The 67,910-nt window shown below is 36.8% G+C and overlaps 2 pseudogenes; one reads left to right on the top strand and one right to left on the bottom strand.

The window, feature by feature from the left end:
• Positions 1–23,173: 23,173 nt before the first annotated feature.
• Positions 23,174–51,969, bottom strand: LOC132641134 (protein DETOXIFICATION 29-like; annotated as a pseudogene).
• LOC132643131 (small nucleolar RNA U3) lies at positions 32,542–32,782 on the top strand (annotated as a pseudogene).
• Positions 51,970–67,910: the final 15,941 nt, after the last annotated feature.

The following is a 67,910-nucleotide window of genomic DNA, read 5'->3' as shown; positions in this document are numbered from 1 at the left end:
AAGGATATTTGTATTGCAGTGTTGAAGTTTTTCAAAACTGGAAACTGTTGAAAAAGTTGAATGAAACTACATATGATATCAATTATCTCTAAGGTATCTAATCTCGTCAGAGAGTCTGTGCAAGTTAATACATGCCTATTTCTTGCTGTAACATGGTTTATAAATGTATTTCAAAGTTTTAAAGTACTAGACTGTCTGCTATATTGCCTAGCACAGTCAATACTAATCAGACTGCATTTGTTAAGGACAGATTCTCCAATTCATAATGTATCAATGTTTCATGATTTATTAAGACACTACAACAGGAAGACTACTCCTAGATGATTGATGAAGATAGATCTAAGGAAAACATATGATACGGTGAAATGGGATTTTATTCAGGAGATGTTAGAGGGATACGGGTTTCCGACCAAGTTCACTCAACTTATAATGGCATGCACTACCACTAGGTTCTCTGTGAAGGTGAATAATGAGGAATGTGGATACTTTGAATGGCAAGAAGGGGTTGAGGCATGGTGATCCCATATCACCCTTACTCTTTGTATTAGTTATAGAATACTTGTTTAGATTATTAACTCTAATAGGCCAACTCCTCGATTTCAGACACCATCCTAAGTGCAAGGAGCAGAAAATCACTCATCTCATCTTGTAGATGATTTGATGCTTTTCTGTAAAGTCAAGGAAGCTTCTATTAGGAGGATCGTGGAGGCTTTGAGACGCTTCTCAGATACCACTAAACTTGTGGCTACATAAGTCTAGTCTGTTTGTGGCAGAAGCAGATGACATTACACAGAGAAGATTAGAGCTACTTCAACTAGGCACCTGCCTTATGCAAGAAAACTACATGTTATTAACTCTACCCTCTTATCCTGACATAAGTTTTGGGGGGCTGTATTCTTACTTCCTAGAGTGTATTGAAAGATGTTGATAGAAAATGTAGCGTAGAGATTTCTTACGGGTAAGTACCGTGGAGAAAAGGAAAGATGCCATTGTAGCTTGAGACAAAGTATCCAAACCCAAGAAACAAGGCGGGCTGAACATTAGAAGCTGCAAACTGTGGAATTTTGCTTCCGTGGGAAAACTAAACGGGGTTCTACTGAACCAAATGGAACCCCTATGGGTGAAGTAGATTCACAGATTTATATGAAATTTGTTGATGAGTTTTTAGATCATACTCCTCCCACAGATAGTGGTTGGTACTGGAAGAAACTTAACAGAACGAAACTGGTGGTGACAGGACGGTAAACCAATAATAACTTCTTCGGGTAAGTACTTTGTCACAGAAATGACTTGATAAACTTTATGGACTTACAAGACAAAAACAATTGGGACTGTACTTATGGACAATTTGAACAAAATGGACACAAAATGACCTTGGACCGATATTGGACTAAAGGATTGCGATATATATATATATATATATATATACGATTAGAATATGGACTATAATAGTATGCCTAAAATTATTTTCCTAAAAACTATTTTTCTATACTAATATCGGTGGGTGCTAGTCCTAATAGTAATTTATGATGACAGATGGTGAGACATGAAAAAGTCAATAATAGGAATAACAGAGGTAGATATGACAAATAATGGAGGAATTTTTTATATTAGCCAGACTTTATAATGAATTTGGCAGAATTTGGAATACATATTAAAATAGGAATACAGACCAAAGGATATGAAGAAATGTGTAATGGTAATAATTTATTAATGTGCGTAGGATTTCTAGGAAAAATGACCAATAATAGTAACACAAAATTTAAAATTAAAGTAGAAGATGTAGTGGAAGTAATGGGAAACAGAGGAATAAAATTAATAAAACCCAAAAAAATAAATCCTGAAGAATATGCAGGGTTGGAATGGAATTTAGAAGATTTTAATACAAAAAGATTCTACGGCCAGAATCTCACCTAATGTATACTAATTCTAGGGGAAAGACATCTATATGATTCACTAATTATAATTACACACCACAAAGGGACATAGAAGAAGAAAGTACTCTAGAAGAAAATGAAATTACTGAACCAACTTTAATGAATATAGAACTAATACAAGAAAATTTTGAAGTAGATATTGCTATAGAAAAAGCAAAAGAACTCCATAAAGAAGACCAAAATCCGCAATATTCAGTATTTTACCCTTATTTCCTCCTTCTTGAACAATAATAGTTTTAGTAAATACGTAAGTTTTCACTATCGTATGATACACCTTACCCGACAAAAATTAGGAAAAACTAGAAAACTACTAAGATTTCTTACTAATCAAGTTAATTATCTAGAAACAGTACACCGAGCAGCTCTAGAAACAAACACATACGTTTTAGAAAACCAGTCAAGATTACAAGAATTAATAGATACAATATCAGAATTAGAATATAGACTATTAGGATACATAAAATCTAGAAAAACCTCTAAGCAACAAAGACAAAGACGATATAGCCCATATTTGCCCCCTTTATATGAAAACACAGCCCTTCGTTAGACAAATATCTATTAACTATTGGTATTTATATAGGGACATAGAAAGAAGACGAGAATAGAAAAGTTGAAAAAGCTTTGAGTTCATATTTAGAAGTAATAAATACATAAACATTATCATCAATAATAGAAAATAGACTATTACAAAGCCTGATTAACGAAGATACAATTTCTGCTATAACGTGGGAATTGGAGTTTCTGTTTATCTCCCTTTTTTTTTTTAATAATCTGGACTCTGTCCAGTAATGAATCTTGTTACACTGTTCATCTCTTTCTCTTAACCTTTGTTCTTAATAACCTTCTTCTTTAACCACACCCCGGTCATAGCCAACATCGTCCTTTATCATTTGGACATTAAAACGATCTGTTTCTCACCTAGGAATTTACAAGTTAATCCATCGTGTTTACTAAGAAGTTAAGAGAATAACCATATATTAAGAGTACCGGATTCATAATAACAAGTGATTACTTAAAACATAGTGTTTATAGAAACATGGACATAATTTACATAATATGGAGAATAGTACAGAAACATAGTTAATGAAAACTTATATGACTTGAAGATGGAGGGAGGTTTCCCTTTCAGGGAACCCCAAAAACTACTTCACACTAGAAAATTACTGAAAACTTAATACTATTTTACAATAGGAGTTTATATTACAGGGGTTTTGGACTGAAAAAGGGATTGAGGCATTTGATGAAAGAGAAGGGGAATATGGAGTTTTGCTTGAGAGATGTTGTTGATGCTCTTCTTCGTGATGTCTTTGCTTCTTAACAAATGCTCTTATTTATAGGTGTCTAGCGGACTTCAAATCTCGGTTTTATATTGTCTATGGGTTCTCCTGCTGTTCTAAAAACTCTGTTCAAGATACTTACAGATAAAAGGTATTAGGTAACCTACATTTCAAACCTACATCTTCATTAGAAAGAAACGCCTCTACTATTAACCTAAGAATGTTAACATTAGAAACAAGAATTAATGAACTAGAAACTAGATTATGTAAATTAGAAAAAGGAAAACAAAAAGATGAAGATAATGAAAATGAAAATGAAGAAATAAGTTTGTCTAAAATACAACCAATAATGAGACCATAAAAAACAATACCAAAAGATTCTCAAGCATAACTAATGAGTGTAGAGGACCATGAAGCACCAGTATGTAATGAAGACAAAAAACTAGGAACAATAAAGATACTTCCAAGAATTAGAATAGATGATTATGAAATAGAGACATTAGCATTAGTAGATTCAGGATGCACAAAGTGTATAATAAATAAAAGGATAGTTCCACCAAATTTAATAAAAATCCTAGAAAAACCAGTTGCAGCCATGCAAATGGATGGAACTCATAACATATATAGACATTATGTTCATAAAGCATACATTAGTTTTATAAATACATGTTCAGAATTTTACAAACCCAGCTATAAAATGGATAAGATATGGGTAAGAGACCTTAATATAAATATAGATTTTGTCATAGGATTAGACTTTATGTTACATAATAATGGCAGTTTTATGATTACAAGAAATGGAGTAATTTTCTTAAAAAATATTACTCATACACCAGTACAAGCTCTTAAGACTGAAACTAGAATCCGACATAAGAAGATCCCTACTATATATATATATTCAAAACTATTTTGGGTGGACTTACGTAGAGTCCTACTTAGGCTAAGAGCCTTCGGGTATTAGCCTAAGTGTTCTAGTCCGACACCCTTAAAAAGCCCTATTTTGGGCAAAATTTCACCATTTTTGTTTCTTGAAACATGGTATATTTCATGAATGACTAAAAACTTTTGTTGCGGAAATATAAGCCGAAACAATTTTCAGCATAAAAAATTTATATCTACAAAGGCATACTATTAAAACCCGTAGGTCAACCGTATTTTACGGATCTTTAATACCGGGGCCTAACACCTTCCCCGGGGATCACGAGAACCCTTACCCATACTTTAGTTAGATTAGGATTCTTATAAAACTTAACCACTTTAAATGAATCCTTTTCGAACTGGTTTTCCTAATTTCCTAAAAATTAGGTGGTGGCTCTAAAGTAAGTCCATTTAGAGCACCATCTACGTAGAAGTATATTTGTTTCCTTTTTCCCGGTACGATTGACAATTGTACTTCCTCGGGACACTTTCCTTTTTAAATGAGGCAAGTGCAAATACGAATTGGAAAAAATAGAACTGCTACATATACACCAAGTGTATACACATATATTTCATATATATGTGTGTATACGCTGGGTATATTTAATTCCTAGCAATCAATAATTAAAATTAGAGGAAATTTAAATCACGGGGAAAATTAGGCGCAAATACTTTATAAAATAATTTTAAGAAGTCGGCTAAGTTGTTAATGGTCATAAAAATGGCCTTAATTAACTGGCTGTCACGACTCAACCCCGTAGGCCGTGACTAGTGCCCGAGCTGGGCACCCGAACATACTCATCCAATCTGAATCACATACAGATAACGTATACGGGCACAAATATCACACGCTGCCTCACATTATATCAAACTGTCTCAGACACATTTCAAACGCAACCAAATATGTACGTATATATCAAAAAGCCGACAAGGCTATCAAATGGCGCAACGGCCCAAAACATATACAAATGCATGCCGACAAGGCTGCCATGGCAAATGGGATCATACAAACACACCTGTACAGAAGTAGGCGCAACCCACATATATGTCTACAGACCTCTAAACAGACCAACCGAATCATATGGCGGGACAGGGCCCCGCCGTACCCCTGAACAAATATATACATATGCAAAGAACGAATATATACCAAAATATAGGCTCCGGAATAAGAGGAGCACTCCAAACAGCAGAAGAGGGTGTCCTAAACTGGTGGATCACCAAACTGTGCGTCTGTACCTGCGGGCATGAAACGCAGCCCCCGAAGGAAGGGGGTCAGTACGAAATATGTACTGAGTATGCAAAGCAGAAGATACAGAAAACAAATCTGAGACATAAACGAAATAGAAGTACAAAAAATAAGTGCAAGCCCAAAATATCAAAATGTTTACTTTCAAAATGTAAGTCATGCATAGGGTACAGAAGAATATGGTCGCCCGCCCGTCGATGGCGCCATAACACAGCATAACACCAGAAGGTTTCAAATCTCCGTATCCCCGTCACATACCACAACACAGCATAACGCCATACCCAGCATAACACCAAATATAAGAGGAAACACAGCATAACACCGGAGTATATCAAAGTGCGCACGACAACAGAACCGGCCCGGGAACCGGCGAAAGATATAACAAAACACACGAGCGGAGTCATGAGTAACCATATGCATAAAATCATTATCATAGACTCAAATATAAGCAAATGACCATACTTGAAATTTGAAATGATAATCATATCAAATTCTTTCAAAAGTCGTCCGAATTACATAAAGGAAAGTCGCGGGACCCACGGACGGGTATTGACCCGAGCCGGGCCCGCCTATGGAAAACATACTTATCATACGCCATGCAAACTCCGACGAAGATATCGGAGCAATCCGAGCCTTTTTGTGAAAGTTACGGCGTTCATAATTACGGAATTCTTTAAAACAACTTTTTGTACAAAGTTTGGAAATCAATGCTTTCAAAGACATAATGGTTCATATTTCATCACATCATACATCAGAATGCCAAGAAATATATATAAGGATCATAACGTGCTCGGATTTCGAATTTAGAATTTCCTCGAGGCTCGTGATATAGCCTATTGAAAACTAAGGCATGCCAAAAGAATGAAGGGTGGAGCTTTACATACCTCGTACGCACTCCAAGCTAGCCAATCTAAAGTTAATCCCAATCTACGCCTCGGGCTTTCCAAGGTCTACAAATACGCCAATGAATATCAAACATTAGCCATAGGTACTTAAGCCATTTATTCCAAACTAATTCTAAATTCTACAGAAATTTGGGCAGCATTTCCCCTGTAAATAGGCCACCCCGAGAATTTAACTCGGCCAAAATCAACAACAACAACAACAACAACAACAATAACCAACCTAGCAACATCAATAACCAATTCGAAAGGCAATATAGCAATAGTAACTCTTTTTTACATCATTCAACAACTTTCCAAATATTCAAATCAACGGCTTACCTTCAAGCCAACATCAACGCTTATACATTCAAATACTAACCCAAACCCATACTAACAATATTCAAGAACATTCTAAACAGTTCACACAATATTTCCAACAATCCAACAATGGCTCCAATTTATCCGAAAACTGTCCCCAAACCCGAGAACCCCCCTTTAACACACTCCTCATTTTCAAGTCATGACTTGTATCTAAAATCCACACTATAACGATAAAATTCTCATAAATATACAAATTACATCAAACGCACAATAACCCTCAAATCAGCCCATACAATTACGTCATCAATCTTGAGTCATTAAATGCTCATTTCCAAACTAGAATCCATAACGACAACAACTAAAACACTAAGCGATATAAATTCATCCTTTGCCAAACATTGGAGGCTATACACGGCCACATTACACATATACATATATTGATGGTTCTCATTCATTTCTTTGCCCTACAACAATCAAACATGCTACATAGCATTAATTCATCAACCCAATTACACACCCATTTACACGGCTAGCACACCATACACACAACCAACTCCCAACATACCCTATCTCATGATTTTCATCCATATTAACATACTACAATATGCATAAAACATTTACAACACATAAGACAAGATCAAAACTTACCTTTCCTCTTCAACTCCACAATTAGTTAGGGTTTGCGATTTACAAAACGGAAGGCTTGATCGCTCCAACAACACTTCCACGCTACTTAGGGACCTCAAAATAGTGGGTTTGCACCAAGGAATTAATTTTGGGGTGGCTCAAAATGATCTTGAATTTTTCTCCCTCTTGGCCGAGAGCTATGGGGTTTTGTTGCTCTCCAAGTCTTGATATTTTCTAAGTGTGGAATGAAGAAAGATGACTTAGAAGTCATCTTTTAAGTCCCCACAATAATTTTCCAAGTGTCTTTGGCCCACACATGTGTTGGACCAATTAAAATTGGCCACAACAATGTGTGGGACCACTACAAGCCACACGACCAAGGGCCTCTTTTGTGCAAGATTTTAACTTCCAACTATATAAATTTTGGTCCCAAATTTTCCTAAGTGATCAATGCCAACAATTTCATATACAACTTATGTCTCAAAATAAAATCAAAGGTCAAAAGTCCCGACTTCGAATCCCGGAATAGTCCTGGCCCTAACTTGTCATAATTAACCTAGGTTGTCCTAATGTATCAAAATACGGGACATAACATTCTCCCCTCCTTAAGAACATTCGTCCTCGAATGTTAGATTAATTCTTCGGATCTCTTCTAAAAATTCGAGGGAGTTTCTTTTATAGCCATCACATACAAGTTATTCACAAATCAACATAATCAAACAAAGAATTTGAATTACCTGAAGGTACTGGAAATAGGTGAGGATACTTTTTCTTCATCTGCTCCTCAGCCTCCCAGGTCATTTCTTCTCGGTTATTATTTCTCCACAGAACCTTAACAGAAGACACATCTTTATTCCGCAATTTTCTTACCTGACGATCCAATATGGCTATAGGCTGCTCCTCATAAGATAGCTCCTCTGTGACCTGCATATCATCTGTAGGAAAGATCCTGGAAGGATCACCAATACATTTACGAAGCATAGAAACATGGAATACCGGGTGTACCGCTCCCAAATCAGCTGGCAGATCCAATTCATAGGCCACCTTGCCTATTGTACGAATAATTTGATACGGCCCAATATATCTCGGACTGAGCTTTCCTTTCTTGCCAAATCTCATAACCCCTTTCATAGGTGACACTTTCAGGAACATCCAATCGCCAATCTGAAACTATAACGGTCGTCGTCGTTTGTCAGCATAAGATTTCTGTCGACTCTGGGCCGCTAATAGTCGCTCTCGAATCAGTTTCACTTTATCGACTGCCTGCTGGACCACATCTAGACCGATTAATTGAATTTCACCCACGTCAAACCAACCGATCGGAGATCTGCATTTCCTGCCATACAAAGCCTCATATGGTGCCATCTAAATACTGGAGTGGTAACTGTTGTTATAAGCAAATTCAACAAGCGGCAAATGATCATCCCAGCTACCCCTGAAATCAATAACACAGGCACGCAGCATATCTTCCAATGTCTGAATAGTGCGCTCGGCCTGCCCGTCGGACTGAGGATGAAATGTTGTACTCAGACTCACCTGGGTCCCCAATCCCTCCTGAAATGATCTCCAGAATTTAGCTGTAAAGTGGGCACCTCTGTCGGAGATAACAGACACTGGAACTCCGTGAAGTCTCACAATCTCCTTAATATATAGCCTGGCATAATCTTCAGCTGAGTATGTAGTCCGAACTGGAAGAAAATGGGCTGATTTTGTCAGCCGATCAACGATAACCCATATGGAGTCGTACCTCCGTGGAGTGCGAGGCAAGCCTACAATAAAATCCATATTAATAATCTCCCACTTCCACGTCGGAATCTCCATCTCCTGCAATAATCCACCGGGCTTCTAGTGCTCAATCTTTACCTGCTGACAATTTGGGCACTGGGCAACGAACTCTGCTATATCCTTTTTCATACCGTCCCACCAATACAGGCATCTAAGATCATGATACATCTTCGTCGACCCTGGATGAACAGAATATCTGGCATAATGTGCCTCACCCATAACCTGTCGCCACAGTCCCGCAACGTCAGGTACACATAATCTGCCCCCGTATAATAATACTCCATCGGATGTAATCTCAAACGGGGTCTTCTTCTTTTCACGGGCTGCGTCTCTGTACTGTATCAGAACAGGATCCTCATACTGACGTCGCTTTATCTCACCCAGAATAGAGGATTCGGCCACTCCTCGAACAAAAATCCCAGCATCTCCAGAATCGGCCAAGCGGACTCCAAGACTAGCCAGCTGATGGATATCGCGAACCATTTCTTTCTTTTCTGAAGGCATGTCCGCTAAACTGCCCATGGACTTACGGCTGAGTGCATCTGCCACGACATTAGCTTTCCCAAGATGGTATAGAATATCAACATCGTAATCTTTCAGCAACTCTAACCACCGTCTCTGCCGCAAGTTCAACTCCTTTTGCTAGAAGATGTACTGGAGGCTCTTATGATCTGTAAAAATATCAACGTGAACCCCATATAGATAATGTCTCCACATCTTCAAGGCATGAATCACCGCGGCTAGCTCCAAATCGTGAGTGGGATAATTTCTCTCGTGCTTTTTGAGCTGCCGGGAAGCATAAGCTATAACCCTACCGTGCTGCATCAATACACATCCCAAACCCATACCAGAGGCATCACAAAAAATAACATACCCATCTGGACCTTCAGGAAGAGTCAGGACTGGAGTTGTAGTCAACTTCTCTTTCAACAACTGAAAGCTACGTTCGCAAGCATCAGACCACTGAAACTTAGCTCCCTTCTGAGTCAGCCTTGTCAAAGGCGCTGAAATTGAAGCAAATCCCTCTACAAATCTCCGGTAATAACCGGCCAACCCCAGGAAGCTACGCACCTCCATAGGCGTCGTAGGTCTGGGCCAACTCTTTACGACCTCGATCTTCTGTGTATCCACCCGGACGCCGTCCGCTCCAATAATATGCCCCAGGAATGCCACTGAAGTCAGCCAGAATTCACATTTAGAAAATTTAGCATATAAATTCTGGTGCCGGAGTGTGCCAAGTACCGTCCTCAAATGATCTGCATGCTATGCTTCTGATCGTGAATAAACCAAAATGTCATCAATAAATACAATCACGAACATATCAAGAAACGGCCGGAATACCCGATTCATCAAATCCATGAATACCGCTGGAGCATTAGTCAGCCCAAAAGACATCACTCTGAATTCATAATTCCCGTAACGGGTCCTGAATGTTGTCTTAGGAATATCAGCCTCTCGTACCCGCACCTGATGATAGCCTGACCGCAGGTCTATCTTCGAAAAACACCTGGCACCCTGTAACTGATCAAACAAATCATCAATCCTGGGGAGGGGGTATTTATTCTTGATGGTTACCTTATTCAGCTGTCTGTAATCAATACATATCCGCAGCGAGCCGTCTTTCTTTCTCACAAATAATACCGGAGCTCCCAGGGAGATGTACTGGGCCGAATAAAGCCCTTCTCTAATAAATCTCTCAGTTTCTCCTTTAATTCCTTTAATTCAGCAGGTGTCATTCTGTACGGAGGAATAGATATAGGCTGAGTATCTGGCAACAGATCAATAGCAAACTCTATCTCCCGCTCGGGGGGAAGACCTGGAAGCTCGTCTGGGAATATATCTGAGAATTCATTAACCACTGGGACGGACTGAAGAGTCGGTGCCTTTGCCTCTAAATCATATACACGAACCAGATGATAAATATAGCCTTTCCTGATCATTTTCCTTGCCTTGAGGTAGGAAATAAACTTACCCCTCGGCGATGCTGTATTACCTGCCCACTCTACAACTGGCTCACCTGGAAACTGGAAACGGACTACCTTCTTTTGACAGTCAACATTAGCATAACAAGAAGCTAGTCAATCCATACCCATAATAACGTCGAACTCAATCATATCAAGCTCTACCAAATCTGCCTTAGTGCAGCGGCCACAAATAACTACCGAACAACCTCGATAAATCCGTTTGGCTATAATAGAATCCCCTACCGGTGTAGCTACCTCAAAAGGCTCTATCGGCTCAGATTCTATCCCAATTTTATTAGCAACAAGTGGAGCGATATACGATAAAGTAGAACCAGGATCAATCAGTGCATATACAGATCGGGAGAAAACCAGTAAGGTACCTGTAACAACATTTGGTGAAGCCTCCTGATCCTGACGGGTAGCCAATGCATATATGCGGTTCGATGGACCGCTAGAACCTGAAACACTGCCACGGCCTCGACCGCGGCTCGCCGGTGCCGGTAAACCTCGCCCCACAGGGCGCATAGCTGAGGGAGTAGAAGATGACCCAGCGGCTGATCTCGTCGGCTGAACTGTATCACCAGAACCACTCGCCATCGGACAATCACGCATAACATGGCCCTGACGGCCGCAAGTAAAACAGGCTCCGGTAGCCCGATAGCACTCCCCTGGGTGCGATCTCCCGCAATAAGAACAACGTGGCCTAGATGGTCTGGACTGGCTGGGACCCCTGGCTGTCTGCGAACCTGATGCCCTGGAACTCTGACCGGCCCCATATGGTCCTGTACTGTCAAATCGTCTACCGGCGGACTGTGTACCCCGGCCTGACGGAGGAGGATATCTACCTGACTGCTGCGACTGAGGCTGCCCGCCTCGAAATCTCCCGAATATCCCGCAGATCTGGCCCTCTTGGGCGGTCTCCTGTCACGATCTCTACCCGACCGGTCCTCTCTGTGCCAGTCCTCCATACCCTGCGCGTGGGCCTGTAATCGGGCAATGTCCATATCAGTCTGTGAGGCCACCGCCATGCAGCTGTCAACCAAGTAGCTGTCCAATCCCATCACGTACCGGTGCATCCGGTCAGCCATATCAGCCACTATAGCAGGTGCATATCGAGCCAAGGAATCAAACTCTAAATTATACTCACGAACACTCCGACCTCTCTGCTGCAGCTGTAAAAATCTATCAACCCGCGCCCGCCGTAACTCCGGGGGAAAAAAGTGACGGAGAAAAGCGGCCACAAACTCATCCCAAGTAGCTGGGGGAGCACCCTCACCTCTGGACAGCTCCCAGGACTCATACCAATTAGCCGCAACATCTCGTAATCTGTGCGAGGCTAACTCAACGGACTCGGTCTCTGAAGCCCTGACCAGTCCCAATGAGCGCCTCATCCCCCAAATGAAGTCATGGGGGTCCTCCTCGGGCTTAGACCCGAAAAACTCTGGGGGACCACATGTCAGAAAATCACGAACCCTCAGGCTATCACGCCTGTCATCATCATCATCACCTCTCAGCCCGCGTCTACAAGCCTGTCCCGCTACCAAAGTAGTCAATAACTGCACTGCCTCCCTCAACGTCCTATCCTCCGCCCCTGGCTGAGGAGCTGGAGGCTCGGGCACTGGGGCCTCTGGAGTTAATGGTGAAGCCGCCCCCTGATCCATAGTGGCAGCGGCTGGTGCTCTAGACTCCTCTGACGATGAAGACGTAGCAGAGTTTGTTGGCCGAGGCGCAGTATCACGCATAATCTGAGCAAGGGTCCGAGTAACCTTCTGAGCCCGGCTAGTCTCTCCGGCCGCTGCTGACTTGCCCTTCTGGGCAGCTGTCGCCTTTTTCGGAGGCATCACTGAAAAAAAAAATATATATAACAGCCGGTCAGAAAAGAGTCATCCTAATAGTACAGCTCTATCGCACGTTCTGAGATTCAAAGAAAGGTAACACCCTAAATGTCCTGTAGCTTCCTGTTTATAGATGTGGTGCACAACACACCGATAAACAAGACTCTACGAGACACGGCCTGTAGACATTCCGAGGACAAACCGCTCTGATACCACTTCTGTCACGACCCAACCCCGTAGGCCGTGACTAGTGCCCGAACTGGGCACCCGAACACACTCATCCAATCTGAATCACATACAGATAACGTATACGGGCACAAATATCACACGCTGCCTCACATTATATCAAACTGTCTCAGACACGTTTCAAACGCAACCAAATATATATGTATATATCAAAAAGCCGACAAGGCTATCAAATGGCGCAACAGCCCAAAACATATACAAATGCATGCCGACAAGGCTGCCATGGCAAATGGGATCATACAAACACACCTGTACAGAAGTAGGCGCAACCCACATATATGTCTACAAACCTCTAAACAGACCAACCGAATCATTTGAATTATCCGAACTTTCAAAGATAAAATAAAAGTAAGAAGTATTTGAAAATAATTTTAAATGATTAAATAAGAACTCTTCCTCTTTCTCTCTTTTTATTTATTTATTTAAGTTTAAGTTTAACAAAATCTCATAAAATTTCCTAAAAATATTTATTATTCTCTAAATAAAAATATGATGCATGAAAATCCCTTTTTTGTTAATTTAAGGGGAAGAAATATTGATCTGGGCAATTTATAAAAATCATTTCAGGTTGTTAAAAAAAAAAAAATGCCCAGCTCATTCATTATTATCCGGGGGCTCTGAGTGATTCAAATAAGTTACAAGGGGGGGGGGGGGGGGGGGTCAAAAATTAGGTGTCAACAATGGTGAATATAAGATTTCTTATATCAGCGATCTCGCTTACACGAAACTCGTGTCCGCCTACGCGATCCCGCATCTGCGGAGAAACGTCCGCAGATACGGATTCATTAATGACTCGCATCCTCGCCGATGCGGAGGAAAGCTTGCTTGCGCGATACCGCGCCTGCGGAAGGAACTTCGCAGGTGCGGAGAATACACGACTTAGCAAATACTCGCATCTGCAGACCAAGCCTCGCCGAGGCAAGCCCGCAGACACGGTCACCCGTCGCAGAAGTGACACACCAGAAAACCAGAAAATCTAGTTTTCACCAAGTTCAATCCAAAAACCCGACCTCCATCCGAGACCTCTCGGATACAAACCAAATATGCAGACATAGGTAAAAACGTGTTACGAACTCAACTGTGGCCTCGGAATTCCCAACGGAGGTCATCTTGGCCCGGTCACCCCCAAACAGTCAAAACCAAGTTTCCAACCAAAAGTCCAAAACGCTCTCGAGTGCCTCAGGAACCAAATCAATCATCCCACCAAGTCATAATCGATCTTCAGGACCTAATGGAACCGGAGAAAATCACAAAAAGGTTCGTTTACTCAAAAGTCAACTATTGGTCAAAAGTTTTTCACATATTCAATTTAGAACTTCTAATTTCCTCAAAAATCAAATAAGACTCGCCCGATCAGCTCGGGAACCGTGCTACACATCCCCACAATTCCAACACGCTCTAATGAGGTTAGGGGAAAGGTCAACAGGGTAAAAGGATAAAATTCCTAGACGACCAAACGGATCATTACACTATCATCCAACCTACTCTGGAGGATGCAAAAGAACAAGAAGAGCCCCTGGTACAAGTTCTTAAGAACAAATATAAAAGAAGTGCCAAATGTTGTACTGATAATGATTCCTACATCTGAAAGAGTAGTATAAAGCTTAACTACCTTTAAAAAAGGATTACTTGGTCTATAGGTAAAGGAAATGCTATTAATCTCTGGGAAGATAGATGGATGGGTTCCAACAACACACTGAGGGCTCGTTTGGTTGGAAACAACTTATCTCGGGATAAGTTATTCCACCCTCAAGGTGGGATAAAAAAACACTATAATCCCGGGATAACTAATCCCGGGATTAGTTATCCCGAGCGGGATTAGTTATCCCGAGTTTTTATTCCAACCAAATGTGAAATAAGGCAGCACTAAATTTTATCCCAGGACTAGTTTTTCTTATCCATCATACCAAACGAGCCCCGAGAGAATTAATCCAAAGACCTCTCACCATCCAAGATACCACCCTACACTCAGTAGCATCATCAAAGACTGCTCTTGGGATACTGATAGCCTTTCTTTTGAGCTAACTCAGAGCGTTTTTCAAAATATCCGTAGCACTTATATCCTCTTCAATGAAACCACTCATGATTCCCCATTCTGGCATACTTCTCTTGATGGCACCTTTCATACAAAAGATGCTTACACCATTTACCAAAACTCTATAGGAAAGGATCTACACCCACCAGACTTCAAACACTCCTGAATTTGGAAACACCAGTGCCTAAACAAACTCAGGTATTTCCTCTAGCTATTGGTGCAACACAGCTATGCACAACAACCCTGCTTTATCATAGAAATATCATTCCTTTTGATCATTGTAACCATTGTAACTCCATGCAAAATGCTTACCACATCTTCATCTAATGCCCTAAAAGTCAGTTAGTGTGGCATCACTTACATATTATCACCCCAACTGAAGGTGACTTCACTGATTGGATAAAATCCACTTGTAAATCAACCTCTACCACAAACATACACAATCATGTTATACATCTATCCACTCTCATACCTTTGGCATTATGGCATATTTGGTTGAACATGAATAATAATCTTTTTAACAATCAAAACAAGTACACTGAGGTCAAAGAGATTGCCTCCCGCACTATGGAATTCATCCAGCTATAGGACCAGGACTAAACCAAATCCCACAACCACACTGTCCAAATGGGAGAAACCACCCATTAACTTTTTTAAATTAAACACTGATGGCTCATACAAAAGTAATGAGCACATTCGTGGAGCAGGAGGACTGATTCGAGACTCCTCAGGACACTGGAAGTAAGGCTTTGCAAAAAGAGTCATTACACATTCAGCACTCCATGCAGAGTTACAGGCGCTATTTATTGGCCTGGACTTAGCATTTACAAAGAATCACTTATTATGGAAATGGATTCTCAGGTACTAGTAGAACACTTTACACATAATAAGACTATCAATGCGGACACAAATTTATTACTGGATTGCAGCTTCCTGCTAGCAGCAATGGAGAACCCTCTGATACAGCACATGAGTCGTGAAGCTAACAAGACTGCAGATCAGCTTGCAAAATGTGGGAGTTTCCAACATGTCCAAGTGATAGAAGAGGGAGAAACAATACTTTGGGATGTTCCTCGCCATTTTATCATTTCTTTGATAAATTCTGACTCTTCAAACTATGATTTACGGATACCACCGTTAAGGTCTTTCCAGCTTTGTAATGGATAATGAGATAGCTCGTCATGGGCTACCTCAGTTTACTTTCCTGTCTTTCTTTATGCAGCCATAAAATTTCATCCTTTTTAGTAATATATATATATATATATATATATATATAGTGAGCTAGGCCTCATTGTTCACTCAAAACAATTTCAACATATATTAAAAAGCAATATATTTCTTTTGTGATGTATATTTTCTTATTTACTATCATATTAGAGACATTAGATTGGCTGACAGGGTTTAACTTTTTGTGTTGTCAAATACGTTGCTTTAGTTTTCTTTCAGTTGGTAATCGTAGAGAGGGGGAAAAAAAGCAAAAAGGAAAGGAGAATCTAAAAGCAATACCATTTCACTTTTTGTGTTGTCAACCACTTTACTTAACTTTTCTTTCAGTTGATTGCAAGTGTGAGAAGGGAAAATATGTGGGGGGGGGGGGGGGGGGGGGAGGAATTTAAAGGAAAATCATCACCGAAATTAAACTTATCAGTCATAAAATTTCATGTCCTCTTATAAATCTAAGTATTCACCGCAATTAAACGATGATCAGTACCGTCTCAACAAATCTCAATCCATCAAATTTCGGAGCAAATTTATCTGAAGACTGGGGCGCTGCCAGTTTCCTCGAAGAATTCTCATCCTTCTTCAAATTATCATCCTGATCTTTTTCCCAAAATAGAAAAAAAATAAGCTTTTTCATCTCTATACAACGAAAATGGATCGATATTAAAGTGAAGAAAAAAGATGTAACTTTCTTTGCATGCCACAGCAATTGGGTTCCCAGATGGAAAATTTTCTTAAAAATTAGTAACAATTATACTCATTTCTGACTCAAATCATATATATATTAGTTAAAATTGTACTAATTATATTCTAGATCAATTTTCTCCTTTCTTAGAGACCTACACTATAGCAAAAATCAAAAGTAGTGGCACAGCTGCGAATAATATCCAAGTATAAAAATGGAAAAAAGCTACCACAACATTGAAGTTGTAAGCTCTATTGTTAGCCCTCGAATTCTGGCACTGAAGCTCGTCACATACTCAAAAGTACAAGCAAATACCATCAAGGGTAACATTTTTGTGTTTTTTTTTTTTTTTTTTTCGAAAATCACCCAAGGAATTTTCAGAAGCAATTACTCCAAAAGCAACTCAAATTTCCGGCATGCTGTGTGGTTGCTCATTACAGGATGGAGGACCAAAAGTCTAATATGTCCTTAAATAATTACTTTTAATGCCAAGAAGCATGTATGTAAAATTTGAGCTGCCCCTCGGCTCTTCAATAAAGTCATATAATTAACCAAGCAATACTTACATTCTTGCCTAATTAACTATGGAGAATTTTTGCACTTCAATATTATTTGCCCTTGATTAGACAGGAAAAAAAAATCGCTACAATTTGGTTTATTTGTCCATTTGTTTTTTTTTTTAAATCCAACCCAAGATTTGAATTTTAAAATATTTCCATTATATATAAACGTGAAGAGAGGACTAACACAGCAATACAAATTTGTACCACAAGCTATATAAATTGTACAGTTTAACCAACTACTTTTTTTATCCCACGTGGATATATGTCATAGTACTGAATATTTATCTCTTCTCATGTATACACGTGTGCACTTCAAATTTAATTCTCCGACACATTTATTTCCTCCGTGCACTTATACTTATTGACTTTTGACTTCTCAATTTCTTTAAGAATTAATAAATGAAGTACTCCCTCCATCCCATATTACTTGGTCACATTATTAAACAACTTTTTTTATCCCGCATGGACATATGTCATAATATTGAATATTTATTTTCTCTTCATGTATATACGTATTTACTTCAACTTTAATTCTGCGACACATATTTATTTCCTCCATGCACTTTTACTTGTTCATTTACAAAACCAAGATAAAATTAATTAAATCTTTCTCATCTTATCCTCTCCGTCCCATATTACTTTCTCTTCTCATGTATACACGTATGCACTTCAAATTTAATTCTCCGACACATTTATTTCCACCGTGCACTTATACTTGTTGACTTTTGACTTTTTAAGTTATTTAAGAATTAATAAATGAAGTACTTCCTCCGTCTAATATTACTTGGCCACATTATTAAACTACGTTTTTATCCCACGTAGACACATGTCATAGTACTGAATATTTATTCTCTCCTTATGTATACATGTATGCACTTCAATTTTAATTCTCCGACACATATTTATTTCCTCCGTGCACTTTTACTTGTTTTGTCACCACCCAACCCCGTGGGCCGTGACTGGTGCCCGAGCTGGACACCCATACACACCTACTTACCAAATCGACATACCCTTATCTTATTCATGTCCAACATATATTAACTTATGCAGATATTAATCTGAAGCGGTCGCATATAACATACATATCATACAGAAGCCGCTAAGGCTGTCGTGGAACATATCATCCGAAGCATGTACATAATCATAGATACATACCAGCCGTTAAGGCTGTCATAGCAAATAGGACCGCTTGGACGCAAATCACAGACATAAACGAACAATCACGACCCATGACCCACATATATGTCTACAGGCCTCTAACAAACACAACAGAATCATATGACGGGACAGGGCCCCGCCGTACCCCTGAATATACACATACATATACATAACGGAAGAGAATGTACCAAAACATGGGCTCCAGAACAAGGGAGCACTCCAAGGCAGCAGAACGGATAGCCTAAGCTGTCGGGTCACTCACACGAACGTCTGTACCTGCGGGCATGAAACGCAGCCCCAGAAGAAAGGGGGTCAGTACGGAATATGTACTGAGTATGCAAGGCATGAAATACAACTGAAGAGATCATAACTGAAACAGAGATTACAGGAGTCAAGTATCATAATCAAAAACCATTGTACCTGTGTGGTACGGAACAGAATCAAACATTTTCATATCACATACCGTACCCGGCCCATTATGGGACTCGGTGAATGAAATCATGTCATTATGTCATCATGAATACATGTATACATAACCGTACCCGGCCCTCTAGTGAGGGACTCGGTGAATAGAGTCATGCATATCAACATCATATATCACATATATACTGTACCCGACCCTCTAGTGAGGGGCTCGGTGAATGAAGTCATACCATCATATCAGTATACCATCATATCATCATGCATATGCATATATACATACCGTACTGGCCCTCTAGTGAGGGACTCGGTGAATCAAATCATCATATGCCCTCCCGGCCACCATAACACATCATCATCATCATCATATCACACCATCATATACATATACCGTACCCGACCCATTAAGGGACTCGGTGAACAATGCAATGGAGTGCACACGATAACATACTCGGCTCGGGACTCGGTGAATAGACATATTAAGGCGTGCACGAGCAGAGTAGTGAGAAACTATATGCATATAAATCAGGACTCGACAAATAAGTATACTTACCGACATCGGAGGGCTCAGAAACAAGTTTCGGGTCAATTCGACTTAGTATGAGAAAGTTACGAGCGTTTGAAGTACAGAACGTTCTATACGCATTTCAGAAGTCCTTTTTGGAAATTTAAGGCCAAGATCACATCAAGTACCTTTCGGTTATTGTTATGGATTAAATCAAATAGAACTTCTAGAATAATATGTACGTACCAAAACATATCCAAAGCTCGATGGAACAATCGAATGTGTTAACATTTGGAAGGTCAAGACATAAGCCATATCACTTATCTTTCAAATGCCGCTTCGGAAACATATCAAACAAACTTCGGACATTATGGATACATATCAAAACCATGTGAAACAGAATATGGAAGTCAAGAATATTAGTCATCCTAGTGGCTCTAACAATAGGAAATTCTTTGAATTTGTACATATACATCATATGCTCGTTTCATAGAGATCATGCCAAAAGAAAGAAAGGTAAGCCTTACATACCTTGCCCGCTTTCTATGCTAATCCGAACTTAAGTCTTTCGCTCCGCAAGGTCTACAACAATATTCATATATACAGAACATTAGCCATGAACACTTAGAGTCCAATTCTAAATCAACACTTAATCTACAGAAATTTCGGCAGCATTTCCCCTGTAAATGCAACATCCCCGAGAATTCAACTCGGCTATATCATCAACAACAAATCCGAGAATTTAACTCGGCCAACTTAGCAACAACAATGCCAACAGTTATTCCAACAATATCGACAATCCATTCAAAACACATTCCAACGTTAACAACTTCTTCTACAAACTTTGACGACTTTCCATTTACGTTCAATTCATAATTGCTTACATATTCAAGAATACTTCAAACAATCCGTACAATACCCAAAATAATCTAACCATTATTTCAGTCTACCCGAAAGCTTCCAATTGTAACAAGAACAACAACAACACATTTCTATCTTTCAAATTCATGAACTACACTTAGCAATTCACACGTTAGCAATGTTATCCCCGCAAATACAAGAAACGATATTGGAATCACATTGGCCACCAAACCAGCCCGTAACCATTTCAACATCAACTTGAATTATCAAATTCTCATTCCCATCATAGAATACATAACAACAACAACCAAAATACTACATAAAAATTAACTCACCATTCCTACACCACACACACATACACGGCCAAACCCCAACATGCATAGTTTCATGATTTTCATCCATTTCCACATACTACAACATACACAAACCATTCATAACATATAAAAAGAAGATTAAACCTTACCTTTTCTTCTTGACTTCACAACTTAGCTAGGGTTGTAAATGATGAAAACGAGTGGTTCGTTGACCCCAACAACAACTCCACGTTAACAAGGACCTTTCAATTAGTGGGTTTGCTAGAAAGAAATATTTTTTTTGATCAATATTCTTGGACTTCAAATTTGCAAGCTATGGCCTAACACTCCTTCCTCTTTTTCTCCAAGTTTCTACAACTTTCCTAAGGGAGAAGATGAAGGATATGATGACTTAGTCATCTTTTAAGCTCATATATTAAGCCTCCATGTGGACCATGACCCACACATGGCTTGGATCAATTAAAATTTGCCAAGCCATGGATGGTGGCCCACATGTGCCACATGGCCATATGGCCCCTTTGGTTCATGATTTCTCAACTTCCAAATATTCACTTTTAACCCCAAACTTACCTTAATATTTTCATGAACCACCTTGTGAATTTTCCGTTTTACCCCTAGCCTTTCTTAATATTTTCACTTCAAAAACTTTCATGGACAACTTGTGTGCCAAACAAAAATTAAACTATAACCTCGGCCTTAACTTCCCGCAATTATATTGAATTATCCGAATGTACAAAATGCGGGATATAACATGTTTATAAATGAAGTACTCAACATTACTAAAAATATATGTCTAAATTACTTGTTCATTTACAAAATCAAGATAAAATTAATTAAATATTTCCCATCTTATCCTCTCTGTCCCATATTAGTTGGCCACATTAGTAAAATTATATGTCCAAATTACTTGTTCATTTACAAAACCAAGATAAAATTAATTAAATCTTTCTCATCTTACCCTTAGTAATAAATGTTCTTGAAAATAGTCAATTTTGATTAGAATATATTTATTGGAGAAAGATAGGAGTACAATAGTAAAATACATCTTTTATTTATGATTTCTTACGTGGCGTGCAAATGGGAAAGTGACAGGTAATATGGGACAGAGGGAGTATATATTTTACCATAATATTCATATTTATTGGTGTAAGTTTCAATAGCCTTGGAAAATGATTTGAAAATGAGTAATTAATGTGAAGGGTAAAATTAATAATAAGAACAAAAATTTCTTTCTCTTAATATGTTAACGTGGACAAGTAAAAGTAAAAGGAGAGAGTGACTTTTATCCTCATTTTTCTTCTTTGTCAATATTTTAAACGTGAAGAGAGGACGAACAACAGCAATGCAAATTTGTACCAAAAGTTATATAAATTGTACACTTTAACCAACCACTTTTTTATCCCACTTGGACATTGTCATAATACTAAGTATTTATTCTCTTCTCATATATACACACACGTATGCACTTCAATTTTAATTCTCCTACACATATTTATTCCCTCCGTGCACTTTCACTTGTCCACTTTTGATTTTTCACGTTCTTTAAGAATTAATAAATGAAGTATATATTTTATCATAATATTCATATTTATTGGTGTATAGTCTCAATAGCCTCAAAAAATGATTTGAAAATGAGTAATTAATGTGAAGGGTAAATAAGAAGAAGAAAAATTTCTCTTTCTTGATATGTTTACGTGGACAAGAAAAAGTGAAGGGAGGGAGTGACTTTTATCCCCGTTTTCCTTCTTTGTCAATACTTTGCTTATTTTACTCTCCTTTGCATTCTCTGGTTATTGTTTCTTTACATTTATAAAATGTATTACTTTATATTTTCATTTCGGAATTAAAATTTGGAGATTTACGATATAACATATATCTTTCTAATTTTGATTTCTTTGTAACAATTCTTTTTATCTATAAATGTTAATATAAAAAATTATAATATATTTTTTAATTAATTTAATACAAATATTTTATTAGTTTTGGTTTTAAAAAATTCAATATATACAACAATGGTTCTTATGTTTGAATCTGAACAGTTAGTTAATTGAAATGCATATCAACCTGTCTGTATACATATAAGATATTAAAGAATTTAAAAGAAAAAATCTAGAATCAAAATATTAATTTTCCCTCATATTCTTACTAATGTTCTTTTTCACATCGATGAACAACTTTCATTGTCATGACAATGAAAAAAAAGTTTGACTCTTTCTATCTCAAAGACTTAATTCCACCATATATTTTTAATTTTTAAACTCCATTTTTTAATTATAACTAAAGTGATGGTACATAAAATACATTTTGTATATGTTTCTATATATAATAACAATTAGAATATTTTTAAAAGTTATTTTCAAATACAAACCTTAAAGACTGGCTAATTAAAGTGAATAGACATGTTCGGCCATGCATCGCACGGGATACATCGCTAGTGTACCACTATACCACATCAAGGGAACAATTAACAATTCATGACACACGAATATAAGCTAGAATTTTTATAAGGACTTTACTTTCCAGCTTCCGTGTTTAAGAATAATTTTGGCAAAATTATCTTACAATGCTCAACACTACTGACTACTGAGCAACGTTATATTGAACAATGCAGAAGCAACTCAAATTTTCGAAATCTCCTCACATAAATTGGATGGACTTGATACAATGACTCCAAATCGGAGTTTATTTCTCTGCATCATTTGTTTTACCATCTGGTTTCCCTCCCCACATTTGTATCCTCTTTGCTGCAATAGAAGTCTGCAATTTTCATAGTACAAAACTCGTTGTGTTACAAAACTTGGATAGATAATGAAGTTCAATATGGCAATATGTCTCTAGGTATTACGCCCAAATAGCTGACGAAAATCCGATGGTAGTAACTAGTGAGCCCATTAGATACCACTGTTTGGTATGACAGCAAAATTTTTAAGAAACTAAGTACAAATTAAATAGCCAGCGATTTAAAAGGGGTAATGTTTTTCAAATTACCTCCTTGTTCCAGTTGGTTTTGTAAACTATGCAAAAGAGGGTGAATGTTTGAATCACAGTTCCGCTAATCATTCCGTACCAAATACCCTGAAATCATGAAAAAAAGATGTAAATAATTGATTAAATAAAATGACTATCAAATGAAAAGAAGACAAGTAGCTTAGCTTCACAAAATGACATAGTGCACTTACTTGAACACCCATGTTGAGCTTATAGCCTAGTAAGTTAGGGTATAAGCCACTATGCAGAATGGAATAGACATAAGCAACCAAAGCTTGCCATCCTGCTCCAATAGCCACTCCAGATAGAGCTGGCTGAATATTATTAGCCACTATGCAGAATGCTAGTAATGGTGTCAACTCATAAACAAGATGCTTCACTGATTCACTCTCTGAGAATAAGTTAGGGTATTGGCTTCGAAAGACGAGTAGAAAAACCGGTAAGAGAAGACCGATTGAGAATGAAGAAAACACGACGACCACCACTGAAAATTTGGCCGTTCTTGGATGAGCTGCCCCCAGTTCATTTGACACTCGCACGCTGAAAACTTTTGCACATTTTTTTCTCGTGATAGATGTAAAAGAGAACTAAACAATTTTCTTGGTGCTAATATAGTCATTTTGGATTCGTGACACACCTTACAGCAGCATTGCATCCCACAGCTACCATCACTGTCCATCCTAGTATGTTCATGCTGCAATTCCACAAATCATAATTCTTTAGGCAAACATAAACTAGAAGATAATTACGCGATCACCAAATTTGTGTATTTGGAAGTCCCAAACAGGGGCGACTTAATAGAACGGTTTAGAGTCAAACCTTAAAAAGAGACCTTAGACTCATTTAATAAAATTCATATATATATTTTTTTTATTTGAAGTCAAATTAAACTTTTTGATTAATGAACAATTTTGACAGCAAATGTTTGAAAAGATTTGCTCGTCTTCAATAATGAGTAAGTGATTATTTAAAGAGATGTTATAAATGTAGCAACTAGTGTAGGAAATCAATCTGTCATCTGTATTGATGTATGATAGTCAATATATACAAAGTAGATATCTAACTGTCAGCATAATACTAGGCTAAATTATAGGACCTAATTAGCTATACATAAGGAAGAGATCACGCCTAATATACATTTGCTAATTATGAAAAGATTATGCTAATATTTACATTGACTATTTCATAGTCTATCACACCCCCGCAGTCGAAGCGGGAGGTTGCCGTACGCTCAGACTGTCCTTGAAATCATCAAAAAGTACGCGCGGAAGACCGTTAGTGAAAATATCTGCAATCTGGTAACGGGACGGGACGTGAAGAACACGAACTTCTCCACGGGCAACTTTTTCACGTACGAAATGTATGTCCATCTTAATATGTTTAGTGCGTTGGTGCTGGACTGGTTACCTGATAGGTATATGGCACTAACGTTATCACAATAAACCAATGTAGCCGTCCGGATGGGACAACGGAGCTCCAAAATAAGGTTTCGAAGCCAACAAGACTCAGAAACGACATTAGCCACACCACGGTATTCGGCTTCGGCACTCGACTTAGACATAGTAGGTTGCCGTTTGGATGACCATGAGAGTAGATTATCGCTAAGGAAAACACAGTAACCGGATGTGGATTAGCGAGTGTCTGGACACCCACCCCAATCTGCATCTATCTAAGAAACAAGAGAGGCAATGGAGGATTTGTACAGATGGAGACCAAACTAAAGAGTACCCGGAATGTATCGTACTATGCGTTTAAGAGCATTCATATGTTCAATTTTTGGATCGTGCATGTGAAGGCATACTTGTTGAACTGCATAGGAGATGTCTGGCCTTGTGAACGTAAGGTACTGCAACGCGCCGGCCAACTTACGATATTGAGTAGGATCATCGCAAGAAGGCTCGGCAGTGGCGCCAAGTTTGGCTTTGGTGTCGACCGGTGTCTGACTTGGCTTACAGGTAGTCATGCCTGCACGCTCTATGATATCTACTGCATAATTTTTCTGAGAGAGAAACATGCCATGGGAAGTACGGGTGACAGCAATACCCAGAAAGTAGCTTAAAGGGCCCAAATCTTTCATAGCAAATTCGGCACTAAGCAGAGACATGATGAATTTTCTGAGAACATCTGAAGAAGCTGTGAGAATAATATCATCAACATATAGCAGAATGTAAGCAATGTCAGAACCTTGACAATAAATAAAGAGAGAGTGATCAGATCGACTATGTGAAAAGCCAATAGTGGAGACATAGTCTGCAAAATGTTGGTACCATGCACGGGGAGCTTGCTTAAGCCCATATAACGATTTCTTCAAGAGACAGACATGATAAGGATGTTTTGGATCCTTAAATCCAACAGGCTGATGCATATAAACAGTCTCATTAAGATTACCGTGTAGAAAAGCATTCTTGACATCTAACTGATGAATGGGCCAAGAGTGTGCAAGTGCAATGCTCAATACAGCACGAATAGTAGCCGGTTTGACAACCGGACTGAATGTCTCATCGCAGTCGACTCCAAACTGTTGAGACCTTCCATCACCTACAAGACGGGCTTTGTGCCTCTTAAAAGAACCATCAGATTTTTTTTATGACGAAAAATCCACATAGAACGAATAAGATTCACATCAATGGGACGGGGTACCAACTCCCACGTCTTATTTTTAATTAGAGCATCATATTCATCAATCATGGCAGCTTTCCAATTGGGGTCATTTAAAGCACTCACCGGATTTCGCGGGATGGGCGCAATGGAAGTAGTGGTGGAAGTGTTTAAATTGAACGGCCGTTTGGGCTTATAAATCCCATGTTATCTTCTAATGACCATGCGGGTGGGCTGCTGGGCAGTGGTAACAGGTGCAGGGATTAGGCCGGATGGCAGTGGGCCAGTATTGGGGGGAAGGGACGCTGGACTTGGTATGGACAAAGGGTCAGACTGGACCGTAGGGGAATGGGCCAGGGGTGACGGGTCCGTAGCTGGCGTGCTACTGGACGGCTGGTTTGGGGATGCTGTCGGGTGGGACGTGGGCTGAACGGGTGGATTGGGCCGTGACAGAAAGTGCAAAGTGTATGGAGAAATCCCATGGTCCAAACAATCATAAGAAGTTGGGGTTGGTTTGTGTAAGTTTGAGAAAGGAAATTGAGTTTCCTCAAAGATGACATGCCTTGATATTATGATTTTGTTGCTTGATAAATCATAACATTTATATCCCCTATGGTTCAACGGATATCCCAAAAATACACACGGGATGGACCTTGCTTGCAACTTATTAATAGTTGTAGATGGGAAAAGAGGATAGCATAGACACCCAAAAACCCGGAGATGAGAATAGGAGGGGGTTCATTGATAGAGAATTTGCGTTGGTGATTTATACCCAAGGACTTTGGTGGGAAGTACATTAAGGAGATATGTGGCCATTTGGAGAGCATGATTCCAAAAAGAGGAGGGCATGGAGGAGTGGGCAAGAAGAGTGCGCACTATGTTGTTAATGGATTTAATTTTTCTTTCCGCCTTACCGTTTTGAGAAGAGGTATGGGGGCAAGAAAATCTGAAATTCAAACCATTGGAGGTGCAAAAAGATTGAAAAAGCCCATTATCGAACTCCCGCCCATTATCACATTGAATGTTTGTGATGTCTCTTTCGAATTGAGTTCGTATTAATACCTTAAAAAATAGAAAAATAGAATAAACTTGGGACTTGTTAGAGATCGGAAAAGTCCAAAGAAAATTACTATAATCATCAGGAAGAAAACATAATAGCGGTGCCCAATAGAACTCAAAACAGGAGATGTCCATAAATCACTATGAACGATATCAAATGGCATAGTAGTAAATGACAATGAATCATGAAATGGCAGTTTAATGTGTTTCCCCAAAGGACAAGAGGTACAAAAAGAAGTTCGGGCCTTATTACATTAAATTAAAGCATTACTACGAAGGGAACTAAGGATAGCATTTCCCGGATGCCCGAGTCGAGAATGTCATAAGCTAGGTGATGCGGCAATGAAGGTTGATGGTGAAGTGGTTCGTTTTGTGGCAGTGATAGGATACAATTCCCCGGTGCTCTCACATCTCATTAGGCGGCTCCCCGTCTGTAAAACCTTCACAGAAAACCCAAGAGGATCAAACTCAACAAAAACATTATTGTCCTTAGTGAATTTACGTACGGAAATAAGGTTTTTGATGAGTTTTGGAGCATGTAAGACATTTTGGAGATGTAATGGGGGATTAGGTGGGGTTAGGGATGTATGACCATAGCCACGAAATGGAATAGTGCTACCATTACCAACGACAATTCCAGAATTCTTGCTCAAATTAAAGTAAGACGTGAGAGTACCTGTGTTGGCAGTCATTTGGGAAGTCGCTCCAGTGTCCATGTACCAATTATCATCTGGTTGATGCATTGACAAAGTGTGCATGGCGGCTTCTACGTCTGTTGGAGTATACCCAGAATAGGATGGACCATGCATGGATAGGCCTGCTGAGATGGGCGTGGACCTGCACCGAGAATTCCATTGGGCCTTGGCGTCGAGGGACGCTTCTGCCATAGCCTTGTCGGATACGGACAGGGGGGCAGTGCCCACTGTTGCGGTGGCCACGAAGGCCAGTAGTAGCCCTCTGCTGGTGGCTGGGCCGTCAGCGACTGGTGGTGGCTGGTCTATCCGCCACTGCCGCGGCCAGATTTCCCGCGGTTGTTGGTGTTGTTATTTCCCTTGCCTTTATTCTTGTTATAATTCCTGCCATGATTATTATCACGATTGTGATAATTACAGTTGGTTGAATTATTGCTGCCTCCAGATGGCGGCGGGGGAGTATCATTATCGGCAATGAGAGTCGCGGGACCAGAATTGCGGGCTCGTTCCTTGGCAGCAGCGTCTTCGAGCTTGAGTCTGGAACACACTTCAGAGAAAGAGGGCAGCACGTCCTTTTGCTGGATGGTTGTGACAAAGTGTGCATATGTCTCCGGCAAGCCCGCAAGGAGGGGCAAAACCAGACGTTGGTCGTTCATCGGCGACCCCACGTTGGCAAGCTGATCGGCAAGGGACTTCAGCTTATTATAATAAGCCATAACCGATCCGAAGTCGGCCATTTTTGTGGTGGTGAATTCTGTTTCAAGGTACGCTGCCCTTGAGTTCTTGTTATCTTGGAAAATTTGAGCAACTCGGTTCCAAGCCTTCTCCGCAACATCATCCGCCACGAGAATAGAGGTAAGAATATCATGGGATACGGTGGCATATATCCATTGGAGAACCACCGCATCGAGCCGTTTCCAGAGCGGAAGATCGTCCGCCTTCGCTGCGTTGTACGCGGTGAGTTCGGTGGTGTCAGTTGGTGGTATGATGTGCCCAAGTACGGAGTGGACGCAGGCTAGAACCTTGAAAAGTGTCGCCCATTCGTGATAATGGTCGGTTTCCATGTCAAGGGTGATTGGTATTAAGGATTTCACATTCGTGACAGTCAAAGCAGAATGGAAAATTTTGTCAGCCATTGAAGAGAAGTGAGGGAGGAAGAAGGCGACTGCTAGGTTTAGGAAGAAGAAGGTGACGGCTAGGTTTAGGAGGTGAGGAAGGAAACCTAATCTGATACCATGTAGGAAATCAATCTGACATCTGTATTGATGTATGATAGTCAATATATACAAAGTAGGTATCTAACTGTCAGCATAATACTAGGCTAAATTATAGGACCTAATTAGCTATACATAAGGAAGAGATCACGCCTAATATACATTTGCTAATTATGAAAAGATTATGCTAATATTTACATTGACTATTTCATAGTCTATCAACTAGTATACCAAATGAGTGATATTTGGGGTCCCAAATATTTTGGGCCTTTTAGCAAGGATTTCAAAAGCTTTGGAGTAGATCCGCCCGGCCCACAAAAAACCCCATCTCAAGTAAGAAATCACAAACAGAAGTTAAAAAATTGCATCTCTCTGGTCTCCGAGAATCATTTACAAATAACTTCCTCCGTTCAATTTGGACTTTGCACATCCTATCCTTTAAAAAAAAAATTGATATGAGTATTTTACAATTTACACAATACCCATATTAATTGATATTTAGTCTTAGGACGAGAAATAATTTGGGGAATAATGCTAAGGGTACAATATGATTTTTTTTTTCTTCTTAATATGCTAAAGTGGCTAATAAAAGTAAAAATGTATTTTTAATGTAATGAACCAGTAAAAGTAAACGGAGGGATTACGATAATGGTTGGTTCAATGCATATGCATGTTATTAAAAATAGAATCAATTTCGATTACATGTTGCTAAATTTAATGAGAAATGATGTTTTAAAAGATGTTTGAGAAATCAAAGGGAAAAAAAGAAAGAGATAATGGACTTAAAAGTAAGAGAGTGAAGGAGACAAAAAGTAAGAAATGAAATATAGTGAAAAAGTAAGAAATGAAATATAGTGAAAAAGACAAGTAATCGTTTTAGAGGTCGAGTCTTACGACAAGTAATCGTTTTAGAGGTCGAGAGTCTAGGCAAGAGCTTTTTCTTTTACCGTCAAATCTTTCTATAAAAACATTATTAGGTCCGAAATATTTTAGTTGTTATAATTAATGACTGTTATACATATATAATAATATTGATATTTAAATAATATTTTGTCGTTTTAGGCCAAAAAGATGCATAAAATTTATTTTTTCATTTTTTATTATCAAATTTCAAGCTTAATCACACTTTATATAACGAAAGAAAATCTTTTAATGATGAAAATATATATTCATATAATATTCGTCATCATAAATAGTATTGTATTAAAGTATCAAAATATTTGCTCAAAATCTCTAGACCTGTTATTGTTAATCTTACAGATTCTATTTCCGCACAGATGATCAATCATTATATTACAAAAAAAAAGAAGATAACTGTTATATAAAGATAATTTTATAAATATTGTACTGTCATAAAAATGGTTGTTATCGTTATAAGTAAAAAAATTGTCATAAAAAAAAAGTAAAATATAACACAAAAAATCGACTCCGAATCTTTATAGAAAGGTATTATTATACGAAATCGTTTTTACATAGAAATCTTCTTGCAGTTGATTTTGTTTTTTCCAGTTTGTCAAGTATTACTTCTAGGAGTAGTACTTTGAAATAATTAATGCAAGAAATTGAGCAATAACCTCTGCATATTGACATTCCAACTAAACGGTGGAGTATTTACAAGTTAGGATTAGGCCTTGATGGATTCCACTCCTCTCTGCCGTGTCAAAGTTTGTTTTCTTCGCCGTGAGAGAGTTTGTTTTGAACATTATTAGCAGTATAACACAGACTTCTCGCTGAAAATGACCTTTCTTATTAATTAGTTACTTCCCAAGTCTCAATTTAAGTGTCTTTTTTTTTTTTTTTGGTCTGTCTCAAAAAAAGTATATCTTTTTATATTTAGTAAGTTGACAATTCAAATATCTTACGTGATAAGTTTATAACCACAAGATTCAAATAATTTTATGTTACTTTACACATCTTTAATTTAAAGACAAAAGATTCAAAAGTCTCCCTTTATTTCTTAAACTTTGTGTCAAGTCAAACTAAAACACTTAAAATGGGACGGAGGGAGTATTAAAATGGTACCATCCGGGTAATTGTTATAGTATTCCTTCTGTCCCGATTTGTGACACACTTTCTTCCGTAATTTGCCCCAAAACTGATATTTTTATATTTCTAGAAAAAATATAACTTTAAATTTTCTATTTTAACCTTAATAAGATAATTTATAAATGTATAAATATCTATGATTTATTTTAAATCATAAGTTTAAAACAAAAGAATTTCTTTCTTAGACCGATAGAGCATTTGTGTTATACTATAACTAGATCTTATCTCTAACTACTTTAGACAAAGTCCTAATTAAGTAAAGGACAAGTGAGGGACAGTCAAACAATTCTTATCAAGCCACCTTAATTTTTCCTTTGTCGTCTAATATAGCACTAAACTAGAATAGTAATAATAATATAAACAATAGAAAAATCAAAATATATAAAGTCAGGTCTCTCTATAACAGCACCCGCATATAACAATAATTCTCTATAACAGTCAAGTTTTTTCGGAACCGATTTTTTATGTTATATTTTACTTCTCTATAATAGCATTTCACCTATAACAGCAACAACCTAACTTTATAACAGTACGCTCTTTGTAAAATTACCCCCCATATAACAGCTATCTTCTTTTTTTGGTAATATAATAATTGATCATCTTTATAAAAATAGAATATTCATGATTACTAATAATAAGTGTATAGATTTTGACCAAATATTTGATCATTTAATACACTATTTATGACAAAAACTATCATATGAATATATATATATTTTCATTATGAAACGATTTTCCTTCGTTGTACAAAGTGTGATTAAGCTTAGAATTTGATAATTAAAAATGAAAATTAGATTTTATGCCTCTTTTTTGCCTATAACAGCGAAGTATTATTTAAATGTCAATATTGTTATAGGTGTATAACAGCCATTTTCTATAACAGCTAAAAAATTTCAGACCCAACAATGCTGTTATAAAGAGGTTTGAATGTATATGATGACAAATCACTAAGGTAAATGATTAATAGTATTATAAAGAGCTGAACTTTTTAATATGGCAGACAAAAAGCATCAAGTGAGTAATTTGGACACTCACCAAATAGACAAGGCATCAACAGCGACTTGCGCGTTCTTTAAATAACCAGCGAAGAGGACCAACGCCATAAAGTACCAAGTCTCCAAGCTGCATATTAGTTAATATCAACGACCTTACTTGAACAGGATCTGTTCTATAGGCTCGAACCACCTTATCCTTGAGTCCTAAGGAGACAGGAAACCAAGTCTGGTGGATGAACCGTGGCCATGAGATAGAGCGTGATTAATAGCTCTACCATTGCCCGCTGGGTGATGGAGCCATAGAGGATCGTTCTCAGCCCGGTTTACATGAATTATTAATTGTACAAAATTGATTACTGGGAAGTTGCATATTAGTTAATATCAGATGCTAAATAAATCAGATCAAGAAAACCATAGTAATCACTAATCAGAAATTTAATGGACCACTAACTTAAAACGTGAAACTATATTTTCATTAAATTATGCCCCTTAGTAAAAACTGCTATATGTTTCATAAATGATCACCTCTTAGTATATTTTCTGTTATTTTGTAACATATTGATGGTGACCTTATGGCTCACCATGTGTTGGAGGCTCATGTGATTAATTATTGAGAAATTTTCAGAGACCTTCCCTCATGTTTTGCTTCGTTTCACTGACCTTCTCTCACGTTTGTAATATTACGATTACCTGCCTTATTATTTTTTTTTTTTGTAACAACTATTTTATACTAATAAAAAAAATAGTATATATGGACTGATTAGTCCTCCCAAAGATCATGTTCTTTTGGTTAAATTTTATTTTATCAATATCTTCTTGAAAAAGTTGTTTCCTAGGAATATTAAAAGGAATATAACGGGTTATTCACCTGTTTACAATATTAAAATCAAATCTTACTTCTACAATAAGAAATTTGCATTGGAGAGAAATCAAATTCTATAAATGCTAAAATCAAATTCCACTTCTACAATCACATTACAATGTATGACTATGTAACGATGTGCAAGGAGGAGAGAACAAGGAATCCTTTCAATACCCGATTAAATAAATCTGAATTTTCAGTTGCGCCATTACTCAATAAGGAACTCGGTTTGTGTGAACTACATCTAAACCTATTTGTTGACACAACAACTAGTACACAAGCTAGCTGAAAGCTAATTCATGCTCATATCGTTAAGTACACAAATCTATAATAATAAAGCCTTTTAGATTTTTTGCACTTTAATTTGTCTTATTTTCTCAAACAAATAGTTGAGCTATCACAATGGAGAAAAAGAATAAGAATGAAGCTTTACCATTTTTCTTTTTTTGTGGAGCAAAAATGAAAGCGGATGAACAAGGATGGAGAATGACATAAATTGTTGGCAATATGTCATTTATATTTTAAATCTACAAAATTTAGTTTCAAAAAGTCAAAACATGGTTGAAGAAGAGAAAAAAAGCTAAACTGTTGGGAATGACTGAATAACTCATGGTATTCCATTTTAATATTCCTAGGAAATAACTTTTTCAAGGAGATATTGATAAAATAAAAAATAAAAATAACTTGATTTTTGGGAGGACAAATCAGTCTATATATACTATTTTTTAATTAGTAATAAATAGAATTAAATAGTTGTTACAAAAAAATTAAAATAGGGGACCGCATATGCATTAAGCCATCTTTTTAACGAGGAATATATACTTCCAGTGTAGTAAAAAAACCAAAATAATATAAAGGAGTTTAAGGTAGATTGATTTCGTTAAAGGGAAGATTGATTTCGTTCTTAATTGCTTGTCATTCTCAAGGATCATATCTATTGCAAAAACATGAAAACAGAAGATTTCCAATGCAAATTAACATATCGACTCTCACTACAAATAATACTCTTATCTGACCTTTTTTGTCATGTTTTTTCTTGAGTCGAGGGCCTTTCGGATATATTGGTATTATACACACACATATATATATAGAGAATATGAATATATATATGCATATATATATATATATATAGAGAGAGAGAGAGAGAGAATATATATATATATATATATATATATATATATATATATATATATATGGTAAGCTTCCCTTTCAGAAGGGTATTTCTTAAAAAAAATTAGCTTTAGTTGAGGTAAAATTTTAGCATAAGTAAGAAATCATAAACATACATTAGAATTATCTTTTAAAAAAGGTTGCAGTTGGCTCAAGGTCATTTATTTAGAGATGCAATATCCACGAAGTCGTTTTCCAAGGAATTTAACTTCTGACAGTATAAAAAAAAGTTTCAGGTCATGTTTGAAGTTGAATCTCATAATTGGTGAAGTTAGTAATTAACCAAGAAAACAAGATAAGTGACATTTTATGATATATTATACTACGCTAATAATATAAAAGGTAGAATACATAGATAAAAATCTTAACTTGACCTCAACTGATAGCTGAATCCCAACTTTCATTTTGACCATCTAGACATTTCAACTCTTCTTACTAGGTCTCGTGGATAGTCGATGCTGACATTGGAAAATGTTTGATTTTCACTTGACATTGAGCGCGCCAGCCATTAAATTTTGTGCTTCAACCTTTTATAAAAATTATGTTGGTCTCACGATTTCTCCTCTTTCCCACACTTCTTCTTATTCATTTTGCATCCACCATTAAAGGATTTTGATCAAACAAGAAACAATCGCTAAAACTCCAGATTTAATTTTCTCAAAGCAATAGTAGCAACCCCCCAATAAAACCCACTCGATTTCTTATTTTGATTTTTCAATCTGTATAAGAAGGCAAAGAAGGAGGCGAAGTTAGTAGTTATGGAGGAAAAGACTGTAAAGTTTGACTATCTGTATGAAGAACTTAGGGACAAAGGCGGGACAAGAACCTGTACAAGTTAGACAAGTCGAGAGAGAAAGGCTTGTGACCAGGAACAAGTGAAGTGTATCAAAGACAAGGATGGCATTGTAACGACCTATTTGGTCTTTTAGACATTTGACTTTTTTGCCTCAGTTGACCCCTCAACTCCGTTAGAGTGTGTTTGACTCGTGGGGTTGGGTAGCGCGGTTCCCTAGGTGATCGGGATTGGTTTTGACGAAATGAGAGGCTTAAAGTGAAAAACCTGTGATCAATAGTTGACTTCTGGATAAACGAACCTTTTCGGAAATTTGGTCGATTCCATGAGGTTCGGAGAGTGGTTTATAACTTGGTGGGGTGATGATAAAATATATGAGTCCACCAAACAGTGTAAAGAACCAGGTTCTCTATCTGTCTCCTTAAGTAAAGGCAAATAGTAAATAACACAAGATATTTACGTGAAAAACTCCTGGCTCAAGGAATTAAAAATCACGAGCTACACCAGTAGGATTTCCAACTTCAATATAAACGAGCAACTTCATATTACAACCTATTGCAACCTAGGAATTAAACTCTTAATCCCCCAACCCTTACAACAACTCTATTGTAAGACCGTTACAATAACTCTATTGCAAAGAGAAAAGCCTGACTAGCTCTAGCCAACAACCCAAGCAAACATTTGACTAACTCTAGCCAAGTGAACAAACTCAGAATGGTTGCAAATCTGTCCTACCATTACACTTCTTGAAAGTCGTGTAGGAATACAAGTTACGAACACAAGACAAAGACTCAAGTTATATTAGTGGTTAGGAACATGTCCTTCTGTTTGTTGGGGCTTTGTTCTTGAGAGCACCTTGAGAGGTGGCTGCTAGCACTTTGAGATGTAGGAGATTTTTGATTTGCAAGTGTTAGGGTTTCTCTTGTGTAATGTTATCTATATATGAGGAGCAAGTGTTGAGATGAAAGAGACATTGCATTCTTCCCTGGCATGCTACAGCTGTGTTGCTGCACTATCCATTCAGTACAGTGTCAGCAACTTTTACAGCTGTAGAGTTGGTCGAGCAACGGCTAGGGGACCTAATCCCATCTAGTCCCTCTAAAAGCGTATCTGGTCCCTATTCAGCTCCCCATCTGGCCCGTCTAAAAGCATATCTGGTCCCTATTCAGCTCCTCATCTGGTCCCTTTATATACATATCCCGCAGCTTGTATGGTGTAGTTGATTGCATCAAGTTCACATCTGGTTCCTTGGATAAGATTAATCACACCGCAGGATGTCATGAGTGAGGGCATATGAGCCTATCTGGTCCTTCCAATAAGACTTGTTGTTTTCATGCATTATAACACATTGTACAACTCATATTAGGTTTGTCAAATCATCAAAACATAAGTTATCCTAACTTATCAATTTCCCCCTTCTTGTTGATGACAAATACATGACAATATTCCCCCCTGAGGACTGGATGTCCCACTTGTTTGTCATTGTCAAAACCTCATAACACATGGTATTAGTCAAATGAAGTTTTTCAAATCATCAAAACAAGTATATCGTAACCCTTCAATTTCCCCCTTTTTGATGATGACAAACGCATTGTTATATTCCCTTGAGGACCAGATTGCCTACTTGTTCCCCATGAGAATCAAATCCATCTTCCAGTCATGAATATTTGTAGAGCACATACAATAAAAACAACAAAGGCCAAACCCTTCAAACTCATTGGCAGTCATTAATTTTTCCCCCTTTTGGCATCAATTAAAAAAGACGAAGTATATGCCAAAACAGGGTTACTGACATTAACCCATGGCCACTGAGGCAACAGAACATATGCATCAATAAAACAAGCAGGCTATATAATATTGCATAAACAGAAAGATAATGCCTATGTATAATTAGCATAAAAAACAAGGCATATTACTTCCAACATAATTTTTTTTTTAAAAAAAAAAAGTGCCAATAACATTACAACCCAAAAGCAAGGATATGAAGGTCAATGATGGGAATATGAGAAAAGTTAAGAGAAGGGATTGGAAAGCAGGGGGAGAGCGGGAAAGGATTCCGTTTAAAGCTTTGAGAGAAGCTTGTCAATGAGCTCATTGGCAACGCGATGATCATGAACCAGCTGCTGAGTCAGTTCATCCACTTTCTTTTGAAGAGAAACTACTCTAGCTTTGAGCTTCACATTCTCCTCCTTCAACCCACTCAAGGAACCAGAAGCCTCATTTCCTCGTGCACTTTGTTGCAGCTCAGCTTTCAGAATGGCAATTTCAGTGTCCCTTTGGGCTAGATGCAGTGACAGCTTGTCAATTTCTTCATTTGCCTTTTCTTAAGCCTCTATCAAATTTGAGATTACAGAGTTGCTTCCAACACCTCCCTTCTTTGGTATGCACTCATACGAGTCCAGAGCCTAGATGGGCATAAATTTGCCACAAAAAAACCAAAAGGGGTTGCCCTTTCCACGATAAACCAAAAGGGGTTTATCGTGGAGGGAGCAACGTTTTACGAAAAATAAAATTGTCAGATCGAAATTGAAAATATAAAAATAAATTGTCAACAAAATCAGATTTTGCGAAACCTTGGTCACCCAACGTTTTACAAAATAAAGTTTTTTTTAATTATTATTTGTTTATGAAGATGAGGTACCTTTTGATTTTTCCCTTTTAAAATTTCAGTGAAGCTTTTTTTTTTTTTTAATTCAAACATATACCACAAGTCATATAATAATTAACGCAAACGTATATTCTAACTCTAACCTTTCATACAATAATTAAAAATGCATTTTCTAATATGTGAACATAAAAAAGAAATGGTAAAAATATAAGTTAAATAAACGTCACACATTATCTGAATAGTAAATGTTAAATTAATTACGTAATTAAACACCACAAGACATATTATATATTTATTATAATAAAGACAACAACATATTCTCTTAAGATTACATAAGGAAACAACGATCGTACAACTTAGGAAAAAACATAAAAACCAACAAGCAACAACAACTACTGATTTCTGTCAGGGCAGCGATTCTTGTTATGACCTGTTTGCTTGCACGCTGCCCCAACAGAAATCAGTAGTTGTCGTTGCTTGTTGGTTTTTATGTTTTTTCCTAAGTTGTACGATCGTTGTTTCCTTATGTAATCTTCCAAGTATATGTTGTTGTCTTTATTATAATAAAATATATAATATGTGTTGTGGTGTTTAATTACATATTTAATTTAATATTTACTATTCAGATAAATGTGTGAAGTTTATTTAACTTATATTTTTAGTATTTGTTTTTATGTTCACATATTAATTATTGTATGAAAGGTTAGAGTTAGAATATTTATTTGAGTTAATTATTATATGACTTGTGGTGTATGTTTGAATTAAAAAAAAAAAAAGCTTCACTGAAATTTTAAAAGGGAAAAATCAAAAGGTACCTCATCTTCATAAACAAATAATAAAAAAAAACTTTATTTGTAAAACGTTGGTTGACGATTTTTTCCCGTAAAACGTTGCTCCCTCCACGATAAACCCCTTTTGGTTTATCGTGGAAAGGGAAACCCCTTTTGGTTTTTTTATGGCAAATTTATGTCATTTAGGCTCCGGCATCGCACTTATACTCCTCTGAAGTACTTCAGTGAACATATGCATTCTTGTACCCAAGGTCCCTTTACCAGCTTGTATCTTGAAGTACTCGAAGATTCTGGTAAGAAGGAATCCATATAGTAGCTTATGTCTACCATCCATGATTGTAGCCACTTTGATCATGTGCTCGATCATAAGGGAAGGCAGCTTGACAGGAGTGAAGCTGGCTAAAGCTTCAATCAGGAATATGTCAGGAATGGCAGCCATAGTTCTTCTTTCTGAGCGGGGAAAAATGACTTTGTTAACCAATTCAAAGAGCAATTGGTATTTAGACTAAAGTTGCTTTTTAAAGACTCTTTCTCCATCTATGGATCCTTCTCGTTTAGCGATAATATTCAAGAAATGAGGTGATACAGTGTTAGTCTTGACTGAGTTTAATAATATTCAAGAAATGAAGTGATACAGTGTTAGTCTTGACTGAGTTTAACCCATCAAAATTTAACCCATCAGGTGGAACTTGCAAGATCTCCCCAATAATATGTTCATCAAGTGTGAATTCAACTCCATTTACAGATAGCAGTAGGGAGCCATAAAAATGAGCAAGTTGGCATAGAATTCAAATACTTCATCCTTAAAGAATTCTAGAACTGGGGGTTTAAAGAGATGTGTCGATCTTTGGAATTCAACTATTTCAACCAGCTCTTTCATTCCAGGTTTGCCAGCAACTTCTGGATCAAAGACTTTACCTGTCAACACCTTTTGGGTTTTTAGAATTTCCTTTCTTTCTGAGTCTGTCCATTCCACCTTTTGTCGCTTGGATGAGGAACCAGGTTCCTCTTTGCCACCTGCAGATTTCTTATTTTGGGAACGAGTTCGTTTCTTTTGCTAAGAGATCTGATTCTCAGTATCTGGTCCCCCTTCCCAGGGCTCTGTTTCCTCATCTACTATATTTCTTGATTCAACTTCTCTCTGTTTTGTTTTCTTTAAATTTTTCTCAAAAGTGTGATTCATTCTCTTCTGCTTCTCCCTCCTTTACTCTCACATTTTTCACACAGTCTGCCTCTTTAATTGGTGATACTTTCATCTCATCCACTAATCCCTTAGTCTTTCTCACTGGTTTATCCCTTTTTTCTTAACATATGTTTCTATTGGCTATTTTTCAAATTCGTATCCATTTGTGCTTTAGCTTTTCTCCTGGTAATTCGTCCCTGTCTAGATTCATGTTTTAGCATTCATTTCTTCCTTTCAACATGACCTTGTATTTCGTTTGAACCTTATGCTTACAGGCTCATCCTCATCATCCTTTCTGTAAATCCTCATCAGTGTCTCTATCAAGTTGATTGAACACAACTGATTCCCTTCTTTCAAAGATCTTTCCTAGAGGTACAGTAATTTTAGGCACATGATGGTAACCTAATCCTTCGTTTGATATTGAAGCATTTTCTAACACAGGAGAATTTCTTTCCTGTTGGACGGAGGAACCATGTCCCTCAATGTTTTCCCCAGAACCCTCAATATTTCCCTCTTTCTTCAACATTTCAACAGCCAACAGAAAATTTGTAACAATTTCTTCCTCTTCACTAGCTAAGATCTTAGACCTATCCGTTTTTCCTTCAACCAGATTTTCCTCAAAGAAGTGATCGACAGAGGACTCAGATTGTCCTTTGTCAGATTCACTATCGACTTTCTTATTTTGAGAGACAGAGTTACCTAATGCGTAGACAGTCTCCTTCTTTGCAGCCTCTACTGTCACTTTTTCAAGGTTCTCTGTTCTAACATCGAAAGCACCGGGTTCAATGGCCTTATTGGCCACTTCAATCATGTCATCTACTCCATAGTTTAAGCACTGACTTGGGGTTTCAACATGTCCTTTCTTAGCTTTAAGTTCAATTTATTTGCAGGAAGATTTCAATAACAATGCAATTTGACCATCATCGTCTAAAATCGGGTTTTTTTTAACATTTGAGTACTGAGGTTCAGGTACAAATCATTTTGGTCTCTGACTTTTTCATTGACGTGCGGGATCAGAACTGGTAGGTAATGATGGTAACGAGAGAGTGTTTGGGTCGGGGAAGGATGGATACTTAGAGGGTGACATTGCAAGGATTGTTTCAGAAGGAGTTGGCATTTTCGAAGGTGAATCACAAGCATTTGGGCTAGATGGGTGAGGTGCAGAGGATTTGAGCTCAGACATGCCAGAATTTTAGCAAGGAAATGATCAGAGGTAAGGCTTTGATACTCAAAATCAACAAAGGGAATAGAAATGTGTCCAGTTTCTACCTTGAGAGAGAGAGAGAGATAAGTGGGTTTGGAAAGTAAAAAGTTGTTTCTTTATGAATTGAAGTAGTGTGACACGTGGATAGGAGGTCTGACTATAAAGGGATTCCATATTAATTATTTTCAAGATTGGGCGGGAAAGGTCATAATAATATGGCACTCTAGCAGTTTTTAAACACATAGTGCATAGTTGAAGATACTAACCTGAATCAAAGAACTAGGTTCCTTGACCATAATTTTTGAAAAGGAGCATAGTCTCTGAAATATGCAATATCACTTAGCCGTGCACGTTTAGTATAGAATTGAGTTAGATGTCAAATAAAAGCCCTTTTCAAGCATATACCTGTTCTCCAATCATAGCCAAAACATGTGGGATTAATTGCAAGGAGCCCGTTCATAGAAATTTGATCAGACCCAACATCAATTGATTTGTAAAAGTCGCCTGCACATAGCTTTGAGGAGAAGCCTTCTACCTAGTCCCTTTCTTAGCCAAGCTTCACACATCTCAACCTTTTCTTCAGTAAAGCACACCCACCGTTTCAATCAGCATTTTCAAAAAGTGGGGGGGGGGGGGGGTACCCACGAGCCTTGCCACGATCCTTGTTGTAGATTACCCACCTGGTTTCAATAACTTTTAACTATAAGAACCGTGTTCTGTATTTGTTTCTCCTAGACTTATATACATCTAATACAACTCCAACCACTAGATGTTCAGCTTCATGAGGAGTGATAAGAAATCTAGATTCTTCACCATCTTCATCATCCTGTGAATTTTTATCTTCCAAGTTGTTATCAATTACGCACATCCTTCTTTTATATGCAAGTAACACAGACTTTGTGATCTGAGAAATTGATGTTTGGTATCTCAAGCATCATGTCCTCCACGATCTTATTTTCAATCAAGGATAAAGACTTATATAACCTATTAGTCTGTGCCTTAATTTCCACCATTATTGAGAACACAGGGATATGTTAGATCCCACAGATATGAGGACCACTTCACAAGTTGTGCTTCTCATCAAAACACATAATACATGTTCTCAGTTGCAAGGAAGAACGTCTTGCTAGTTTTTCCAGTGCCAAGCATAGACCCATGCTTTTAATTTTCAAACGACATACTCTCTCCTTGATAGGCCTTGAGTGAGAAAAAATCATTCATTCTTGCAGTTATATGCTTCAAGCAGCCACCATTCATGTTTTATTTTGACTGATTCCTCTCACTTAAGCCTGTTAACTAGATTACTGACTTGTTTTAGGAACCCAAACCAGTTTGCATCCCTTAGAGTGAAGGAACGGGTGAATCAAACTTTTTTTTGCCCATTCAGGCAAACCCAATTTTCTTTTGCGAGGACCAAGTCCCTCATCTCTTGATTTCCTTTCAATAAACCTCTTATTTTTTTGAAGAACTTAAAGTTTTGCTTTGCATGCATCTTTATAATGGTCGATTTGACCACAGTGAGTGCAAAACCAATTTTCAGATGTGGTGACATACTTGCTACGGGGATTGTAAGGAGATATAGCCTTTTTAAATCCAATACATTCCCTTCCTCCTATGTTGCTCTTGTACATGGAGATGACTGCCTCTGAGGACCAGGTCCACTGAAGTGACTTATCCAGATCAGTTTTTACCCTCATTAAATCATCTTGAAGTTGTTTTTTCCTTTCAAGTGCAGCAATAAGATTCATCTTGGTCTTGTTAAGTTCTTTCTCAAGCTCAAGTTGAACCTTACAAGCTTCTTTCTTTCCTCTAGAGGGTGTGTTCATCCATCTTTTAATTAGACTTTTTAACAAAGAGATTTCTCTAGAAAGCACGTCTAGGTGTTCCTTCAAATCTTCATTAGTGTTTACCAAGCCATCCTTTTCTTGCTCTATTACACCAAATTCTTCAATGAACGCATTCTTTTCTTTAATGATCCTGTGGTATGCATCAATTAGCACAGTTGCTAATGACATCAATTTTTTGTTAGATTAATAGTCATGTTTTTATGAACATCAAGAAAACTTACCTCATCCTATTCACTATCATCATCAGTATCAGATTTTCCCATGAGTGCACAGATTGACTCGTGTTCTGAAGGTTCATAGTTAACAGCCATCATTGATGCATCAACTTGGTCAACTCCATCTTCAGATTTACTAAAAAGGTTTCCCCAGGCAACCTGATTCTGCTTTGCCAAGTTGTCAACTGCATTGTTCTTTTTGATTTTTTTATATCATGAATCTGGTTCATTTTTGCTATTTTTTCAGAGTTTTTCTTGTAATAGTCCTACTTTTGGAGAGGGCATTCTTTGATGAAGTGCCTAGCCTTCCCATACTTGTGACAACAGTGATATCCTTTGAGGTTTTTACTGGAGCTTTCTTTCTGGGAACCATAATTTTTTTGGTCCCCCTTTTGAAATCTTTAAGTGAGATACTTCAGATCATGAATAGACTCACTATCTTTCATCTTGAGAGGTTCATGTTCTGTGGTTAGCATGTCAATCTTGGACTGCTTTATTTGACTGGTTCCCTCATAAGCAATCTGGAGAGCTTCCCAGATCTTTTTTGCAGTTTCACAAGATTAGATGTGCTTGTACTCTTCTAATCCAACACCACAAATAAGGATTTTCCTGCTTTAAATTCCTTTTTCACAGCTTCTCTATCAGCATCACTATGTTTCCTTTTTGTTTTTGGATCTGTCACAGTCCCAACCTCATAAATCTTCATAGAACCATGAGGATCATCACAAGTGATGTCCCACAACTCAGGATCCTTATCCATGATAAAATCATGCATTCTTGCCTTCAACCATCCATAGTATTTTCCATCAAATCTCGGTGGTCATATGATAAATTGCCTTCTTCTAGGTTTGATGAACTATCCAAGAGAAGAATCCTTTCTATGTGTTAGCCTTTTAGAAAGAACCTGTTCTGATACAAATACGAGTCCACCAAACAGTGTAGAGGACCAGGTTCTCTATTTGTTCCCTTAAGTAAAGACATAAGGTAAATAACACAAGATATTTACATGGAAAACTCCTTGCTCAAGGGATTAAAAATTACGACCTACACTAGTAGGATTTCCAACTTCACTATAAACGGGTAATTTCAAATTACTACTTAGGATTTAAACTCTTAATCTCTCAACCCTTATAAAAATTCTATTGTAAGACCTTTATAAAAACTCTATTGCAAAGAGCAAAACTTGACTAACTCTATCCAAGAACCCGAGCAAACCTTGACTAACTCTAAGTGAACAGACTCAGAGTGGTTGTAAATCTGTCCTACTATTACACTTCTTGAAAGCCGTGTAGGAATACAAATTAAGAACACAAGACAAAGACTCAACAAACCTAAGGACTCAAGTTATATTCAGGGGTTAGGAACATGTCCTTCTATTTGTTGGAGCTTTGTTCTTGAGAGCACCTTGAGAGGTGGCTGCTAGCACTTTGAATGTAGGAGATTTTTTATTTGCAAAGTGTTACAGTTTCTCTTGTGTATTGTTGTTTATATATGAGGAGAAAGTGTTGAGATGAAAGAGAAACTACATTGTTCCCTAGCATGCTACAGCTGTGCTGCTGCATTATCCATTCGGTATTAGTATTAGCAGCTTTTACAGCTGTAGAGGCCTGATCCCATCTGGTCCCTCTGAAAGCGTATCCGTTCCTTATTCAGCTCATCATCTGGTCCCTTCATATATATATATATATATATATATATATATATATATATATATATATCCCGTAGCTTATGTGGTGTGGTTGATTCCATCTAGTTCACATCTGGTTCCTTGAATAAGAATAATTACACCGCAGGGTGTCATGTGTAAGGGCACATGAGCCCATCTGGTCCTTCCAATAAGACTTGTTATTTTCATGCATTATAACACATTGTATAGCTCATATTAGGTTTGTCAAATTATCAAAACATAAGTTATCCTAACTTTTCAATTTCCCCCTTTTTGGTGATGACAAACACATGACAGTATTCCCCTAGAGGACCAGATGACCCACTTGTTTGTCATTGTCAAAACTCATAACATATGGCATTAGTCAAATGAAGTTCGTCAAATCATCAAAACAAGTATATCGTAACCCTTCAGTTCGGTTCCTGAGGCACTCGGGAGTGTTTTAGTTCCTTGGTTGGAAACATATTTTTAGGGTTTTGGGGGTTGACTTTGTCATTATGACCTCCGTTGAGAATTCTGAGGGCACGCGTGAGTTCGTAGCATATTTTAACATTGGAATGCATGTATGGTTTGTATTCGGGAGGTCTCGGATGAGTGTCTGATTTTGGGTTGAAGTTAGTGAAAAACTAGATTTTTGCTGGTTTTTAGTGTGCCACTTTTGGGTGGTTTGGCCGCGTCTGCGAGCCCGCTTCCACGAGGCTTGGTTCAAAAAAGCGAAGGATCGCCTCGCCGAGCAGTTTCACACATGTGGGGTCTTTTCCGCAGGCGTGTGACCGCTCATGCGGATATTGTCCCACATTTATGAGATGCTGACTTGTTTAATGAATCCACATCTGCGGAAGTTTCTCTGAAGATACGAGATTGCGACTGCGGGCACGGATTCCGCAGATGCGAAGATTGTTGTTTCCAGATTCTTAAAATCCCCAATTTGAACCATTTCTTTTCATTCACCAAATTGAGACCTAGAAGCGATTTTTGGGGCTATTTGTGGAAGCTTTTGGGTGATTCTTCTTGGGGTAAGTTCCTTAAACTCTCTTTCCAATTTTATTATGGTAGTATTATGGAACTAATTAGGGAAGATGGGTCATGAACCTAAGATGATTTTTATAATCCATTTTCTTACTGATTTCTAATCATCTTATCAATGGGTAATTAGTCCCTAGGCTTAAATCTTGCATTTATTTCAAGAATCTAGGTTATGGAATTTGGGGGTTTTCGATTAATGATGAAATTGATGCTATGTTGGGATAGATTGTGTTAATAATAGTGTTTGGACTTCTTAGGCTTGGGGTTAACCGTTTCCAACTTGAAATTTACGTTTTGCCCTTGTGGGCTTAGGTTTCCTTTTTTAAAGGTTGTTTGCGATTCGAATAATATTATGGCAATATGGGTATCATTAGTCTTGGAATCTAATGTAGATTAAATTGTAGATTAGATTTTTTACTGTTCGGAAGCTATTCGAAAGGGAAGGCTTTGGCTTGAGGGTTGTGGCTACTGTTTGGCTTGTGAGTTAGGTTATGGCTTACCTTATGGTAGACGTCGATTAGTGAAGCATATGTAGAAGTTAGTCATTGATGGGGAATGCATGATAGGACTTCGAGCACGGTGTAGAGCTGAAATCCAAGTAGGTTGGTTCTGTCAACTGTTCTATGGGTTTGTCGCCATACTTACTATATTTGTGATTGTGGTTGGATTCATCTCTCTCTTGTCTTCTCAATTATCATCGGAAAAATGAAAGATCGTGAAAAAGGCTTGAAATTGTGTTGTGTACTTCATGACAAGTAATTTTGGTATGATTACTGTTGATGTTGATATCATGCGTGACATACATTCTTATTTCATATGACACGTGATATGAACTGTGACGTGATATGGTGGAAAGTGAGAAAGTGTAGCCTCCGAGGTCTTTGCTGGAGAGCGTAAAAGAGAGATGAGAATCCGTGATCTAAGGTTGTTACCAGTGTGATATACATTCTTATTTCATATGATGTGTGACTTGATATGATGATAAGTGAGAAAGTGTAGCCTCAGAGGTCTTTGCTGGAGAGCGTAAAAGAGAGATAAGAGTCTGTGATCTGAGGTTGCTACTAGAGCGGAATGTGTGCTCGTGATCCGAGGTCATTTATCGGAACGAGAAAATGCTCGACCCTCGAGGTATTTTGCTTGGACGAGGTGTACACGGACTTCGCGGGTCCCCATAGGTCATGGATATGAGGCATTGCCCTTAGCATGTATGTACACTATAGAAAGGTTGGCCAGTGCATTGTATTTTATATATATTCACTCATTTGCATTCACTGATCTTGTGCCTTAACTGATATTACACTTTTGATGGATCTTATGTTTTGACTGATCTTATTCATGGCCTGACTTTATACTTGAGACTGCTCATTGAGTGTGCTTGATTTCTTATCTGCCTACATGTTAGTTTCTGTCTTTTAAATATGTAAACTAATTATTGTCAGCCTATGATGCTTACCAGTACTAGTGTTATACTGATACTACTTTTGCTGTACTCTTTTAAATGCAAAGTTTGTCACTGGATCTACGTCTCAGCATCGCGAGTGATCTCGAGGCCTACCTACCGGAGATTCCAGGGTAATCATTGCCAGATCCGCAGTCCGGAGCCTCCTTCTTATTATATCTGTCATTTTGCACTCTTGAGACAGTATTACTTAGTTTTGAGACTTAGTATTCCATCAGACTTGTATTTATGTTAGTGCCTCTTATATTATGGTTCGAACCAGATCTTTGGGGTTTACGTCTTGTATTTCCGCACATTACTTAGTATTTATATATCGAGACTGCTTATGTATTTATCTTAACTTTCTGCATGTTTATTTGAAATAAGCTAAAGTAAGGGAAGAGTTCGCCCACTAGGGGGGTTAGCGTAGGTGCCTGCTCGACCCACGAGTTGGGGCATGACAGGTGTAGTATTGGCGGATGAGACACATATTAGACGTAGATGATAGACAATACTTCTATAGACTCTTGAACAAAGAGGGGGAGATGAACATTGTGTTGGGTGAGCTAAAGCAGCCCGATAGTCATCGAGATTTTGAATATTGTAGGCGTGCAAAAGATTGAGGAGGTGGAGGGGGCTATGCGTAAGATGAATAGGAAAAGAGCGACGACCAGACGAAATTCAGTGGAATTTTGGAAAAACGCGAGCAATGCAAGCTTGGGTGGCTTATTGGGTTGCTTAATGTCATTATTAGGACGTTGAAGATGCCCAAAAAATGGAGGTAGAGTATAATGATTCCTTTGTACAAGAATAAGGGTGACATCCCGAACTGCAATAATTTTAGGAGGTATCGAGTTACTAAGCCACACTAAGAAAGTTTCAGAGAGAGTAATAGAAGCGAGGGTAAGGAGGAGTGTGTCTATATCTGGGAACCAGTTTGGGTTCATGACGGAGTGATTGACTACAAAAGCCATTCACCTTCTTAAGAAGTTGGTGGAGTAATATAGAAAGAAAGAGAGACTAGCATATGGTGTCCATAGACTTAGAAAAAACATACGACAATGTCCTAACGGAAGTTCTTTTGAGGTGTTTTGAGGCAGAGGTGTTCTTGTAGCTTATATTACTAAGGTGATCAATGACATATATGATGGTGCTAAGACCTGGATCAGGATTGTGGAGGTGACTAGGATCACTTCTCAGTCCTAATGGGGTTGCACCAGGGATCCGTTTTTATTTGCATTGGCAATGAACGTACTGATGCAACACAATCAAGGGACATGATGCAAGTTATTTGCAATGACATAGTACTGATCGACGACACACGAGGCAGAGTTAACACGAGGCTGGAGATTTGGATACAGATTTTAGTGTGAAAAGGTTTCAAGTTGAGCAGGACCAAAACTGAATACTTAGTGCAAGTTCAGTAACGTGACCCATGAAGAAAACAAGGACGTGACGTTTGACACATAGGTCATTCCAAAAAGACTAAGTTTCAAGTGTTTGGGGTCGATAATTCAAGGTAATAGGAAGATTGACGAGGATGTCACACATCGTATTGGAGCGGGATAGATGAAATGAAGGCTCGCATCTAGTGTTCTGTGTGATTAGAGTGTGCAGCCCAAACTTAAAGATAAATTTTATTGGGTGGTGCTTAAACTGACTATGTTATATAGGGCAGGGTGTTGCCAGTCAAAAACTTTTATGTCTAGAAGATGAGAGGTGACAGATATGACAATGATGAGGTGGATATGTGAAAATACCAAGAGAGATAAGATCAGGAATGAAGTTATTCTGGACAAGGCAGGAGTGCCCCCCATGGAAGACAAGATGCAGGAAGTGAGGCTGCGATGGTTCGTGCATGTTAAGAGGAGATGTGCAGATGTCTCGGTAAGGAAGTGTGAGAGGTTGGTCGTAGTGGGTTTAAGGAGGGATAGAGGTAGGCCAAAAAGTATTGGGATGGGGTGATTAGGCAGGATATGGTGCAACTTCATCTCACCGAGGACATGACCCTTGATATGAGGGTGTGGAGGTCGAGAATTAAAGTAGAGGGTTAGTAGGTAGGCAGACGTATTTCTTTTCCTTTCTCAGAGTATTAATATTATTTTTGTTTTTCATTATTTTTAGACATATATTACTACATGATGTTCCTTTAGCCTTGGTTATCTTATGATCTTGTTGGTGCTTTGGCTTGTTCTACTGCCTTTACATTGTTCTTTGAGCCGAAGGTCTATCAGAAATAGTCTCTCTACCTTCTTAAGGTAGGGGTAAGGTCTACATACACTCTATCTTCCCCAGACTCCACTTATGGGATTACATTGGATTTGTTGTTGTTATTATTAATTGTAGATCTGAATAGATCCCAAGAGTTCCGACTACAACAATAGAGGTTTCAATTATTACCTATCGAAAACTTGCCTCATCCCAACAACAATTCTTCGTTCTTAGCTTAAAACAATTCTAGAACACTTCTGAAATTAATAATAATACCTAAAACTTCGAAAATTGCAAGACCTAATTGTGAAGAAAAACCAGTTTTATTCTTTATTTTTGTGTGTAATCAATACTTCACTATTGTTTTATCTCCCTATAAGGATAAAGAACTTGAGAAATGCATTAGTTAACTTTTGAAAGAGAAAAATTTATCAAATTATGGTTTTGGGGAAGAGTTTTGAATTAAGAAGGGGTAGAATCAAGGGTACACATGTCACTTTGTTATTGTTTTTTGCCACGTCACTGGCGCTTGTAGCACACACATGAGGTCCGCCAGATTAGAGTGTGTATGGGGCCAACTTAAATCAAGTTGAGATATTTAGCTGTCAACTGAGGTCCAATTAAGGTGTTTATCTAAGTATTGGGCCAATATAAAAATTCTTTATAATGTCCAAGAATAAGGAGAAATCCTTTTAAGTGTGCCACAACAAAACAGAGAAACTGAAAGGTGGATTACTAACCAGAGCATCACAGCAGAGGCAAGAGATAACCTAACAAAGTCCCACAGATTATGGAAAGCCTTCCATGAGAAACCAGACCATGCTTGTCCACAAGTCCCGCTAAATATATATAGCATCTGCGCCACCACTATGAACCACCACGATGAGTTCAGCACCACTGCTGCGCCTACGAGTCCCCACCCAAGTTTTAGCATAAACAACCAGCTGAAAATTGTATGTAGAACCAAAGCTATTGCTGCAATCCATGCCATCACCACAATCTTGCTCTGTGACTGCAATCAAGTTTTTTTTGACACGAAGCATAGATATGTAGGTGAAAAATCACTTAGATTTTAACAAATAGTATTAAATTCTGAAACGCATAACGGTAATATTAAATTTAAATTGTGAATTCGCCTTATACCTGCAAGAACTTAGCTATTGGAAAATTCATGGCATATGCAAATAATTGAGGAAGCATATACAAAGCCATTTCCCCTGCTTCCCGTGATATGTCCTCTGTTTGTCCGATCAACCTTAGAACTTGCGCCGCAAAAATGTAAAGTAACATAAGAATTACTGCTGTGGAATTGAGAATAACCCATGACCTTTGCAAGTATACTCCTAGCATGTCAATTTGTCCTGCTCCAAACGCTTGTCCACATAGTGTTTCTAGTGCACTTCCCATTCCCAACTTTCCAAACAAAACAAGAAAAAAATGACCGTTAATTCAAATTTCAACAAAGATCGAAATATTCATAATTAAATCAAGAACATGGTTGTTCTGACATATCGATTTGGGGTTCTGATGGAAAATATTGTTGAGATTAAACACTAAATACCCATATGATTTTGCTCTAGCTGAAGTGTACGTGCAATTCAGCTTTGGAAATGTTAGAAAATGGACAATGGAGCCCGTCTCAACACTAAAAACTAGTTCATGAGGTACGGATTTGCCCAATCTAGGAAACAACTCTTAACGAATATCAAACACAGAATGTACGTGTATATATATATATATATATATATATATATATATATAACACGATCCAATAATGGGTAAATTAAGAATTTGAATGGGTCTATGATACTATAGTGAAGAAATGACCTGACCTAATTACTCAATCCGAAAGTTTAGCCTCGTGAGGTAAAAATTATCCATGTAACAACTCATTTCCTCAATTGATGGGATACCTAACAAGATAAACTCTGTGAGATCCAGAGAGAGATGAAATTTATTGTCAATCTCAGCCTCTCAAGCAATTCTCTTTTCCAACACTCCTATTTTAATGTGAAAAAAACATTCTAATAATTAAGAGATGTAATAAAGATTGCAGTAACTAGTTCTCAATAATCTCATAGTCATTGTTGCCCAGTTTATAAACCATGTAGCGGAAAAGAAAGAAAGAAAGAAAGAAGATGAGACAATAATCCAGTTTATAATTACCATGACACCAAAAGAGAAACCGGCGATGACTGAGTTTTTCAACAGAAACAGCAGCAAGCTCAAGAGTCCCAACATGTCCAGCAAATGTTTGAGTGACAGCACCAAGAGAGTACCTACAAAGTGAGGTGAAAATAGCTGGACCAGCAAGGTACCATAGTTTTTTAGATTCAATAGTCAACTCTCTGAAGAAATCTTGGATTCCAGTGATTGGGGGAATATCATCTGCACCAGCAACAAAATAAGTATGTGATAAATTATCAGTAGTATGTGATAAATTATCAGTAGTACTATCTTGGTCTGTGCAGATTTCTGTAGGTGAAAGAAGGGGCTGCTTAGAGGTGTGTTCTTCCATTGGACAACAAAACAGAGTTTGATTGTTGTATGGGGGATATATGCCTAGGGATGAGTAATTGCATGAATACTTGTACTACTAGTGTCATTTAGCCCGTACTAAGTCCGGGCCTAAAATTACTATTGAAAATAAAATAGGTAACTTTTTCCTACTCTTTGCCCATTAAATTATTGAAATAATAATTCGACAACTAAAAAGTCACCTACAGTTACTTTACATTAATCATTTTTAATAACCTACACTTGCATACTTTGTATTACGCGGGTGTTGGCACATAGTTTGCCAATGTTATTCTCCAAATTTCAGCTTTTCTGCAACCGATGCTATTTCCCCAAATATCAGTTTTTCTGCAAGCTCACAAAAGCTACTCTTGCCGGTCACTTCTAAGTGATTTTTTATTAAAAACTGGTTCAGAATTAGTGGTCTTTAAGAAATCAAGCAGGTACCATATCTTTTCCTTCGAAATTATCCTTATCCAATAAATGATTAAACAAACTTTTAAGAAGTCTTTGGGAGAGATTAATGATCTTCAAGTAAAATAACTCTCTTAATTAATGTTGCTAATTTTTTTTAATTAGTGTGCCGGACCTTTAAAATGACGTAAATATTTAATGAAGAGAGATCATATCTTAAAATATAAATAAGGGTAAAATAGTTTAAAATTTTCTTCTAATTAATATTTTTAAGAGGTGTGAAAAAGAAAAAAAAAATTGAGTATATATGACACTCATTTTGTGGACCAAAAACCATCAAAAAATATTCTCATATAATTTTTAAAAATAGCCACGTAATGAATGTCTTAGTTTCTTTATAACCCATGTGTTGCAGAAGAAAAATTCAGCTTATATAAATTGGTTTTTACTTGTTTCGTTGCTATGATAGGTTGGCGAAAGAAGTTCCATCAACAAACAGCCATGTGACAATCAGAAAATCACGTGCCTGCAAATTAGGAGTGAGGCGTAGAATGAAAAAATTAATGGGCCCCATATTTTAGATAGTTGTTCTGTATTCTTTGGAGACAATAAATGACTGTTGACCTTTTCATTGCTATTCAAAGACGTCGTTGATTATCCAATAGAGAGCAACTTTACTTTAGGAAATGTCAAATATGACCACGTGAGGATGATCAAAGATTCCTTAGATGAAAGCAATAAAAGACAAATATGGAGACAAATTTTAAAGAGGTAGCCTTTTAGTTGAGAAGGCTTAGTTGCAATGTAACCGAGGACGACAAAATAGTTGGATTCTCCCTTATTATATATAGTAACTAGACGGCTTATGCCCGTGTTGCGCACGGGCCCAACACTTTAGATTATAGTGCATTTATGTGTATGTAGTTATTTTTGAATAGTGATAATATATATATATATATATATATATATATATATATATATATATATGTGTGTGTGTGTGTGTGTGTGTGTGTGTGTGTGTTGTGTGTGTTGTGTGTGTGTGTGTAAAGTATATATTATGTTCAAAACCCGATTAATATAACATTGTAGTTTGTGCTCCGTATCTAAAATTTTATTATATTAATGTTTGTTATGAACACAAAATCGGCAAATTTATTAATATTTTTTAAAAGAGAAGACCTATTTAAAAGGAAACTATTTTCTTCTCTTTGAGATAAAACAATAGCAATATTTAAGCATCAGTTGATACTTTCAATTTTAATTCGATTAAAAAGGTGTAAAATACTTATTATTTTTTATCAAATTTTGATTTGGACAATTCTAATTCAAATTATTAAATTAATTTTACATGTTTAAAACGAAATAAAGTAGAAATTGATTTTTTATTTAAACGAAGAAATACTATTTTTTAATTTTTAGTAAATATTCTCGGTTTAGCTCATTTTACTTGTCATGTTGTCTTTTGCATGGTTTTTTAAGAAAACGTCGATTAGAATTATAATTTGACTAATTTACCTTATTCATTATTTGATCTGCATTTGATATTTTTTTTTACGACATTAATTTCTTTTCACATTTCTTAGAGTAAGAATAAAAATAAAAAATTAATTAAATTCTATCTTATTTTAAAATATAAATATTTTAAGTATATTTATTTTAGTAAATATAACAAATAAATGACATGGCGAAATAGCAAATACAACAGTTTAATATCTAGATTAGATCTCAGGCTAATATTAAAAAAGAAAGAAAATTGTATGGTTTGACTGCTTAACCTTTTGAAGAAAAGCAATTTCATGGATTGACACGCACGTAGTAATGAATTCATCATTATTGACTTAATGAGATACATTGGAAATTACATGAATATTGTTTGATTTTTTAATAGGGGGTGCACTTTTTTTTTTTTTTGGACATTATTAATTTGCACTATTTTTATGCACACACACACACACACACACACACATATATATATATATATATATATATATATATATATATATATACTATGTTCAAAACACGATTAATATAACATCGTAGTTTGTACTCCGTATCTAAAACTTTATTATATTAGTGTTTACTACGAATACAAAGTCTGCACTTTTTTTTATGTTATTTTTTTTTAATATGGGGTTCACTTTTTTTTTTTAATATTATTTGATTTTGTTAATATGGGGTCCACTTTTTTTACCGTGAGTTTGGAGATGGTGGGATCCACCTTTTTTTTTTTTATATTGCTTGATGTCGTTTAGTATGGGGTCCACCCTTTATGGGGTGCACTTTTTTATTTTGGACATTATTAGTTTGTACTATTTTTATGCATATAATATATATACATATACTATGTTTAAAACACGATTACTATAACATTGTAGTTTGTGCTCCGTATCTAAAACTTTATTATATTAGTCTTTGCTACGAATATAAAGTTTGCACTTTTTTTTTAACATTATATTTTTTTTAATATGGGGTTCACTTTTTTTTTTTTTGGATATTGCTTGATTTTGATAATAGGGGGGTCCACTTTTTTTTTCCCATGAGTTTGGAGATGGTGAGTTCCGTTTTTTTTCTTCCTTTTTTTTTTTATTGCTTGGTGTTATTTAGTATGGGGCTCACCCCCCCCCCCCCCCCCTTCCCTTTTTTTTTAAGGGACAACGGACAACGAAGCATGGGTCTAAACCCATGCTTTATATAGTTTTTTTTTTTTTTATATTGCTTGGTGTTGTTTAGTATGGGGCCCACCCTTTTGGACATTATTAGTTTGCACTATTTTTATGCATATAATATATATATATATATATATATATATATATATATATATATATATATATATATATATATATATATACTATGTTCAAAACACGATTAATATAACATTATGGTTCGTGCTCCGTATCTAAAACTTTATTATATTAGTGTTTGCTATGAATACAAAGTCTGCACTTTTTTTTGACATTGTTTATTTTTTTAATATGAGATTCACTTTTTTTTTATTTTTTATATTGCTTGATTTTGTCAATATGGGATACTATGTTCAAAACACGGCTAATATAACATTGTAGTTTGTGCTCCGTATCTAAAACTTTATTATATTAGTGTTTGCTACGAATACAAATTCTGCACTTTTTTTTTTTGACATTGTTTGTTTTTGTAATATGAGATTCACTTATTTTTTTATATTGCTTGATTTTGTTAATATGGAGTCCACCCTTTTTTTTCCCCGTGAGTTTGGAGATGGTGGGTTCCACTTTATTTACCTTTTTTTTAAAATATTGGTTGACGTTTTTTTTTTAATATTGGTTGGTGTTTAATATGCGGACCACACTTTTTTTTTTAAATGCTTAATTGGTTGGTGTTTTTTTGAATTTTTTAATATTGGTTAGTGTTTAATATGGGGACCACACTTTTTTTTTGAAGTATTTTAAGTATGTTGCTGTACAATAATTTCATTTGCTCCCACTAATGGGTTGATACGCATGTGACAATAAATCCATCATTATTGATTTAATTGTTTGATTTTCTAAGCACTTTTGTATTTTAAGTATGTTGCTGTACAATAATTCCATTTGCTCCCTCTAATGGGTTGATACGCATGTGGCAATGAATCCATCAGGATATATGGGCCCACAATTTGTTTTTTCAAAAATTGGAAAATGGATATATATATATAAGTATTTTAAGTATGTTGCTGTACAATAATTTCATTTGCTCCCACTAATGGGTTGATACGCATGTGGCAATAAATCCATCATTATTGATTTAATTGTTTGATTTTCTAAGCATTTTTGTATTTTAAGTATGTTGCTGTACAATAATTTCATTTGCTCCCTCTAATGGGTTGATACGCATGTGGCAATGAATCCATCATTATTGATTTAATTGTTTGATTTTCTAAGCACTTTTGTTTTTAACATTGTTTGTTTTTTTAATATGGGATTCACTTTTTTTTTTAATATTGCTTGATTTTGTTAATATGGGATCCATTTTTTTTCCCGTGAGTTTGGATGTGGTGTGTTCCACTTTTTTTTTTTATTTTTTTTTATTACTGGTTGGTGTTTAATATGTGGCCCACAATTTTAAAAAATAAATATTAGTAGTTGTTTAAAATATGTGGGTCATATTTTTTTTTTTAAATATTAGTAGTTGTTTTCAAATATTAGTAGTTGTTTAAAGTATGTGGGCCCACAATTTGTTTTGGGCCCACAAACGAACGAAGAAAAAGTGTAAAAACTGGTTATAGTGTAATAAAATATTGGCTAATATTTGTTGGTTGGAAAACGGACGACGAAGCTGAATGCTATTGGCTAATATTGGTTGGTTGGAAAATGGACGACGAAGCTGGGTGCAAACCCATGCTTCTTAATAGTAGTAATATCGTAAAGTAATAATAATATGCCACTAGCTATTGTATCATGCTCCACCTGGTACATGAGTTTCAAGTTGATTTTTTCATACTCTTTTCGTGCCAGTTTATGTGATGTATTTTGATTTAGCATGAAATTTAAGAAATAAAGAAAGACTTTTGAATCTTATAGTCTAAAACAAACTAAATATATTTATATGGTTATAGATCACCTCGTTAAACCTAAGATATAAAGTTTAAAGTTAAATTATTGCCAAATAAAAAAATATGTATTTTTCTTTGGGACTGACTAGGAAAAAATGTGTGATATAAATTGAGGCAGAGAGAGTAATAAATTATGCAATGGTGGAGCCTGGAGGGGCCACCAATTAAAAGAATTCCAGAAATTTACTACAGAGAAGCATGATTTACCACCATGGTGTAGTAGTAATCAATACTTCCTCCGTTTCAATTTATGTGAACTCATTTGACTGAGCATGATATTTAAGAAAGAGGGAATTTTTTTGAAACTTGTGGTTCAAAATAAGTGTAGAATATTTGAGTGGTCGTAAATCATTCATAAAATGAATCCAAATTAGGAAAGAGGTCATTCATTTTGGCACAGATGCCTCAGTGCGGAGGTGTGAGAGGTTAGCTATGGATGGTTTCAGAAAAGGTAGGGGTAGGCCGAAAAAGTATTGGGGAGAGGTGCTGAGACAGGACATGGCGCAGGTTCAGCTTACCGAGGACATGACTTTAGATAGGAGGTTTTGGAGGACTCAGTTTGAGGTAGAAGGCTAGTAGGTGGTCGCTGTTTCGATCTATAGTCTATTGTCCTTTGTTTCTTTCTACTATATATTGTTTCTTGTACTTCGATTATCTTATTTATTTGTGGTAGCTACTGCTTCCTTTTTTTAGACTGCTCTATTTTGACTTATTCGCTTCTTTAGTTTCATTTGCATTTTGCTTTGAACTGCTTGTGCTTATCTAACCTTTCTCGTTATGTTTTCTCTTGAGACGAGAGTCTTTCGGAAACAGTCTCCCTATCTTCCGAGATAGAGGTAAGGTCTGCATACACTTTACCCTCCCTTGACCCCACATTGTGGGATTTCATTGGGTATATTGTTGTTGTCATTCATTTTGGCACGGGTTAAAAAGAAAATAGGTTCACATAAATTGAAACAGAAGAAGTATTCCGGATGTTCCTTACATATCTTTTGTGATCAGTCTTAATTTGCCAAAGCGCTGTCAGTTCCGCATCAAACTGTAAGTTAATTATTAGCGGGGTTCCTAGCCTTCCTCATGTCCATAAAATAATTACACAAGGAACAGATCTAATTTTGAATGTTATGGCTACATAATAATTTTGAACAACATTCCAGCAGCAAGCCGGAACAAGTGGCCGAGCAAAGATCTAAAACTCTGAACCCTATCATGAATCCAAATGCTTCGGTGTTGAATTTTTCATGTCATGGGATAATAATTTGATTTGACATCCATTACCCTAGAAGAATTAAGGAAGGGATTTGACATCCAGGGCTCTGGTTGGAGTGGTAACAGGTAATGTTTAAGTCGAGTGTCCTTATTAATATAAAAATGATATAAGTGGTTTTACTACATAATTTCACTAAACTAAGTGACCATTCGAGAAGTTCACTCGTGTATTTTGCCTAATACTTATAGACCATATTCCTACGATAGTATGTTCATTTCATCCATTTTAGTTGTTCTGTCAGGACTATAACTCTTGTTATCATATTAATATCACTCTTGAAAGGTGATGTCGCCAAAGTTTGGCTTGTAGACGGTTTCACAAGTCGATTGCAGTAAAAAGAGTCAATCCCACTTTATTCCCTTGACATGTAAGGATTAGAAAACAATAAGGATTGAAAAACAATATCCTCTCAACATATTGAATGGAACGATAACACTTTATGTAATATTTTTCTGTGATAATATTCTTATTTTCTTAATAAGATCTTTTTTTTTCTTTCTAGAATTAAATTACAAAAATAGATAACTCTTATTATTGTCCTATTTGCATATTCCGTTGAGAATAATATACTTATCTTAAGGATATAACTACTACTTGAAATAATTTACAAGCTATGTGGCATTCGTTTTATCAATAAATTTTCATACCACATGTTAATAACAAATGTTCTATCAATAATTTTTCTTCCCTAATTTTAATTGGTTGGATATAATTGGTGTTTGAAATTTTAGAGTTTTTGAAAAAAAATTGTATGAATTAAATTTTGAAAAATTGTTGGTTTATTCTTCAAGAGCTAAGCTATTTAGGACATATTTAAGATATGCTTCAGACCATTCAATAGTTCTATTTAGGACATATATAAATCTCATTCAACGTGTGAGTTTTATGCCAATTACGAATTCTACTTTCTGTCCCAATTGATATGAAAAATTTGACTATATTAAATTTGTGGTCTAAAATATATTACATATAAGATATGACTATAAATTATCTTATTAATGATCATTATAACATTAAATGACTCCCTCCGGTTCAAAACAAGTGTTCACTTAGCCTTTAGCACACTCTTGAAAAAATACTAACTGCTAGCTTGAAATTTATCAATAAATTATTCCAAGTACTTGTTATATCCTAAAAGATAAGTATATTATTTTTAACGGAATAGGTGAATAGGACAATAATAAGAGTTGTATATTTTTGTATTTTAATTTTAGAGAGAAAAATATTTTTATTCAAAAAAAAAAAACTCTCACAAAAAAATATTACATAAGAGGATTATTATTCCTATTTAAAAATAGAGAAATATCATTTACCAATTCTTAAATATTAAGGGAGTAAATTGAGATTCAGTCGAGAAAATATCACCAAAGTTGCGATTCGTGCTGCGGTCGGTTTTGTCATAATGGGGATTTATAGGATTTTTTGTCAAGTTGATTTTTATTCCTGTAAACATTATCATTGCCAATGATGACGTTCGTTGGTGCAATTTAATTGGCCACGTAAAGGAGAAACTAAATGGAGATATGGAGGAAACAGAACACAATCATCAATTTAGATTTTGGGAGGAGAACAGAAATACAAAATCCCTCAACGAGATAGCTTTACACTTTTGGAAATCCTCAAAATGCCTACACGTTATAAAGTGCCAGAAGTAATTATTTTTACATTTTTTAATGTTTTTTTTTTTTCACGTTATTCACATATTTTACTTTAAAAAATTGATTTTCTTGTAATGTTTGTAGGATATGGGCGGTTGCAAACACTTTCGGTGGGAAGATAGCATTCACGTGAATAAAACGGTTGTGGCGAAATTTAAAAATTCACTTTTTGATACCGCGACTTCGCGTATCTCTAGAGATACCGCTAAGTTGGACTTGTAATTTAAGCTTGTGGAAGCTGAGGAAAAAATTAAACTTTTGGAGGTCTTACTCATCGGTTCCAAAAAAAAAAAAAAACGAATTTTGCTTAAGGCTAAACTTAGAGACGCTCAACACGAGAAAATAGCTTAAAAAGAAAAACTTAAATTGTGGAAGTTTTTTTGTGCTATCTTCTTGTTGTTTATTATTTATATGTATTTTGTTTATTAAGTTTAATATTTCTATGGATTTTGTTTTTTACTAGTTGTACATTTCCCCCTATAATGTAATCCACATCCTTTATGTACTAATTTATTTGTGTTTCTTTGTTAAATTGTCAATTAATAATAGACTTTAACAATAAAATCAAATTAAAAACATGCCAAACTAATTCAAATTGATGACTTCATCATAAACTAAAAATACAAATTAACAGCCTTAGTCAGAAACTTAAATGACCCATAATCTAATACAGTGAGCCTAAATAGGCCCTAATCGTCATCAGAATAGAAGTCCTCAATATCGTCCTCGGAAGGATATTGGCTGTCTCTAAACACACATCTTTTTTCAGGAGATGTTAGTTCTCTACCGGTTAATGATGCTTGTTCTTTGGCCAACTTTAGCATGTAAAATCTACAACTTCTTGCCAGCATTCTGTTGTTTTCTTTTCTAATCCTTTGTATGGCAAACTCGCAAGTTTCAGGGCCTACTCGAGGCATGGTTATTGAGTACCTTGTTGGGATTGGAGCATTGAGATTTTTCAAGTCACGAATAAGATGTTCTGATTTGGCAAGCAGATGTGACCATTCTCGGCATAACCCGCAATAATATTCTCGCGGATCTGAATATTTCACAGTGCAGAAATCATCATTACGCTCTAGAAGAAGGTGAGGATTCAATTCGTCTAGCTTGAAATCACTGTTATCACTTGAAAAACTGCTATGATTTGAACTCTCATCATCACTGCTATTTGATTCTTTTGGAAGGAGTAAAGACCAAGCTGCGTTTCTACTACTCGACATTGAATATGTTGTAGTCTAATAACAAAAGAAAGGGCTACTATATAGTTGCAAACCCCCAAGTACCCTTGGGGGGGGGGGGGGGGTTCTTTATGACCCTACCTACTTACCTTATTATAAGAAAAATATTAATCTTCATCGGACATTTCACAGTCCGAATCCCACTTGGAGATAAATCTTGTGTTAGATTGTACACCATATTCTACCCTATGGTAACATATTTGCATCCTATTGTTCTCTTCGCGAAAACGATTAAGAGGAAAATTAAACTCTTGTGGAGTTCCATGAGGCATTGACATAACACATTTTTTTGGGCGTTTAAGCCCTACTGAAGCTAACTTTTGCTCCAGTGCTTCAGCTTCCCTAACACACCAATTCCACTCCTCTCTCATTGTTTTATTGTATTCTCGACTGAATCTTTTGTTAGGGTTATTTGAGTAATGAAAATCATCATCATCTAATTCCCATGTCCTACCCATTGCTTCAAATATGTTTGCTGGGGTAAAACATGTAATAGAATCAAGATTACCAAATTGGGTGTAGAATGTCATGATAACTCGTTTTAAAGTGAATACTAGTTGTTTGTCAATCATGTTATATATAGTACTGCATTTTTTGACCGTTTTATTTGAATTTAATTCATATTGCGCAACAATTCAATGCGCAATATAGCATGATTTGACAACATATCATGGTTGAAAATTATAGCTTTTTTATGACACCCATGCTTGATTTGACAATACATCATTGTCACGACCCAACTAGGGGCCCCGACGGGTACCCGATACTACTATACCGAGACCTCTTATCTCGCATCTTACTCTTACTACTGAGTGGGCCGTATGGACGATACCGTTAATTACTATTCTCAACACCATCATTAATAGCATACTCGTAAACAAGTGACAACAAACTTTACTAACACATTATACAGCGACAAGGACGAACAACAGTGTGAACCATCTGACTGTACATATTTTTTTACGAGCCTCTAAACAAGATACATATATTTACAAGAAGGGCTGGGTTCTGCCGTGCCCGAATATATACACAAAAGTAGTACCAATAAACTGAAGCCCTGGAACAACTGGAGCGCTCTCAATGTACCGCTGGTGGAGCTCCTAGGAATCGAACCCGTCTACCTGCTTACCTGCGTGGCATGAAACGCAGCGTCCACAAGAAGGGACGTCAGTACGAGTAATGTACCGAGTATGTAAGGCATGAATAATAACATATGAGAGATACATAGCATGAACAATGGCATAGGGGAAATATAGAACATATCATGAGATAGAAGAGCAACCTATACATATGAGTGCCTTTTGGAGGGTACCATGCATGCTTAGTGCTGCGGAACGTGCAGCCCGATCCATACATATTATATTGCTGCGGAACGTGCAGCCCGATCCATACATATTATATTGCTGCGGAACGTGCAGCCCGATCCATAGATATATATTACATTGCTGCGGAACGTGCAGCCCGATCTATTTACCCATATATCCCGCGTCCGGGCATCCCGCGTCCGGGACGATATCATATTTTACCAACTGATCAGGTGGCTACGCGTATATAACACTCTCACATTTCCTCTTACCCCATATACATATACATATATCATATAGCAGCATGCAGGAGAGTCCAAAGAAAGTCATGTATCTATCGGAGTGAAGTAAGGTCGGTAACCTCCGAATATATTATGGAAGACTCGATGGACAAGTATACTTACCGACATCTGGAGGCTCAGAAACAACTTTCGGGTCAATCCGACTTAGTATAAGAAAGTTATGAGCGTTTGAAGTACAGAACCTTCTACGAGCGTTTCAGAAACTATTTTGTTGGAAAATCGAAGCAACAATCATATCAAGTACCCCTCGGATATTGTTATGGATCCAATCAAATAGAGCTTTTGAAACTATATATACGCATCAAAATATATCAAAGACTCGATGGAATAATCAAACGTGCTATCATACTTACAGAACTCTTTTTAAAAACAAGTCAAAAGTGAATAAGAATCATAGACAAACTCGGAATCACAGAATAGAATAATCCCCAAGATACATATCATACCTTACTTGGCTCTAGGACATGCCAAAAGAAAGAAAGGGTAAGCCTTACATACCTGCTCCACGTCCTATTAGCTACGCTTATTTATCCAAGCTTGCTAGTCTACATTCAAAAGAGTTCACACAATTATTAGATTCGTCGTCATACACTTGCCTTAGTTCTCAAATAAATTTACTTATGCTCTGCCGAAATTTCGGCAGCATTTCCCCTGTAAATACACCATCCCCGAGAATCTAACTCGGCCAATTCTATCAACAACAATCCGAGAATTCAACTCGGCCAAATTATCAACAACAATACCAACAATCATACTAACAACTTCAACAATCAATCCAAAATATATTCTAACATTAGCAACCTTCGTCACACAATTCAACGACATTTCATTTATATTCAATTCACAATTTCTCACATATTCAAGTATTAATCCGAAACCATTCAAACAACATTCAAGAACACTTCAACAATCCGCTCTACATTCCAAACGGCCAAACCAACATACTACCCCAAAACCTTCCAAATTCAACAAGAACAATAACAACATATTTCCTTCTTTCAAATTCATAACTACACCAACAATCCACACACTAACAACATCATCTTCCATAAATACAAGAAAACTATATTTAAATCACATTAAATCCTAAAACAAACTCTCCAACCATCACAACTTCACTAGAATCATCAAGCTTTCATTATCAACATAGCATCCTCAACAACAACAACCAAACACTAGATAAAATAATTAAATCATTATTCCTACACATACACACATATGCACGGCCACAACATGCTTCCATATTTTCATGAATTTCGTCCACTTTTACCTACTACAACATACATAATCATCCATAACATATAAGAAAAGGATTAAACCTTACATTTTTCCCTTAACTTCTCACTTGGCTAAGATTTGTAACTTGTAAGAATATGTGTTTTTCTTGCTCCAATGATCACTTCACTTTGCTAAGGACCCTTCAATGGATTGTTTAGCTAGAAGAAAATAATTTTTGATAAAAAAATTTCCAAGGTCCTTGTTGGTTTGGACATGGCCGAATGGCCTTTGGTTTTTTTCTCCTTCTCTTTTGTTCTTTAAGGTTCTTGAAATTTCTAAAGATAAAGATGAATAAGATGACTTAGTCATCTTTTTATTTTGTCCATTAAGCTTCTAGGTGGGCCTAAGCCCACTCCAATTGGACGGCCCAAATGACCCCTTTAATTCCAAGCCCATTTTATTTTGTTTTGTTTTGCACTTCATGAAAATTTAATTTTTTTTCCAAATTCCAAATTTGCCTTTAGTCTTCCTCCATATTTTCATGAGTCATATTGCGAATTTTCCTTTTTACCCTTAACCTTTCTTAATATTTCCACTTCAAAATTTTCATAAACAACTTGTGTCTTAAACAAGACCAAAATATAGCCTTGTCCTTAACTCCTTGCAATTGTCTTGAATTATCCGAAGGTACAAAATGTGGGATATAACAATCATGCATGCCAATTTCAGCCTTTTTATGACACATAAAGGAGCGATTTGACAATACAATGCTGCATTTTTTGATCGTTTTATTTGAATTTAATTCATATTACGCAAAATTTTAATGCGCAATATAACATGATTTGACAACACATCATGCATGTCAATTACAACTTTTTTATGACACGTAAAGGACCGATTTGACAATACATTGCATGAAATGACGAAAATAGTGACTATTGCGCAACATTTCAATGCGCAATAGGGGTCAATATGAATCTATTTAAGAAGAATGCTGGATGGGGTAAAAACTCATCCATTTCATAAGTTTAAGTCTCCTAAGTCATTCAAAAAAACTTCTCTTAAGTCATTCAAAACAAAAAAAAAAAACTTCATACAAAAAATGTTTCAAGATATTCCAACAGTTAGAGTTTCACTACATTGGGATGGTATTATCCTTGATGACAATAGTACAGTTTGCTACAATAAAAGACAAAGCGTTCATGTTAAATGTCCACTTGAAATGTCTTATGAATCACTAGTCACTTACATACATGAAAAAATGAACATTAGTCCAGATGAGTATGAAATCTCTATAACAGGTAAATATCCACAATCAGTTTCCCATGGTATAGTGCTTTATGTATGCATTATATCAATGATGATGATTCTTTGAGGGATTATTTGAATGTACCAGAAGAATATAAACATTTAGTTACCATTAATGATCTTGAGATGTATGTTGAAAAGATACCCCGAGAGGTCCCGCAAAAACAGCCCAGTCAAGTTAACACTTATGGAGATATTAGTTCTTATGGGGACATTTTGAGTGGCTAGGCGCCGCTGGAAAATCTTACCCAATAATTTAATCAAACTTGGTAAATATGCATTCTTATATTATTATTTTGTGTAGTAGCACGTTTTTATTGTATGTATTGGTAAATAACCATTTTTAAATCTTTGTAGGGGTTATAGACCTGATACGAGTAATATTGGGCAATCATCTCAATTTAGTAGAGCAACTCATTATTATCAAACCTCTCAGTTCAGTGGAGCTGATTATTATAATAATTCTCAGTTCGGTGCAGCTGATTATTATCAAAACTCGTCAGTGGTACCAACTGTGGATGTTGGGCAGTCCTCTCAGTTTGGTGGAGTTGATCATTCTCCACACCATGCTCATTCTCAATATGTGTGGTTTCATCACCTTGACATATATTTGAATTTGGAATTTAACATATGTTTTTTATCGTGTAGGAGAAGGCTTTTCTTAGATGACGTTGATTGTCCAAGTTATGTAGATACATTAGAGAGTGATGGCAATGAGCCATCTAATAATGCAGAGGTAACTGATGATGAAGATAATGAAGGGGATGAAAAAGAAACACATTTTAGTTCCCAGAACCAACTCACCACCACGTACCACCTCCGATGGCGGAAAACCCAATTCCTAACAGCCCAATGCAGTGGCATTCTGACTATATTCCACATCTTGACAGTCTACAAGGTCGTGAGGATGCATTTGTCTTCACAAGAGATGATGATCGAAGTCGCCAAAAAACGTGGATTGAACCAAAAAATTTCATGACTGATGAATGCTTCCTTGCAAAGGGAATGATGTTCGCATCAAAAAAGGCGTTGCAACGGGCTGTCAAAATGTATTGTATAAAGGATATGAGGGAGTTTAAGGTTGATGACTCAAACAAATCAGTATGGAGGCTGGTTTGTAAGCGAAAGACTCAAGGCTGTCGGTGGTTGCTTCGAGGAATTATTAAGCCTGATGGTCTGTGAGAAATCACAAAATTCCATCCAAAGCACACTTGTGATATGGGACAAAGTCGAGCAGATCATTTTAATTTAGATATAAACCTGATTGCTCATCTGTTACTTAAAGACATTGAGGAAACTCCAAGGTAACTTATCTGAACTAGTAAATTATATATCTTATAGCAATTAAAATATCATTGCTAAATGTTGTTTGTTTAAACTTATGCAGGATGCCCATCAAAACTTGTATTAGCATGGTCCACTCCAAATATGGTAAAATCATAAGCAAGAGAAAGGGATTTCTCGAGGGTATACGTGCTTTTGAGATGATCTTTGGAACTTGGGAATCCTCTTTTCGGGCGTTGCCGGGGTACATGGCGGCTCTATAACATGCTAATCCTGACATTGTTGTACAATGACGACTTTTAGAGGGTAGAATTTTTGACTTCGTCTTTTAGGCATTCAAACCAAGTATTGATGGTTTTGCTCACCGCCGGAATGTGATATCGATAGATGGGACGCATGTATATGACCGATATGACATTAAGCTCCTAATTGCAGTAGGTATGGATGTCAATGGGTCAATATTCCCTCTTGCTTTCGCAATTGCCACCAACGAGAGCAACATGACATGGGGAATGTTCTTGACTCATCTGAAAACTCATGTTATTAACGGTTGTCAGGGCATATGTGTCCTATCGGATCGTCATAAAGGCATATTGCATAATATGCATACTCTGGAAGGGTGGAAGCCTCCACATGCTTACCATCGATATTGTTTAAGGCACTTAAAGGCTAATTTTCAAACAAAGTTTGGAAATGACACTGTAAACAAATTCATGTGGGGGGTTGCGATGCAGCATCAACAAAGAAAATGGGCTGTAAAAATGGAGCTGCTAAAGGAGGTGAGTAAAGAGGCATATGTTTGGTTGATGAAATTAGAAGTTGAAAAATGGACGCTTTATGCTGATGGAGGAAGGAGATAGGGCATGCTCACAACGAACAGCTCAGAGTCTTTCAATGGACTCCTCAAATCTACTCGAGGACTACCTGTCACCGCAATGGTAAGACTAACTTTCAAGCAGGTCGTGGAGCGATTTGCAGATAGGACAAGGCAGGCCAGAGCCATATTAGCCGAGGACGGAACATGGATGCCAAAGCCCTACAAAAAGATGGAGCACCATAGAATAAAGGCAGAGGGTCACCAAATGACCAAGTATAACGTTGTTCAACGAGTGTATGAAGTTAGAACGGGTTATTACGACGGTAAAGGAGGAAACAAACATATCGTTACTGAGCGTACAAAATCATGCACTTGTGGTAAGTGGCAAACGTATCACATGCCATGTTCTCATGCAGTCAAGTGCTTTGAGAGAATGGCCAGAAATGTAACTGATTATGTGGCAGGGGAATATAAGGTCGTAAATTATCTTAAAGCATATTCTGACCACTTCCATCCCCTTGGTAATCAAACTTATTGGCCAGCCGCGCCGTTTTCTATGGTTGCGAACAAGAAGCATATTCGTAAATTGGGAAAAAACAAGCTAA

The sequence above is a fragment of the Lycium barbarum genome, chromosome 5 (assembly GCF_019175385.1).
Source record: "Lycium barbarum isolate Lr01 chromosome 5, ASM1917538v2, whole genome shotgun sequence".
NCBI lineage: Eukaryota > Viridiplantae > Streptophyta > Magnoliopsida > Solanales > Solanaceae > Lycium > Lycium barbarum.
This window is presented reverse-complemented; position numbering and strand designations above follow the sequence as displayed.